This window comes from Solea senegalensis, linkage group LG16 (assembly GCF_019176455.1).
Source record: "Solea senegalensis isolate Sse05_10M linkage group LG16, IFAPA_SoseM_1, whole genome shotgun sequence".
Lineage (NCBI taxonomy): Eukaryota > Metazoa > Chordata > Actinopteri > Pleuronectiformes > Soleidae > Solea > Solea senegalensis.
In genome coordinates, this window is record NC_058036.1 from 10,911,090 (window position 1) to 10,983,178 (window position 72,089).

General features: G+C 39.6%; 1 protein-coding gene and 3 long non-coding RNA genes across 4 annotated transcripts; 2 read left to right on the forward strand and 2 right to left on the reverse strand.

Moving 5' to 3' along the window:
• Positions 1–4,866: 4,866 nt before the first annotated feature.
• Positions 4,867–8,367, forward strand: LOC122783300. Its single transcript, XR_006362027.1, has 3 exons — positions 4,867–5,096; positions 6,984–7,272; positions 7,404–8,367. It is a non-coding gene; the product is annotated as an uncharacterized LOC122783300 (long non-coding RNA).
• A 3,970-nt stretch (positions 8,368–12,337) lies between these two features.
• On the reverse strand, positions 12,338–13,497 carry LOC122783133 (alpha-tubulin N-acetyltransferase 1-like). Its single transcript, XM_044047775.1, has one exon. The coding sequence runs from the start codon at positions 13,277–13,279 to the stop codon at positions 12,338–12,340; it is 942 nt and encodes a 313-aa protein (XP_043903710.1). The 5' UTR covers positions 13,280–13,497.
• Positions 13,498–28,106: 14,609 nt separating this feature from the next.
• On the forward strand, positions 28,107–30,692 carry LOC122783202. The gene is made up of 4 exons (XR_006362007.1): positions 28,107–28,421; positions 29,337–29,606; positions 29,712–29,889; positions 30,173–30,692. It is a non-coding gene; the product is annotated as an uncharacterized LOC122783202 (long non-coding RNA).
• Positions 30,693–31,419: 727 nt separating this feature from the next.
• Positions 31,420–32,054, reverse strand: LOC122783409. The gene is made up of 2 exons (XR_006362047.1): positions 32,006–32,054; positions 31,420–31,921 (listed from the first exon to the last, which is right to left on the reverse strand). It is a non-coding gene; the product is annotated as an uncharacterized LOC122783409 (long non-coding RNA).
• Positions 32,055–72,089: the final 40,035 nt, after the last annotated feature.

Below are 72,089 nucleotides of genomic sequence, written 5' to 3' on the forward strand. Positions count from 1 at the left end.
AAAAAAAAATAGTGCTACAGTTGGTGCATGTCTGTGCTAAATTCAAGGAGACAGTGCTGTCTATTATTAATTGAGGAAAATAAGACTAATCACAATCATTTTAGCACTGCAACCAGGCTGACAGTCTCCCCTACAGCTCTCCGTGAGTAGACAACATTAGTATTACCATCCAAACCATCAACATGTCAGTTAGATCCCATCCCCACCAAACAGTTTAAAAATGTTTTTTTTCCTTTAATTAACAGCTCCATATTAAATCATAATAATCTAGATATTCATATTGCTTATTGTGCTTTTTTTCCATTTTGTGTGTTATGTAAATTGTATGGTGCTGTATTGCTGCTGGAGCCTTAATTTCCCAGAGGCAACCTCCCGAGTTATTAAACCCCTCCTCAAAAAAGGCGACCCTCCACCCAGATGTTTTACCTAATTACTGACCTATATCCAATCTTCCCTTCATTTCTAAAATCATAGAAAAGGCAGTTGCAAAACAGTTATGTGAATATCTGCGCATGCAGTTTGAAGATTTGGGTTTTAGATTACATCATAGCACAGACACAGCACTAGTTAAAGATAGTAACAAACTTCTCTTGTCCTCAGATTATTATCTTGTATCTCTACTTGGCCTGTTAAATCTTAGTGCTGCATTTGACACCATTGATCATACAATTCTATTACAGTGATGGGAACAGACCCTTGCCACCTGTGGTACTGCACTCTGATGGTTTGAATCATACTTATTTGATAATAGTATTGTTAATGATAATGCCTCACTGCACACAAAAGTAAATTATGGAGTTCCACAGAGCTCATTGCTTAGGCCTATACTTTTTACCCTATACATGCTTGCTTTAGGGAACATTATTAGAAAGCACAAAGTGAACTTCCATTGTTATTCAGATGACACACAGCTATATCTTTCAATAAGACTGAATGAAATAAATCAGGTTGTTCAACTCCAGGAATGTCTCAAAAATATTATGCCCTGGATGACCTGTGACTTTTTACTTTTAAACAAAGGTCATTATAATCGGCCCTAAATACAAACTCTGTCCACAATGTCACTTTAGATGACATCACCATGGTTTCCAGTTCAACTGTAAGGTACCTTGTTATTTTTGATGAGTACATTGGATAAGCACAACTCCGTACTATCACGGTGCCCCAACAAGTCTGTTTAAACCCTCCAATTAATTCAAAATGCTGCAGCATGAGTTCTGAGAGGAACTAGAAAGAGAGACCATACCACTCCAGTGTTAGCTTCTATATACTGGCTCACTGTACAGTTTAGAATTCAACTTAAAAATCCTCCTCCTCACATACAAAGTGCTTAATGATCAGGCTCGGCCCATCATACTTTAAAGAACAAGTTTTTCCTTATCATCATATTCAGTCCCAAAATGCAAGCTTACTTGGAGTTGCCATAAGTCCATAAGAATAGGCTCTTCACTCGTGCAACCAGCTTCCATTGTCGGTTTGGGAGGCAGACACACTCTCTATTTAAAGTTTTTGATAAAGCCCTTTCTGATAAAGCTTATAGTTAGGGCTCATTCAGGGACACCTGAACCATCTCTTATGGCCCTATTCCACTACACAGTCCTGGCACTGCGCAACGTGGCATATTTTTTTTTTGCTTTTCCATTAGCAATAGCACCAGGTACCTGGTACTTTTTTAGTACATGCTCTGACAAGACATGCGGAGGTCAGCGCTGTGTACGATATACTGCCAACACCAACAAACCTCCAAAGACAGAGACTGACAGAGGACCCTCCAGTGCAAGAGACCAGAAAACCTGGAGGGTCCTCTGTCATCCTGCCGGGCAGGCCTGACTGAGGGGAGGTACAGGTGGCGCCATGATCAGGTGCTGGCACAACTGGCCGATGGACTGGAGAAAGAGAGGAAGTGGAAAAGAACCAAGGCCCAAGACAAAGGCCCTGCTTCATTGGTTTCTCAGGCCTAGGGAAAAGGCAGGCAAGGAGGACGGATGTCCTTGGTATGGCAGAGGACTGGGAGATGAGAGTTGACATCGGAAGGCAACTCAAGTTTCCAGAGGAGATTGCCGACACCAGCCTCTGACCAGATATTGTGCTCTAGCAACAAGGCAGGTGGCCCTAATAGAGCTGAGGGTACCTGGAGAGCCTGGACTCTACCAGTGGAATTCAGGTGCAGGGGCTTCCTGGGACAGTCACTCTGGAGACCACTGGGGATGCTTGAGGTTAAAGGGGCAAGCCGCAAGAACCTGGTGAACAACATATCAAAGCAGGCAGAGACAACATCTAGATGGCTGAGGTTTGAGAGGAGCGAGCGGTGGCTAAACCAGGCTGGCAGGAGGGCGGGGGAACAATTTCTATGCTAGCCACCCAACATAGGGAACAGGACATAACCCCTGCCAAGTTTGGTGGCTGCGATATAGCCTATCGTTTAAAGACACAATTCTGGAAAGCACCTTATGAGGAATGGTTTTGTAATTCATGACAACGATCGGAGGAACGATGACACTGACGGTCATGGATTGACCTCCACATAGTACTAATCTGTGTATTGTAGTGGGATTATGTTTAGATGGATAGAGACAAAAATAAAAGACTAGATCTGAAAGAAGAAAATAAATCCCTAAATATAAATAATATATTTAGGGATCAGATTATTCCTTATAGTTACCAGGCATGTTGGTGTGGTGTCCATATAAAATCTTGGATTACTTACAATAGTAAGTAATACTTACAATACTTGGAGTCAGCCTTTTCTTCTCCTGATCTTTTTCTTCTTCATGTTAAATACCTGATTTCATTAATGGCTTTCTAGAGGGCTTATTGGCATTAGCTGTGATGAACACTTTTGTTTTTATCTGATGTGTGGACTTTCAAAACACATTTGCAAACTGATTTATTTTGTGACAGAGCAAAAAGACAGCTTGTGTGAATACATTTGCTGTGCAACTGAATATGATTCATTGTGGAAAGGTGGACGAACATAAAGGACTGAACTTACTGTGCATTTTCTAGAGCAGATTCATGAATGTGGGAATAAGATGACTGCTTATCTTCACCATATATTTGGGACATTCTTACATGTAATGCAAACCAACATCCCACATTCTAATTTCACTTATCCAGAGGTAATATGGATTCCAATCATTAGTATTCATGTCATGACTCAACTAGAGCTCTCACAGTTTTTTGTTGTTTTTTTTTCAACTGAAGAGGTTTCAATGGATTGGGCCTTGGAGGCTTTTTCTGGAGGCAAATGAAAAATGAAAATGTAATTAAATATGTGAAGGAGGTAGTGCATGTCTGTTGGCAGGGAGAAATGAGGGGAACATCAGGCTAGGAAAGGGGCTGAAATGGTGCTGCAATGAGGGAACTTTGGAGACACAGTAGAGTCGTTCCTCATACAATCACACTCATACAATCACACATCAACAAAGTGCTTTGTTCTGTGCCTTGTCAGAATATGGCATTCTAATCCACACAAATTATCAGTTATCAGAGCTGAACCGTAAGACCTGAATTTGTTTGTATACAGATGTTGGGAAAAAACATTTCCCTGTGGCTGCTCAGAATATTATAAGGAGGTGCAGGTCTCAGAAATCAACTTGACCAACGTGTTGATATGGTTGAATACAAAAATAAGCAAATCATAGATCACTAAGAAGTGGATTTTCCATCTGCAAGGTTGTTTGAGAGTTTACACAGCCTGTAAGTTTTAGGGAATACTTGTTTCTTAACCCCTGTACAGGTTCCAGCCTTGCATGTCACTATTTGCAACTACTCTGTCCTCAGTTGACATCACTTCTAGGAGGAGGTTAAAAAAGCATGAGACAAAGCACCATGATTCATTTTTGCTAACAATCCTCTGGAGCTCTACAAACTGACCACACACGTACAAAACTCCACCCTCCATGACCAACTCCATCCCAGTGATGATACTGATATGGAACATTTTTATGAGAATATCTTGATTAGATGTTTGGATTGTGCTCTTTATCACGTCCATGGCTCACTGGGGACACGTTATGATATCTCCAGCACTGACGTCTCTTTTCCAGTAGAGAATTATCTTTCTCTGAGAGGAGGCGGCTCACAATGAATTCATGACAGCTGTGGAATCTTTGAATTCAGACAGACTTGTGATTAATTAGGCCCTGGATCCGGTGCTGCCCTCACACCTCAAGGGAAGATTTGCTCTTTTCTTCATGGACTGGAGACTGGAGTTGATCCCCTGATAGGCTTACTTCTGGCCTCAAGGTGCCTGTCCTACATTTCAAACAGCACGTTTCTTATATTTCAATCGGACAAAATGTTGCATGGATTAGAACACCAAGTTCACATTGAATGCATGTGTCTATGCTACCAAACATCCCGCTTTACATTTATTTGATGAGAGCATTCACTCTGCCCACGTGTCTCACAAAATAAAAACAAAATGGAACTGTTTCTTAATTGTCTGTTCATTTCAGTTCCTTGATGCCATTCACTTATTTATTTTTCCAAAGCTTTATTGTGAAATAATTTGTGTGGCTTCATACCAAAGGGTTAATTACAGAGGAGTATTTTGAGTATGTTTCATGTGTCATACCACGGTGAGGCCTGTCCTGTCTTTGTCTTGTGACTTCCTGTGTTTTATTTTGAAAGAGTAACTCATGTGTCACCAGTCTGATGTTTCCCTTGATTGTTTTCAGCTGTGGCCCCACCCTCATGTGTATTTAGTGTCTGCCTCCCTTTGTCTAGTGCCAGTGTCATTGTTCATGTCACGTCCAGCCCATAGCCTGGTTTTACGCTCCTTGCCTTGGTTCCGATTTTGTGTTCCTCGTTTTTTTTTTGTTGATACATTTTGTTACTTAGAACCTGTTACTTTATCTCCAATTTAGCCTCCTTTTGGGAGTGATTTGTTTTGTTCTTAGACGTTTCATAGCCTTTAGCCTCCTTGAGAGTGATTTTTTGTTTTATTTTATCATAGCATTGTTTCATAGCCTGATTATTTTGTCCTTGGGAAGAGGCTCACTAAAATCAGAAACAATGGAGTTTGATTACCAAGTAGTTCCTCTGCGTCTGAGTCCTGCCTTGAGTCCTGACCTGACTGTCAAAAGCAAACTGTAAGTAAACAGGGAGAGACACACTCCCTCACGCACTGCACATGTACCCAGTGTGAACAGCATAAGAACCACAAAATTTTTTACATTAAGGCCTGATATGCCACGGTGCGTGTCCACAGAGCACTGATACACATTTTGCATGTGTGTACAGGACTGCAGTTTGCATTCCATCCCTGTGGCAGTGATTTCTCATCATCTCTCATGTGTATGTCCTTAAATTCTTTGAGCAATGGGTTGTACATGTTTGGGGACCAGTGGACCTTCTCACATAACCTTAAGTTACCTTGGTTATTGTCTTCTTTGTTGTCTCCTTTGAGCAAAACAAGAGTTCCACCACCAACTGGACTGGAAAGTGTTGTAATAAAAGAAGCGTGGGCAGTCAACACGGACTGTACGTGATGAAAGGGCATTCAGGTGATCATAGCAAACCAAATGCTGACAGTTTGACGCCGGCCTAAGAGACACTGACAGTGTGAAGCATTCTTGATGCTTGCCAATTTTCACATATATTAGGAAATGACAAAGTGACACTCTAAGAAAACATCCTCCATTACTGAATCACTACAGCTGCAGACCGCTGACATGGATGGCCCTTGGCAATGTCCTCTGCTACATCACAAATTGCAGGGTTACTTCACTGAATGATTTCCAACTTCATGACAGTTCAGATTAACATTTTCCACAGTTTGTATAACTGTATGTGCTCACCCAGCAGCAGAAAGAACTTAACATCCAAACTTCATTTGTTATACTGGCTATAAACCAGGCCTGATAGGGTTTCAATTCATTGCATAGAATTCATAAAAAAATTAAAACCTTTTTATATTCTATTGTTGGTAGCTGTGGGTGTCTGCAAATTGCGGTTAAAAGAGCGCAAATATGCTCTACATACAGTAGATATACACTATATACACACAGGATAAATATTTAAACATAAAGGTAGTAAAAAAACAAAATGTTACTGGTAGTAAGAAAAACAACAAATCCTAGAGCTCCCAAATTCTGAAGGCATATGTATCAATTCAAGCAAGCTATTTTTGAGCCATAATCTATCAGTTTGTGGCCAGTTTCAATTGTATGGTATTTTTTTGCCATATGAAACTGGCTATATGCACTTCCACGTCATCAGCCTCAATCCAACTTCTGTTCCAATTCTCAAGTATGTGAGCAGTGAGTACGGTTCTCAAACCCAGAAGTGTTCTCGCTCCAAACATTTTGCCAAGTATGCATCGGGTGGTGACATTAGCATACTTGGGAAGGCCATCGTATCCCAGAATGCATTTTGGTGGATCATGACGGAGCACAGAATGCACAATTGTAAGTAAATTAACCTGAATTAAAACCGTTATTGTGCCGCGGAATGCAGTTTTAAGATCATCTGCGGCAAAAAAAAAAAAAGTAATTCAGAATTCAAAAATGTGGTTTGTGTATTAAAATATGACGTATTTATAGTTTGCCAGCGATGTTTTCGGAGGTGAACAGCTCCACTGATGTGGACACTCATAGTGCTCGGCACAGAGCAGCGCTACCTCGGCCTGAAATGAAATTATCCGCTTGCTCAGACGTCTGGCGTGATCAATAGATTTGTTGTTGAAGCTTTATTCTCTTTCTAATATTAAGATATTGACATGAGCCGAACGTCAGTATGTACTTACATGTAAATGCAGATAGATATTAACGTTTGACACATGAATGTACTCCTTTTAATGATTATTCTAAATATGAGCATTTGTTGTATTAGTACTACTACTACTACCACTGCTGTTATTTTTGCACATACTATTATACCTTACATACATGTATATGTTACATATATGTATAATGTATAATACTCTACACTGTTGTAATGTACTTATTTTCAACATGGTTCTGTATATTTCAATTTAGGGACAATTGAAGAAACCCAGGCTCTCATCGAGTGGCGGGTGGCCAATGAGAGCCTATTCACTGGAAGGCGAAATGCGTCCCAGACTGGATGGGAGTGAGTAATGATTATCAGTATGTTATCTGTCTGTGAAAGTGTTTGACAAACATTTAGCCATTCAACCTATATATCTTTATAAAAAGTAGCAGTGCATGTGTGCTTATTTTGCTCAGTGTCCTTGTTGCCACTAACCTGTGCATCACTGCAAAGCAGGCTAACAGGAAGTGGAATAATCTGAAGGACAGATACAAGGTAATCTGTTGTACTTTATCTTCTCAAAGGATAATTCTTATTTTGACAGTCTGTATTTATAAGAATCCATCACAGACAAGCACTGGTCATTGTCTTCTGGTTTTACTATGCAATAGTTACATTCATTTCAGGAGCTCAGACATCCTCCCACTGGAATAGGGGTAGAAGCTGGTAGTGTGACCGCTGCCACTTGGCAGTGGTACAGTGCCATCCATGGATGCTACACTCCAGGGGCAGCATTCAATTACTCCACCCCTGGTTGTTGCAGCAAACACCACTGCCACCACGGGTGGTGTGCTGACCACACCACCTGTAACGGGTCAGGGAAGGACCCAAATACAGTACACGAAGGCAGGCAGACAGTTGGTAATGACGTTTATTTAGCACAATGTTCAGCGACAGTTCAATGAAAACCCCATGAGGAGAAGCTGGGCTCACTGGAGATCTCTGGTTGTCAGAGCTCCGTACCGTGGAAAGCAGAGGGAACTCCTTGAGCCCAAGATGACAAGCCCACACAAGGGAGATGACACAAGGGAGGTCCGGTGCGGGGGCTGTGCCGCCACTGGAACAAGCAGGCTGAATCCATTGTCGGGGGCAGAAGGCTGAGTAGATCACCGGGGCAGAGAAAGAGCAGGTAGGCTATGAAATGTGGGATAAAAGTGTAGCACTGCTGCGTCCCTCTATACACAGCTTCTGCTAAATTATGTAATGTGTTGTTAAACACCCTTAGTAACTTCTGCAGACATCAACTGTAGAACAACATCTACAGTTATCATTGGCTGACAGCTTGCTGGAAATAGTTGAGCTAGTTTATTGAAAACTAGGAAGAGACCGTGCCGGTAGTCATGATTTTTCCCCTCTCCGTTCCAGTAGGTTGGTTATCATATTCCATTAACCTATTTATTTAAGCCAGTCTGTTCTCAGCCTGACACACATGTTGTGAAAACTGTTGGGAATATTAGGACATTGAAAGGTTACCAACATGGCATCTGAGTATTTCCAAGGGACACCTCACAAGCCATCGCATTGATGGCTTGTGTGTGCTCAGTGTACAGAAAGCAGTGAAAAGGTCAGTTTGCGATTAAAAAAAAAAAACTATCTATCAGATTTGAAGGTTAACTCTGGAATTGAAAGACAACTGTAAAATAAAGGAGGGAAATATTCATGGAACTCCCAGGTCAGTTTGCCATTATATAGTTAAAGGTTAAAAAACTAAAACTACTTTATATTTAACAGTGGGAACATTGCATCCTTCACAACAAACAAATGTTGACTAGCAGTACAAAAAACGTACGAAATGTGTAACAAAAATAAAAAGTTATTTAGTTTTGCTCAGCTAGGATTAAGCAAAAATGAAAAGAGAAGCATTTAGTTGAGTTTAGTTGATCATCCCCAGTGATTCCTGCAATTTATAAGTTATACTCCATTCACAGCCACTCTCACACCAAGGGTAATCCATTTAATTAGGTCTTCTCCCAAGCCTCATTCCTTGCTAGACTGCTTCCGTGCAATGCTGCATCATACTGCTGATGCTGGTAAAGATCTGTTGCCACAGCTGCAGCCTCCACCTTTCTCTTAGTCTATGCTCAAAAGTTTGAAATGCTATTCAACGCTTAGGCTCTCTCGTATGAGGGTTTCCCGCGTTGTGCTTCCTGTATTTCCTTTTGTTGCAATAAATGGTTAATCATGGTTACAAAAGAGTTCCCTACTGAAACAACCTTCTTGTGGGAGAATTTGCTCTCATCACTCACTCATTGTCTACAGTGCTTGCCACTACTCCGCTGTGTGTCCCCTTAGCTGTCATTAATTATGTTTGAATATTGAGTAAACTTGCAACCTGCAAGAGTTGCAAGCGAGAGTCTACAGAATATAGCAGGATGTAAACCAAAAAAAGATACACAGGAGCATGAATTTCAATGTAAAACAACTGAAATCTAACTTCAATAAAACATAAATACAAAATGAAAAATCTTAAATCCAATCGAGTTAAAAATCTGGATTGTGTCTGGATTCTGAGCAAACCTGAATACTCATGTATGTTTAAGCCCCCAACAATGCCATCCTTCTTAAAGGAAAATAATAATAAGAAAACTAATAAAAATAAAACATAACTAAAAAGTCTTCGCACCACTCAGTGCTCAGGTTGTAACAAATTATAATGTAAAAACTCTATAAACTGTCAAGTAGTAGGAATAATCAATCTGCCAAAGTCACCAAATATAATATAGCTCTAATTAAAAAGAGAAATTCATTGGAGTTGTTACTTTGCATGTAGATTAGAGGATGTATTCCAACAAAAAGCTTTATCTTTGAGTGGTACTCGGAAAGAAATGCTGTATACACAAATGTGAATATCTTCCTGAGGCTTCCTGTCCAAAAAGTTCATTAATATGCTCCTTATGGAACTTTGACAAGTAGAGTACATGATTAAAATACCACATGCGCTGAATTAAGGGTGCAAAGAATGAAGGTGCAAATATATGTTATATTCATACTATGACTTTAAATGCTGATTAAGTCTGTCAGCTTCACAACTCTCTGTTTCTCAGTATAGCAGTGTTTAGATCTTGTGTCGCCGGGCAACATTTCTGCACTGCACACAGGAGGTGATTCAATTTATGTCGAGACAGATGGAGGCAATGGCAATATTGCACAAAGCAAAGTGCAATGACTGTTGGAATATGACTGAAAACACAGAAGTGGCCACAAAAAAGTTTCAGGAATTTGATGGATCAGTTTGATGGTAATGATCTGTATTTATTTTCTAGTCTTGACGAACACTCAAAGCTGCTTTACACTACAGTTTTTGCCATTTGCCACCCATTCACACCCATTCACTCAGCACATCAATGTGAACTTTCTCTTTCTTTTCTTTTTTATCACAGGACAGTAGGAAAGCTCTCGTTGGCTGGCCAATCACAACACAGTCCACATTCTGGGGGTGTGATTTTGGTCTGAAACAGCGCGGCTGACGAGAGCATCAGTGAGGAGCTATTTTGATCGGCTCGTTTGCAGCGACTAGGAGGTTTTTAATCATGAAAACAAGTTCATATATGTAAGTAGACCTCCATAACTAACATATACAGTATGTGTGATACAAGCATTCCATGTTGCCTTTAAAATAAATGTCTTAACAATTTATGACATATGTACGGAAGTACATATGTCAAATATGTGCAAATATGTGCAAATCACAACACATTAAGAGAAAGCACAACAACATTAACTTCTGCAATATAGATAGATAGATAGATAGATAGATAGATGGATGGATAGATAGATAGATAGAGCACCACCCTCTCTTGAAGACTATTTTGTCATGGTGGTCACCTGACAAAAATACTCATGCGGCCCCAACAGTAAAAGAGATGCCTGTAAAAGTGTCCACAGGACACCTCTAGACATGGACATAGGCTCTTATAGATAATTTGAAAAACCTTCCTAAAGGCCATAAAAAGCCAAGCAAAATCTAATTTCCCAGAGTGAAGTCACAATTGTGTACGAACACACCAAATCGCGGTCATGTGGCGTCTTGGGAACGTTACGGTCAGGGAACAGATAACAGTGTGGATTGTGGAGCTGTGACCGTGTGATGCACGGAGACCTGCGGTCACTTCACCAGTGATTCCCGGGGAGGCTGCTTGTCTTATCATCATTATCGGTTCATAAAGTTACTGATAAATGTGATGAACACATGAATTTGAAAGAGTTGAAGATAAACAGGTTGAGTGAAAGAATCTGGAATTATAAAACGACTTTTAACATGTTGTTATTGTTCCTAATAATATGATCATGAGTGATGGGAAGTACCGGCTCATTTGTCCCGTCTCTTTCAGTAGAAGTTAATGTCGGTGCGATTTCTCTTAATGTCGTTGTGATTTGTCTTAATTGCGTATATGATAGGAATTTTTGTTATTCACCACAATTACCCTTCCATACATATGCAGGCTACCTCTTTGGTGCTTTCTGAGCCTGAATGCAGCCCTTTCCCTGGCTGGTTAAGGCCTCAGTGAGTCGTCAAGGCAACCCATAATACTTTACCTGCCTCATATGAAGGGACACGTCGTTCATAAACAGTTCACTGACTCACTCAATGCCTCACTTCATCATTGCAAGCGACCACAAGCGTTGTCATACTGCTTTTCTTTTAAATGCCCTATAGATGTGCTGTGTGTGCGAAATGTTCCAAGTTACAGACATTTAACATTGACAAGAACATAATGTTTAGAACGTTGTCAAAGGGCCAAGGCTTTTTTATTTCCTTCATCTGATGACAAAATTCTGACTATGTATATATGTACATATATACTGTAACGAAATGTTTAATAAACACTACCTGACGGAAAAATGTCACTGATCTTGTATTTCAAAAGCAGCTCTTTTAGCGATTTCGACTGCAAAACAACATCAAAGTCGCTACTGCACACACTGGTGCCCTTAGTAAGTGCGTTTGAAGCCAAGTTTGAAGCCTATCAAGCGACTTTTTAACACCTCTTGCATTTCTCATCCAAGCAGAGTCAAACTCATCTTACAACCATTGCATGTAACCTGGATACAGATCAAAGGACAGTGAGGGCATGTGAGACAGGGTGGAAGCGACTCATTTAGCGACATATCTTTCACATTTCTACCAATTTCCATTTTACATCCAAACAACGCCAAAGTCAGCACTGCCCACACTCGTGACATTGCACACGCTTACTAAAACAATGCCATGGTGAAATAGAAGCCAAAGGCAGTCCAACCAAATGACTGAATTTTTTTTTTTGACCAGGCATTGTATGTAGTGCACTGATGTAAGTCTTGACTTGGTATCAGTCCCTTAAAGCCCAGGTTCTGCGTTTGGTTAGCATAGTCCCAAGTACCACACACCTGAATATCTCCTCAGGTCATTTGTTGAACATTGTTCTGGACGCAATTAGGTATCAACTTTGGAAATTCTCTCTGGTCTAGTTCCCAATCACCATGGCTATTTCTGCTTCACCCTCTGAGCATTGTAACAGTCCTTTTCTTCAGTCTGCAACCGACCTTGTTCTCTAACATTTGTTTCTGGGTGCCCAACACGTCACCTGCCAGATACTGTGAACAGTCTACCTCCCTGAATCTTCCTCACCCTTCCAGGCTTTAGCATCCTATTAAAGTGTGTCTCTCTGTTTTCCTTTTGCTGACTGTTCAGGCTGCAGTTTGCACCAGGAGCTTGTTGTCTGGTGCATAACACCCTGTAGGCCTTCAAGAGAGGGGACTGTGTGATCTGGTCCTTGTCTCCACAGTCAGAAACTGTGGGCACTTGAGGAGACACCCTGCTGTGGGAGGATGCCCTGCTGAGGGAATGGGACCCGGGGGATGATACCAATTCCTTGCTGGCATGAGGAGGAAAAAAATGTCTCTCAACTGAAGAGCAGGATTTGATCTTTCTGTCTGTCTTTTTTAGAGGAGCCTTTCTCAATTGGGCAGCTGTTCTGTTGGGAAAGAAGCCTTCAAACACCATAAAGTTATTGGCCTGTGGAATACGTCTTGTCAAGCCGTAATGTTTTGTCAGGAATGACTGGAATTGGTGTGTGGGTCTGTCATAAGCCAACAGCACTGGATCCAACTTATTGTGCTTCAACATAGAATCAAAGAGCTCTAATCCATAGCCTTGCCGCTGGAACTTCTCCACTACATAGAAATCCAAAGCACACAGTGGCTCTGCTTCTATGTACACACCCATTTTGTCAAAGAGAAATAATTTCTTGTAGCCGACCTTGAGGAATCCCAGAATGACACCATGTCCATTGTTCTCTCTTTCATTTAGAATGTAGATCTGATTCTTCTGATACTGCAGTTTGGAAGCACTTGTTACGGGTGCTCTGAGTTTTTGGGCTGTTGCCGAGGCTCTTCCAAGTTCATCTATGACTGTGCCTATGTGGGCCAAAATGTCTGATTCAGGACTTTCTGAAAAAACAGTTTGGTCCACAATGGTGATCCTGTCAGTGAATATGTGGTTTGTATCAAAAGAAAACTCCATAATACTACTCAGTCAGATTATGTTAATATGCATCTAGTGGGTTCTTAGTTAATTGTTTTCCTTGGTGTTTTACTGCACTTAATATTGGTGTATTGCCCTTTTCTTGTTTTCTTTGGTGTATTGCCCTTTTCTTGTTTTCTTTGTACACCTAGGTAGTGATAAACAGAAGATGAAAACTTGAAGAAAACATGACATCAGATGAGGATCAATCAATCAAAGGCATCAAAGCTGTGCAGAGGGACTGAAATGAGCGGAGAACTATTCTGTGCAGGGCAGCATTGCATCCGTTGGTGTACAGCCTGACATACATTTTAGAAGAAGAGACTGACAGGGAGGGTGGTGGGAATGGGCAGGGTAGAAAGTGGATGTTCAACTTTCTTAGTGTGATTAATAGAAAGAATATGGCAGACTGGGTAGTGCAGGGGTTTTATGTATCCAGAAAATGACAGCTTTGCAATATTATTTTATGTGGTCAATTTGAAAGAGAATGGCATTGTTTTTTGAACTGGATGAGCTGGAACTTTAACATTTTGTTAAATGAATTTCAAATATTGAGCAGAATCACCTTGCCATTAAGGGCCACACGGTGGTGTAGTGGTTAGCACTCTCGCCTTGCAGAGAGAAGACCCGGGTTCGAGCCCTGGTTGGAACAAGGGCCTTTCTGCATGGAGTTTGCATGTTCTCCCCGTGTGTGCGTGGGTTCTCTCCGGGTTCTACGGCTTCCTCCCACAGTCCACAAACATGCAATGTGGGGAATAGGTAAATTGGACACTCTAAATTGACCGTAGGAGTGAGTGTGAGAGTGAATGGTTGTTTGTCTCTAGCTCTGTGTGTGTGGCCCTGCGATGGACTGGCGAACTGTCCACGGTGTACCCCGCCTATCGCCCGATGTAGCTGAGATTGGCACAGCACCCCCCGCGACCCTCTGGTGGAGGATAAATCGGTTAGATGATGACTGACTGACCTTGCCATTAAGACAGTTTTAGCATTCCATCATGTAACTCTTCTACCTGTTTTACCTCTTAGAAATCAAGTTTGCCAGAAAGTGTAATTATCAGAAGAGGAAGAAGACAGGATAGGGGATGAGAAGAAAGGCAGAGTAGGGAAAAACATATCAAAAGGAAGAAAGAAAGAGGTAGTAATGCAATGGTTGTGGTAATCGTGTTTTACTGCAGTTGGCATCTGTAATTTGAAGTTTTACAGCAGTAGACAAGAGTAATGTTGCATTGCTGCCTCCTTTATCTTCTAAGGATTTCCAGCAAGCTGCTGAGAGGTGCAATGCTGCCCTCCACAATTCAGTTTGAATTTCTTCATCACAGTGCTTACTCTTCATTCCTTGACCAACCTTTCAAGTCTTCTTACCAATCCAACCATCTTTTCTCCCATTCTGCACAAATCTGTGCTCTTTCTTGAAGCTGTGGTATGAATGATTTGAACTGGCTAGAGTAAAATGTATGTTTGGAATGTGATGAAAAAAATGAGAGGAAAACAAAACACAGAAAGGTTTTATCTTTTTATCGTTACTACTATCACTATACTGTCTAATATTACTACACTATACTATACTATAATGTAATCTAAAAAGGTCTGCAGTCTGACCCTGCCATGTGGTCCCATCAGGCGAAAGGCAATCACATTGCCGTTTCAAACTCTACCATTGAAGGGAGCATGATTAGACAGACTGAGACGGAATTGTCCAGGGCTACCTAGTGAGGATCTGGAGGTTGAAGGCAGTACATCACAAGATAAAGTAGCTGTAATGAACCTCTGGGGGTTTTCCCACTGCCCTAATCCAGCACCTGTCTGATACCTCATTTTAGGTTGATTACTCCACTGCAGCAGCTAATTCCTCCATGGAGCCCAGCCCCCTCTGTCTGAACACAGGCATCACTTCTTCCCCATGATGGACATGTAATACATCTGTTGTAATGGTGGAGGAAGCAAAACTAGCCAGGCTTGATTGATTCATTCCTCACTCTAAAATTGAGTATTATGTCAGGCGGCAATTTTTCAAAGTGTGGTCTGCGAGGTGACAAGCTAAATTTTAAAATTTAAAATTTAAAATGTCACTGTTTCTCAAACTGCCTGTAACATATATATACATATATATATGTGTGTGTTTTAGGAGGTTGTAATTTGTAAAGTGTTGTGTTCTGTGCAGGATGTTGGGTTGAGTACATATATTATTATTGTTATTTTGTGCTGCTGTTTAGAGTTTTCTGAGCAAATACAGGAGTTTCTCTCTTCCTCAGGTCCTCTCCTACACCTCCACGGAGGGCTTCACTCTGCTTGGCAGTGTCTTAGTTTGCCAAATTCTTCAGAGGTGATGGAAATCTGGCAAAACTTGCACCATTGTTTTCCATTTCCCTGGAAGATGGACCTGTAACTGTGAACCACCCACAGCCTTGTGTTCATGCCATCTTCATTAATACTAATATTGATATTAATTTGATACCAGTTGATGTTCCTGTTATTATGACCATCTGCCAGGACAGTGGGAAAGCTCTCGTTGGCTGGCCAATCACAACACAGTCCACGTTCTGGGGGTGTGATTTTGGTCTGAAACAGCGCAGCTGACAAGAGCGTCAGTAAGGAGATAGTTTGATCGCTTTTAGCTCTTTGGTAGAATAAAATAGTTGATGTTGCTGTATCCATAGACTGTGGATTCAGAAAGGCCTGAGATCTATTATTTCTTGAACATAACAATGTGATCATGAGGTATTTGCTAAAAAAGACTGATGCTGTCTTACACCAACCTTAGAGGGCAATAAATTGTAACAATGTGCTGTAACCTCTGGGGTTGTTTTTTTTTTTTTTTATGTGAGGACAGTTTCCACTGATAGACTATACTCCTCTTTGTTGAGGAATATTTACTATCAAGGTTTTGGAGAACAGTGAAGAAGTCCCTGAAGTCTGATGTTTTCAATATACTTGGCCAAGAAGAGCAGAGGCAGGCACATACACAGCCTGATGTTGATGCTACCTCCAATTCTGACGATCAGTCCTCAAGATGACACATATAATCATTGTATGACCTTTAACATATTTCATTAGAATCAGAAAGACATAAACTCTCTGGAATAATCTGCTATCATTACATCATTACTTGTATTTTGGTTTACACCAGGTTCTGATTAGCTGCTCCTTTGGCAAATAATTAACAAAATACTTCTCTCTTTCAACAGCAGCAATGGCTCTATATTTATAATGAATAATATTGCTAAAACGCTAAAGACTGACTAACAGTTAAGAACTTCCCTCACAACCTTAAATGTCCTAAGTGATTGTTACTGTTTTCAGTCCACTAAGTTCACAAGGTTTCATGGAATATTCATTTTCAAAATGTGGGACGTAACATTGTCTGCATATTATTTGTCATGACAGCTGGGGTCAAATATTGGTATTTGGGAATAAAGGTGGAGCAAAACTATTCATGCTTTTAGAAGGACAATTATGATGCAAAACAGCATGTGCAGCATTAAGATCTAAAATGTCAAAGCTGTCATAATGTCATGCTACACAAGCTTATCTCTCAGCCAAATGCCACACAGAGACCTTGCATGCAGATACAAAGAATCAACAGCCAAATGTTATTATCTTCCTCATGACCTAACGGTGAGTAGATACTGCCTAAAAGGACAAATATGGAAATGTGTGTGGTGTGCTTCTGTAGACGATTGTCTGAGCAGAGGGTGTCGCCTCTGTCTGAATGTCCCCTGAGAGGATAACTGCATTCACACTCAACACTGCGTTATTCACACCACAGGATTATATTTGTGCAATGTGTCGTTGTGATTTGCACTTCTCAGCCACCGTACTTTTCACTTCAGCAGTCCAGTTTCTTCAGTTTGCAGGTGTGGTTTTAAGATGGTTTTAAGCCATCTGTAGTCTTTTTTTAACTCAACTTTACTCACATGACTCTCAAGACTCATGACTCAAGGTCCATCTTCTCATGTGTGCTCACCATCTGCCTGCAAGTCTGTTTTCCAGTCCACTGCCTGCTGTTGTGTGTGAACTTGAATTTATCTCCAAACCTTAATCTCAAATATTTTTTTATAAACCTCCCTGTTACAACCCTTGGATCATCCAAACACTTTTTGTTGGACTTTTTATAAATCAGTATTCTTTCTTTCAGTATTCAGTTTTTTTCATGTGTTCCTGATCCGCTCCCTGTGTTTCTGCTCCTTGAAGTTTTTTTTTTGGTTTCACTCTGTGCCTTTTTGTTAGTTTATTTTATTAAAGACTAATTTGTACATTTTTGTTCATTTTTGGGTGCTCCAATTCTTAGTTCACTCGATCAGTTAATCAACTGAACTCAGCTGACAGATCTAGCTAATGTGGAAAAGAGTTTGTAATTTTGGTTTAATAGCACAAACTGCAGCACATACTATACATGCATACATGACATAATGCATTTCCAGACAAAATAATAGTTGGTCTTTTATTTCGCATTTCAGTATGAAATGCACATGTTTTGTCTATTTTCATAGACATTTCCCTTGCGTTGTGATTCATTGGCCCACACATTTTACTCCGTCTCCTTCTACCTTTCCTAAACACTCTCCACTTCTTCTTCTGACAAAACACCCAAGATGAACTGAATTTACATGAAATGTGATTACAGACAGACACAAACACTTACTATAAACCTAACTGTTGTGCTAATTGGGAAGAGTGCTAACTATGCTACATAGCAAATGCTTAATACCAGATAGCCCCAATTTCCAACTTTCGCCAACTTTCAGCCACGCCCGCTCCATCTTGGCTCTTTTTCCCTTTGTTGCAATAATAAACATTTCATTATTTAATACTTTTGTTCCTTTATATTTTCACCATTACAAATACATTTCAATGTCTTAATTTAGAAAATCTTCATAAAGTTAGACTAAAAAAAAAAGTTTTTATTTAGAGCCAAAAGAGAGCGCCACAGGTTTCGCTGATGATTCATGGTGTAATAATCAACTGATTCAGGACTTGTCTAACGTGATACAACTGTTATATATCTGCTCCTGTCTCAACCTCACCTCCCATCTCTCCCCTTCCTCTCCTCTGTCCCCCATTTTTCTTTTCCAGTCGAGGCAGATGCTGCACATCTTTGAGTGTGGTTCTGTTAAAAGGGAGGTTTTTTCTCTCCCCACTGATGTCTAGTGCTTGAACTGTTGGGTTTCTCTTCTCTCTATAATATTATAAAGGTTTCTGCCTTACAGTGCCGTGAGATAATGTATCTTATGATTGTGCTATACAAATAAAATGTTATTAAATTGAATAAAGCAAATAAACAGTATTCAAATATAATTTTTCATTAATTCTTCATTCAAATATTTCAATTCAACCAAATGGAGCAAAGTCATTCACTTGGCGCCTCCCAGCCTGACCAACAAGAAATGTGTGTCTACTTACACCTGTGCATTGCCTTTGTATGTAATCTTGACACATGGAAAATGTGCGCCACATCTGGTGTGAACGCAGCATTACACTAATAACTTTTAGTAATTGTATGCCTTTATATCATACAATTCTCGCATTAACCTAGTTCTAGTTGAAGACCTTGTGATGCCTGCTGGGTTAAATAATGATGACTGTTTGTGAAAAAATTGAAGAGTCCTGTGAAATGTTTGTGGTGTTCTTTTTAGAAAAATCTGCAAAGCACACAAGCACACATTCAACTCAATTCAATTACATATTATTTGTATAGCACTGATTCATAACACACATTTTCTCAAGGCACTTGTTACATGGTCAATACCTTGCAATGAATGCAGAGAAACCCAACAGGAACACAATGAGCAAGCACTCGGCAACAGTGGAGAGAAAAAAAACCTCCCTTTTAACAGGAAGAAGTCTCTAACAGAACCAGACTTGGGGTTTTTGAACATCTGCTTCAAAAGGACAAACACAGGAACACACATCTAAACAAAAAAATAGAGTGAAGACACAAGAAGTAATACACAAAATTTTGACCCAAGCATGTGCAGATTTCCGAGGAAGTTCTGTAATGTTTCAGGACAGTTCTTCATTGTTGCACAGAACATCCAGCATTGTCTTTTTCTTGTCATCCTCTTTCCATGTTCCATTTCAACCATAATTGTATCTCAGGCAGTAGAGTGAGCAACTTTTACCCTGTGCATAGAGGCCAAACACAATCAATAGAAGTCATTTCCAACCAAGACCTGTAATCAAACTTCAGATAAAGCTTTTTGCAGTTTCTACATTTGACAAATATTTGAGTGTAAAGCATTTAAAGCAGCATCTGTAAACAGTCACGACCTCACTCTGCACAGAGAGGACCCATTTACTCTCCTCCTGGGTTTCCTTAGCCACTCAGCTTGTTAACAAATCCTCAATGTGACAGGGAGAAGCAGCCGACTGCTCTTTCTAAACGCCTTTAAACTCTGACCCACATTCATTAACATTGCTGTTATTGCATGTATCTGTGTACGTTGGTTAGCTATAAACACAACCCATATATATATATATATATATATATATATATATATATATAAGCTAAGCAGGAAGAAATAATACAATGCAAAAACCCTTATTAGAAATAATCAAAATATTCTTAAATTTACATTTTTTAATGGGGTAAGCTAATTTTGCTTTGCTAGAATTCTTGAGTAGGTTCTATACGTTCTAGTTTTATCATCCATACAGTACAGGATTAACATGGATGATTTGATGATTTGTAGGTCTACTTTAAAAGGTATACTGCAAATCAATGTGAAGAAAAACACAACAAAACTATGGATAAAATGTTCAACTTCTTGACTTGACTAACAATAACAGGTTTGTTGAATTCTGTAAACCTGTGTAATCCCTCTGGGAAAAACACAACATTATTTTTCCCAGGGGGCCATATGAGAAACAGAACTAAAATATATTATCAATGTATTATTATTTTTATTTTATTATTAATAATATAAAATGTATCTCTTTATAAAAAAAAAAAAAAATCAGTACAGTTTTAAACAGAAATTGGATACAGATTATAGCCTGGGGCCATGGTCGTGGTCATAATAAATGAAGAATTACTGAATGATATGTGTAATAATACATCCTTTTTCCCAACCCAGCAAAAATGTCCATCATTTAATTGTTTTTAAAGCAGAGACATAGTTATAGATATATAGATATGCATTTATTAGAGAGCAGCTGTAACTGGAGATTTAATTAAAATTCAGCATTCACCCTCTGCTGAGGTACCTTTGCTACTTAATCTAAATTAGACCATAGACCTGGCTAATTTAAAATGCTAAAGTGTGCTGATATCGTTGTTTTGCCCTCCACACACAGAGTCTTTAGCCCAGGGAGGACATGTGCAATGTGTATAGCCATGTTTTCACTAAGAGCTATGTATGAAGGTACATTTTTAAAGCTGCAGTGTGTTACTTGTGTTACACACTTGTGTTTTTTTTTCCTTTTTTGTTGATTATTCTGCCTCTGTCTGGTCTTTCACAACAGAAATGATTTAATGTCATTTGTATACTACATCCTTTGTCTGAAATCAGGCTTTGTCAAGCAGTACTATCAGACCTGACTGTGGCAGCGCAGGTGTAGGTGGGGACAAGAAGCAATGAAACAATGTTTGATGTTTGCAGACCTCAGCCCAGTCAAATATTTCAAGGTAATTTTGACCCAATCTCCTGATAATATATGACCCTAGTCCATGCATTACCTATGTTTGACTGCAGTGGAAACACAAGCAAAACAATTGTCTACAGGAACCTTTCAATATTGAAAGTATAGTTTAATTGCAAATTATGCTTTGGTAGAACGGAGAGTCAGAGCAGTAGAAGAGTCTGTATAGGAGATTTATTGTCTCAACAGATAAGATAAGATTTGAGGAGATAAGATAAGATAGTTCTTTATTATTCCAGTAATGGGGAAATTTACATTGTCACAGCAGTAAAGATAAAGGTGATAAATAATGAACATTCCTTTTTTACATCGGTGAATGCACAGTGTAGAAAAACATGAACAATAGGACTACAAAAAGGTACACAATAGAATGCACATTATAGATATTAAGTTACCCAAATATATCCAGTATGGGCTTGATATTTATAGTATGAACAGGATTGAACATGAACAATTGTACAGTACATTGCATGTGGGATGAGTAACATGTCACATGTGGTCTACTGAGAGCAGTGCTGTGATGGTGTCCTACTGGGGTGGGAGAGATTGTCCAATCCGAGACGATAGATTAGCAATCATTCTCCTCTCCTCTCCCATGACCTCCACTGTGTCAAGGGGGCATCCTGAACAGAGCTGGATTTTTTATATACTGTCACATATACAGTTATATCGCATTATTAAAACTATGTCACTTCATCAGACACTCACAGTGTATGCATCTCTGTGGGATTTGCATCAATTTGTATTTTTTCATCAACTTTGTGTGTAATATCTCATTGCACAACATGTTCCTATTGCTTTGGTTTTAATGGACCCTTTAACACACACACATTTGAACAGTACAAAACATATTAAATATTATTTAAAATAACATTTGGTTGAGTTTTTGTCTCAATGTGTAAAAACAGGCCTAAAAGATATACTGGCATTTTCCAACTCTCTCCTCTCTTGTGAGAAAGACACTTATTATTGCGAAATTAGCGTAATACCCTATGGCTGCAATGACCCAAAACACATGCAGGAGGAGAAATGAGCTGCATATTCACAAACGCTGCAGATTCAAAAACACAAACTAATACAAAAACACATGCAGTGAGAAGGGTGAGAAGGAGAGAAGGGTGGACACACCATGGCACCCCACAAGCACCACCGGAGCGAAAGACTGGACCCACCCCCACCCTACTAGGAGGTAGGGTTCCGGTGAGCACAGCCCCCCCTACGAGGCAGGGCCCGTATCCAGGCCACCACGGCATCTCCCACGACAATGATCTCCAGATCCCGGCCCCAACCAAAGCCCAGGGGCAGTCCTGACCAGGCCCCACCTCCCATCCCGAGGACCCCCAAAGCAAGGTCTCTCCATGATGTTGTCTATGTACAGTGCCTTGAGATAATGTATGTTATGATTTGGCGCTATACAAATGAAATTGAATTGAATTGAATTAAATGTCCTACATGTGTTTTGGGTCGTTGCAGTGTGTTTGCCCCTCTCGGCCGACAAAAAAGACAATGGAAGCGTACTCAAAAACGGAAGCGCTCAGGTCTTTGGGAGCGCTCGTTTTCATGCAGCTCTATAACCAACCTTTACGATGCTCAGGGACTACTTAATTCTTACTTAATTAAAAGACCTTTATAAAGAGTGTATCCGACTGCAATCAAGCTATCTGACACTCGTTTCTCTGTAGTCAAACTACCTGACACTAAATTTTAATGCCTAAATTACAAAGGGATTTACAGTAAAAAGCCTGCAGCCAAGCTGTTTTTTAAGGACATCGTCTGGTTTTCAAAATAAAATAACTCACATCACCGTATTTACATGTTTGAAAGCATATCTCCTCGAATTAACACAAGCAAGTCCCAAAACACACACAAAAAAATGTGCACCTGCAGCTCGTTGCTCCTCCTGCATGTGTTTTCGGTCGTTGCAGTGTTTGCCCCTGTCGGCCACCGTAATAACCACACTTTGAAGTGCAACTTCTCAGCTTTCAGAAACCGCTGGAATTTGTCCAACAGCACAAACCACCACATAATTGCAGTAATGCAAAGTGCGCTTGCGCAAATGTGTCGTCTGCAATACACTCGGTGTAAAGGGTTAAAGGTCCAGTGTGTTAAGCTGCCACTAGGCGTGAGCAGAACCACAAACACAGACACAAAAACTTAGTGGAAAGTAAAATCAAAAAATCTTCATTTTTCAGGTGTGCCATCATGCAAGACCACCATAGTTCCCCAACATGTTTCAGAAAGGGAGGGGTTAGCGGAGGAGTCACCCATCTGTTGCAGTCCGCAGTCTCATCCATTAGATATTCTTACGCACTGGTTCTTTAACAGATACTGTAGATATCCACTGTAAATGTGGTAAAATGCAGTGGGTTGACAGACAAGTCAACACAGGCCAAGTGTATTCCTGTCATGGAAAGCAGGTTTGGGAAAATATTATGATAATGTAGGAGAAGCAAAAAATATGACACCTCACTATAAACTGCAAGTTGGATGTGGAAATCATCACTCAGCTCTTCCTATCTTTTGCCGACAGCAGTGACAGGTCCATTTGTGCTGCAGCACATCTGAGATTACACTCTGAGTACATTAGATGACAAGTCCTCCTTTTTGATTTGGCTCTAATTCACATGGTTTTATGAATGAAATCTCTATTAGTGGAAATAATATCATATTTTTGTTTGATTGCTAAATCCAGAGAAAACAATGAAAAATGGTGTTCTGCCCTCAGTAGCTTACACAAAAGCATTCACTGAATGTTAACTGTATTATTCATTTGACAAGAAAACATTTCTGGGACAGCAGTGATAAGAATAAGCTTGTCTTTTCTTCAAATTTCCTCATAAATCCACAGATCAGTGTCTCACCCTTCACTTTCATCTGCTGCTGGGTTAACATCCTCAACCATTATAATTACACTGTAAAGTTATCGCTCAAAGTGATGCATGTAATCATCCAATCAACCTCTGTATTGTTTTTTAACCTTTTGCACACTAATTGGTGATATTAAATTTGCCCTTCACATTGAAACCATCCTTATTGCACACCAGTAGTAAACACACTCAAGTTAGGCACAGGAGCAGTGGGCAGCACAGGGGGGATTGGGTGCCTTGCTCAGGGGTACCCCAGCTCATGGCCTGTTGAACCAGCGACCTTCCAGTTACAAGCCCAATAAATCTTATCTATTAAAATGAATGATGACTTATTTCTGTCAAACCATGTTTTCATTATTTTAATTTCTGTAGTGATTTGATATAATGGTGCCTCCAGCACTGAAAATATTAGTACCATCAGCAAACAACACCACTGACATCATTAATATATAATAAAAATAGATTTGGCCCTAGCACTGACCCCTGTGGGACACCACAAACAATGCCCAAACATGTTGAACAGGCATCACCACAATTAACAAACTGTCTCTTCTGTAAATAACCTTTGACCCGCTCTAACAGCATATCACATTTCCATTTGTTTTTAATAATAGCCCATGGTTAATTGTGTCACAACCTTTTTAAATATCAATAAATATTCCAACTGCATATTTGTTTTGCTCAGTTGTGTTGACATGCAGTTTGGATACACAGAAACCAAAGGCATTTCTTTTGCTATCCTAGCTAATTCAGATAAAGGTCCCAGTATCTTTGAAATGAAAACTCTTTGTCCAGTTTTGAATTGACAGAACATTTGTTTTGTTTTTTTGTTTGTTTTATGTAAAGCACATTGGCTCAGCTCCTGCTGTTATAAATGTGATATAGATTTGACTTGACTAAAATTGTTGCCAACCTATACAAATGACCTTAACATAGAAACTCAAGTAACAGTTGTGGAACTGTTGAACCTTTAATACCAGACTGCCTTTAAATGAGAGGAATGGAAATGCAAAAGCAACATACCACAAAAGACAGAAAGACACATTTTTTCTCCACTGTTGCACATTTTACATTTTATGTTTACATATGTTTATAATATCTGTTTGTATTGCCACTATGTTGAAACAATTTTCCCTTGGGGGTGAGTATTTCTATTCTATTCTGTTTTATTCTATTGTGAAATTAAAGCTGCAGTGCTAATGTTTGGCGACTTTTGTTGTTGCCATTGTTGTTATAGGTTTTGCCTGTTTGCTGTTTGTGAAAGAAACAATGTGACATTATTTGTTTGCCGAGTCCTTCATCTGAAAACAAACTTTCAGACCTGACTGACGTCGTCGTATAACTTTTTTAAAACAATGTTGCTGCTGCCTTCGTCTCTTGACATAAAACAAATCACTTCCTGTGTGCAGCATGGAAATGTCGCTTAGCAACTCAAGAATCCAAAGCTGAGCCCTAATTAGGAATGTGCAAAATATCATTCTTAGATACTAATGATACTGAACAAATGTGAAGTATTACTCCACTTCACAGATTTGAGAAAATCATGAAATTAATGAATGAAAATCATTAATTGCTATCTGTCTGTCGCTAGCTTAGTACTACATTATGTCAATTAAATAGAAAATATCTGAGTGCTTGTTGTTTGAAGAATGGGGAAAACCCCTTTCCCCCAGAGTATCTCTTGAAAAATATAGCAGGAAAAATCCACTGACTGCGTGCAAAAGCCTTTTTTTACAGCCGAGGAGGGAAGTAGCTGTGACAGATGGAGATCATGGCAGTGAGTGGGCACAGGTGATTTACTTTATTTAAACACACAGAGCATGATGATTTATTAGGTATTGTTAACACACACACACACACACACACACAAAAAAGAAGAAAACATGTTCAATCTTGCAGATTTGACAGCTCGTTAAACAGTGAGAGGAGACCATCCGCTGAGAGCAGGAAATGATGGAGCGTCGGACAAAGCTGTTAATTCACCAGATTCATACAAACCAGTGACCTGACACTTTTTTCTTTGGTCACATAATACATACATATAAAAGCCAACCAGGTTTAACCAAAGTTTAAAGGCGACATAGAATGCTTGTATCACACATATGTTAGTTATGGAGGTCTACTTACATATATTAAATTGTTTTCATGATTAAAACCTCCTAATCGCTGCAAACGAGCCGATCAAAATATCTCCTCACTGACGCTCTCGTCAGCCGCGCTGTTTCAGACCAAAACCACACCCCCAGAACGTGGACTGTGTTGTGATTGGCCAGCCAACAAGAGCTTTCCTACTGTCCTGTGATTGGCCAGGTACCTGAAAGTGACGTAATAGATAGGCCAGCTCTCGGATGCACAGCTCCCCCTCTGGCACGGTGGATGCTCTGCATCTCAGCAGCTACAACGAGAGTAGTTCTTCTTCTTCTGCAGTTGAATGTACGCAACCGGATGTGCCCGGACTAGTGCCCGCACCGGGAGACGCTGCGGTGGTGAGAGGAGTGGTGAGGATTTCTGATGACGACATCAAATTAAGGAAGTGCCGATCCGCTTCGCAGAGCCCAGGAAAACAATACAACACTATTTTCTCAGCAGTGGCTGAACTGTTGTTCTGAAACTTTAGGGTTTCAAAAACAAGGTAATGACGCGATACACACACAAACACAGCGTTAATTGGAGCTTCCGGTCTATGTGGCCTTTAAAGTTAAGTCAGTTTTATTTATATAGCACAACATAACAATCACAATTTGCCTCAAAGGGCTTTACAGTCTGTAAAGAAAGTGACACATTGAGTGAGGAAAAAACCCACAAAAACCCTTGTACAGAGGAAAAATGGGGACAGACGTGCACAGAAAACAAGTTGAGCTGATTACAAACAAATATCAAATTTACAAAGAGATGGAAGAGAAGATAGAGACCAGAAGAATCTCTAAAATTGAATGGCATTAACAATTATCATTGTCACTATTGTCTTCATCATTTCATCCAGGGTGTGACATGCAGCTTTTCCCAATGCCATTTCAGATTAATTTCAACTCCTCATGTGACCCTCAGAATGATGAAGGACAGATGAGGAAAATATTCATGTTAGCAGTAATGAGTAGCTATATAATATATAGTAATAGACCCCTCTACAGACCTGTCTCTCCTCTTCCATTTCTTTCCAAAACTCTGAAATGTGCTATCTTCAATCAACTCTCTTCCTACCTTCACCGGAACAACCTCCTTGATCCTCATCAGTCTGGTTTTCAGGCAGGTCACTCGACCGAAACTGCACTTCTTGCTGTCACTGAGCAACTCCACACCGCCAGGTATGCCTCTCTCTCCTCTGTGCTCATCCTCTTGGATCTTTCTGCAGCGTTTGACACCGTTAACCACCAGATCCTTACTTCCTCCCTTCAAGAACTAGGTGTCTCAGACTCTTCACTTGCCCTTCTCTCCTCCTATCTTCAAAACCAAACATACAGAGTAACCTGGAGAGGATCTGTGTCGGAACCTCGTCCTCTAACTACAGGGGTCCCTCAGGGTTCTGTCCTGGGCCCTCTCCTCTTCTCATACGACGTCTGCAGCTCATCCGGAATGCAGCAGCTCGACTGGTCTTCAACTTAACAAAGTTATCTCATACTACACCGCTGGTCCGCTCTCTTCACTGGCTTCCTGTAGCTGCTCGCATCGGCTTCAAGACTCTAGTGCTTGTGTTCTATGCTACAAGTGGATCCGGTCCAGCCTACATCCAGGGCATGATCAAAACCTACACCCCAGCCCCCTCACTCTGTTCTGCTTTGGCACACCGGCTTGCTGCCCCCTCACTGAGAGGATCGCAGAGGCATCCGCCAAACTCTCGACTATTCGCTGTCCTGGCTCCCAAATGTTGGAACGAGCTCCCCATCGACATCCGGACAGCAGAAAGCCTCCACATCTTTTGGCACCGACTAAAAACACATCTCTTTCGACTCTACCTCGTCTAAGACAACGACAAAAAAAAAGAAAAAGACATGTAATGTAATGTAATAATAATAGTTATATACATGTCAAAGAAGAACACAGAGAGAGAGAGAGGGGAAGAGCACAAACTCAGGGGAGGGAGAGAAAACAAAGTTAATGTCATGATTAAGTGCGAGTGCTGAAAAGAGGAGGAAGAAGGATAGCGAGAGATAGACAAAGACAGGCAGATAAAGTCCTTTTTTCATGGTCCTCCTTAGTGTAAGTATCGGCGATAAAACACGCAATGTTGAATTCCCTGCACTTCACCGCGAATGTTACCACCCACCAACAACTTTACTTCGAGAGCTCCACCTTAGCTCCACGTTGTCCCTACAAAATGCAAGAGTGCAGGCGAGGGAGGAAAAGCAGTATCATGTCAACGCGGAGGGACAAGTGAGCTGTTTGTGGCTGCACAGCGGATCACACTGTTTTACACAAACTTCCAGCCTCAGGGGACGTGCGTGTCCAGTGGGTACATTTTATGTATGAAGCTGATGTGCCGGATAAAGTCAGCAAACGTGTGTTTGTGTGTTCGCACCACTTCGCGTCGGACTGCTTTGTGAACCTTGGTCAGTACAATTCTGGACTGAGCAGAAGATTGAAGCTGAAAAAGGGGATCAGTACCAACTCTCCGTGGAGAGAACGCAGTGGAGCAAAGTGTAAGTACTCTTTGGGAAACGTATGCTTTGTTTGTCATTGTTCGTGTAACGCTAGCACATGCTAACTGCTATCAGCTAACGTAGCACCAGAGACCTGACGTGCTTGCTCTTGCCTGCTGCTATTTTATTAGAGACTCATTGAAAGTTTATGCCGTGCCAGTGCAGGAGGTTGACTTGGTGACTGTGGTGTGTTGTTGTGGCCGGGGAAATACGCTCTACGTTCGTATACTTTTCAAGTTTCATGTTTGTGTGCTGCGCTTCTTGCACGAGCAGACACGTAGCCTCCGAGCTAACAAACAGTAGGGACGAACCATGTTACTTTATGAGGTAGCTGGTCGGCACAAAAGATACAAACATTGTGAGACTGTATTTTCTTTTAATGCATTGTTTGACTACTTTCTTATTATAATTTCATATTAAGTTGGTCAATCTCTGCATTGTTTGTCGCCAAATTAGGGGAAGGCATGCATTACATATCGCTGCTCTTTGCGTTCAGGCTAGCACACATGTGTCAAACTGGTGGCCCGGGGGCCACATGTGGCCCTCCAGTCGATTACATGCGGCCCGCCCACCACTGTGCAAGGTGATGGAATAGAGACAGAATATTTGTATTACTATAATTTGTATTATAGTAATACAACATTTGGTTGTAATCATTGCTTTGTTAAATGTATTACACTCAACATGAAATTACATATATATAAGCTGTTTTAATCACAATTATCCTCGTCATTATTTGCTAAATTTTCAATTGAATTCTCCATTTTTGTGCATCATAAATATGTTTTTATTGTGAATCATTTTGTACCAAAACAAGCACTTTTACTCTGCAATAATGTCTAATATCATAATAAATATCTTATATTGCCCACCGGCTACTAAATAGTTGTTTTTTCCACTTTGTTTCCTCTATAGTCTTCTGTTCCTGTTCATAAGACTCCCACTTACATTGTGTATGAGGACTGCCTACTGGAGCTGTTTCAGGTGTGCCCTGTGTGTAAGCGGAACTGAGACGTGCGGTCAAAAAGGCTAGGCACGTTCCTCTCTGTGGAACAGCAGTGTCTGCATTGTGAGTTCTCCAGAAAGTGGAACAGCCAGCCACTTGTTGGTAGCACTCCTGCTGGGAACCTGCAGCTGTCCACTGCAGTGTATACCACTGGTGCGTCTTTCTTCAAGATTGAGAAGGTATTACATTTGGACATATTTAGGAATAAACGTAACGGAATACAGCATATGTTGTTGTCAATTTAAAGTGTGGGTGCCTGTCCTGTCTGTTTCTCTCTACCACAGGTTTTCCGGGCAATGCAGTTGAAGATGTTTAAATATGACTCATTTAGACGGCATGCTCGGATGTACATAGAGCCAGCGATTGTGCACAAGTGGAAGACGACACAGACTGCTATTTTGCAGCAGCTCAGTGAGCAGCAGAATGTCGTCCTGGGCTGTGACTTGAGGGCAGACTCTCCCGGTATGTAATACAATCTCATTTATATATGTATTCACAAGTGTCCTTGAAAACACTAACCAAACACACAATGTTAAATCGAATGCAAGGTCTATATTTACTTTGCTTTTCAAGGACATATTGCCAAGTATGGTAGCTATACCATGATGGACCTGAGGACCAACACTGTTATTGATTTACAGCTGGTGACAGCCTATAATTCATTTCTGTTACAGTAATCGGTTACAGTGTACCTGTAATCAGCTGAAATAATCGAACTTGATTTGTTTTCTTACATGTAAAATAGTAATGAGGTCGGGGGAAGCTACCACATGGAGAAAGAGGGCCTGAAGAGGAGCCTGGCTCTGTTGGAGGAACGGGGTGTTACTATGGAGAGTATTGTGAGAGACCCTCAAATCCAGAAGTTCCTGAGGGAGTCCAGTATAACGCATTACTACGATGTGTTTCACATGGAAAAAGGTATGATTCCGTGACGTTTCTTTCCAAGTGTAAATCATTTGCTTGTCCACACTTGCATGATAACTGATGTGCTCCTGCCTATTTGTAATGCAATTCTGACTGAATGTGCTATAATTTCTGATGTTTGTGCTAAGTAAATAGGTTTACTATGTAATTTAACTACAGTACTTGCACATCAAAGACTAACACTGTTTGTGTTATTAGGACTGTCCAAGAAACTGTTGAAGATCTCACAGAACAAGGGCTGTGAGAAACTGACGAAATGGCTTCGCAGTATAAAAAACCATATGTACTGGACGACTGCATCTTCCACATCGGTGCCAGAGAGAACGTGGTCGTCCATTTTGAACCATGTCCTGGACATCCACACCCACGACGACCCCGCTTTCCCCCAGTGTCTGCATCCAATCCGCACTTCTACAGACAGGAGCAAGTGGTTGACAGCAGGTGTGTAAACATTGTCATGTGGAGGCATCGTTCCTCTACTTAACCCGATTATTAACAATGCCTTGTTTCTCACAGGAACAGCAGTCTTCTGTAGACTGGAGAAGGCACTGACCAACAAGAGGGTCATGAAAGATGTGGTGAAGCTGAGCCCTCCTTACCAAACATCATCACTGGAGGCTTTTCATAGCCTCATTATACACTTCGCGCCAAATAATGTTGTCTTTCCTTTTCTTAGAATGCTGTGCAGGTAGAGAGGGTCTTTTCTGTTATTACAGTTACGTAAGGACATACAGGCACACCAAAATAAGCCAGACATGCAGCTAAATGAGTGTAAATCATAATAGAAAAAGAACTTGTTGACCTGTTAAATACAAAAAGGTGACAAAAGGATAACAGAGTACCGCATTCTTCAACTTGTTACATGTATATGTAGAGTCAGTTCATAATGTCATTTAGCATTTAATTCTTTTGTCTTCCAAGACTATACCTGGCAGTCATGCACTTCAATGAAAACACAGCCCGTCCACAGGCAAACTCTGATGGTGAGCCACTGTTCAGGCTCCAATTTCCAAAGTGGAAGAAAGGGGAATGCACAGCAAAGCCAGTGAAAGAGCAGGCAACGTTCAGTAAGTTTTGTTTTCTTTATTGAAAGTCAGACTAAAAAATTAAATGGCCATTAGAAAATCTTAGTTAAATGAAATATCATATAAATAACACTATAACAAAAGTCTTACTTACAGTAAATGCACACAACCAATTACACACAATATTGCACTTTCTGTTATTGCAGGCTACGTGGATGAAATCATGGACCTGGTGTTTGAGAAGGTTTTTCCTGAGCTTGGTCCATACACGAGATTCAAGATTCAAGATTCAACACAGAGGTGGTTCTCAAAATGTCCATCCCTGAAGACCTCTCTGCACAGTTCGAAAAGCCGGACCAGAAGGAGGTGATCGAGCGCTATGCGACGAGGTACAGTCAATGGCCGGTCTGAAGCCCACATAGATGCCTTCAGAATCAGGGTACTCGATCCATATCCGTCGGACAACACAGCTGGGCAGTGGCACACAAAGTCTTCGTCCCAGAAAACCCCAACACCAGCTCACAAAGCTCCTGTATGCCAAGTATCTGTAACAAAGTGGAGAAATAAGTTTATATAGCTGTACTTCTACAACAAGGACAAAGGAAAATAGAAAAACAAAAATAACTTACTGTTCGCTTCCCCTGAGACGTAAAGGCCCATAGTCTGCTTTGTGCCAACACTAGGCACAGAAAAATGCACATAGAACAAAACAATCGGGGCAATCAAGGGAGGTGCTCAGGCTGGTGACAGGAAGGGCAAGTGGTCTGAAATGAGAGGAAAGTTACTTTCAAAATAAAACACAGGAAGTCACAATATAAAAACAGGACAGGTCTCACCGCGGTGTGACACTTTCAGAGCTTAATGCTTCTTAGAATTATAAAAAAAAAAAACTGGCCAAAATCTAGACAAACCTGCCAAGATTAGTTTGCTTTTTATGCTAAAAATTAGAACAATTTCTTGGAAACAAGGCGTATTTTACTTTACCGAAAAGTTTTTCTATATTTCTCGCTGACTGTACTTAGCTGCCCCTCTAAGCCTGTATCAACACTCTTGTTCACCAACCTAATTTGATGACAATTTGAGAGTAATTAATAAATGTATTGCTTGTGTATGTCTGGGGACAGGGAGGTGGGATTATAAATGGGTTTATGTAATTATTAATGCCAAATGAAAAATACAATTGTAAAAAAAAAAAAGTATTACAATTTAAATACAAGTTTAAAAGAACTCAACTTTGAGGACCAAAAGTAAACCTGTCCCAGACTATTCAGGGGGTCAGGGTAGTTAATAATGCACAGCATTGATATATCAGAAATACATTTTGGAACAAATAAAGAGACTGAAAGGGTCTAAAGTTTAACTCTGAGGTCATATATCACACAATGCTCAATACCTACATGTTATATCATAATTTGCATGAGCTGTGGTTATATGAAGTCATTTCAGGGTGGTTGACAGATGCCCTTTGGTTAAGTGAGTCTCCCTGCTGAGTTAGCCCACTGCAAAAATCTATCAGCAATCGCCTGGAAAAAGTCAATGAAACGAGGGCCGCCCATGCACAAATGAACACATTTACCACTACGCACTTGTCTGACTTACCTATTCAGGGAATTGCTCAGGGAACAGGCAGAGGGCGACGCTTTCAAAGCCGCCTGATTGAAATAATGAAAGATATTTGGACCTGAGGGAGAAGGTGAACGAGTGATTGCTTCGCTTCCTGCTTTGTCCTGTCCACCCCATGTGGCAGAAAATGCTTCAAAGCCTTGGATCGACAGTGCTGCTGTGAGCTGCTCAGTGTGTGGTGAGCGACAGCTCTTTGCCCTGCACACTTCTGATGCTTTGAGTGTGGAATTTAATTCTGGTCCAGGATGTGCCCCTGTAGGTTCAAGTCTTTCTTCTACAGTTCCTCTCTCTTTTTCCTTCTCTGAGCCTTTTTTTATTTTACTTTTTATTCTTTTTTGATTCAAGATAAGGATAGGACACAGTTTGCTATGTAATAAGTATTTGCAGCATTTATAATATATTCTAAATACAAAAGCCCAACTAGGGAAAGGAGTTTAAATTATTATCAATTCCTATAAACTAAGAGAAAAGAAATGCATGCATATACCATGTCAGTGGTGGCTGGTGATAAAACAAAATGTTGGGGGGGTGTATTTAAATAAAAAGAGAGAAAAAAACTGTTGCAGATCGAAGTGGTGGGTGATCATCAAAGGTCAGACATGAAGATCGCTGTTCAGAGCTGAGAGAGAGACACACAGTGTTGCCTCTTGCTGTGGCAGTATGGTGTTGTTTCAAACTAGTTCACAAAAGTTTATATATAGATATATATATGATTGACTCAGTCATCACGTGTCTCACCTGCTGTGGAGAAGACATGTATCCACACTGACACTGACAGATCTGCAGCTGCGCACAAGAGCATGTCCTGGTAGTTACCGGAGTAACATGTTTATATCCGGTTATCTGGGCCAGTCCGTTCGGCGGTGGGCGGTCTTTTAGCGCTATACTCTGCGCCCCAGAATTTTCCTATCTATTGTATTGGAGGGGGGTCTACTGTGCATGCGCATTCATAACGAGAGAAGAACAGGAAATCTGAATTATCAGGAATCTGAATTCCCGCTACTGATGCAGCAGAACTGATATCACAATAAAAGGCTAATATCGGGCTGATATTATTGGTGGTACGATATTATCGGACATCCCTAGATATAAGTAACTCAATTTTTTTCCTGCTTCAAATAAATCTGCCACCCACATTAAAATCCACAAGAGTCTGATGTGGCCACTTGTGTTGCACCACCACATACTGTATTGCTGTATCGATCGAGGGCCACTTAGCCCTTGTTTAGACTGCAGCCCAAATCACATTTGGAAGCATATCAGATCAGAATCTGATCTTCCTGACCAACTGTTCTCATGAGATCCGCATGTGTCCATATTGACATTGATTTCTAAAGTTACAGACCACGCCCTGGAAAACCAAGCTAAAGCCCCAGTTTAGGTTGTATTTCCATTACGATGTAGCACCTCCTCAATGTGGTCGGAGTCATCACTGCATGGCTGCATGAAACTCCTGTGAATTTGTTGTTCACACGACTCACACAAACAAGACTATTGACTTGACCGGACCACAGACTCTGTCTGACACTGCACTGAAATACAGCGGCATGGTTTGTGATGTGGCTCGCTAGTCAAGATCGTGATCAACAGTGCTGTCGCTAAATACGCCATACTCCTCTGTTAAATATTGAGATTTGATGGAGATTAACCCAAGTTTTCTTCTTTTTAACTCAGGTCAACTACAGGTCAGCATTGTTCCACTTGATTCTTTTGTCAGACAAATTGCTCATGTCTCTTCCTGTGACAGCACTCTGGCTGGCAGTCTGGCGACATCACACATAGTATTATAATATCCATCTATAATCTATAATATTATTATTATACATCTATAATATTCCAAATGATAATATCATTTGGAACCTAGGTACTAAAAAGGTACTAAAAAAAAAAAAACAGGTACTATGCTAGTGGAAACGCAAAATAACTGTGAGTTGAGTCGTACTAGTGGAAACACGCGATAGAGAAATAAACAAAATGGCTGACAGAAATCTGTGCCTGTTTCTGTCCCAAATGGTTATTTGCAATGTCTTTTTCTTCCATGCTTCCACTGTGTTTATTGTTTAATGCGTCTCCAACTCCACTTCCATGTCATTGTTGTTGTTTGAGTCACACTGCGGGATGCAGAAGACACGTTGAAATCTTGTCTGAGTGACCGAGATGTTCACATTGAAAATCAAGCTACAGTCTGGATATGCTGAAAATCCATCATCAGGGCTGCACTCTAAACAAGACCTTACTGAAGTGCCAAAGGATTGGATCGGAGTAATCCTGTTAATGCAAATGTAGTTTTAAAACCGCAAACACAAGAGGCCAATGAGTCTTGTCAAAAGACTGCTGCCTTTGAATATGGTAATATGTAAAATGGAAAAAAAACATGTTTGCTCATAACTAAGAACATCTCATTCATTCTCGTCAGCAAGTCCTCATTAAAAGTCACCAATATCTTGAAGGTCAGAGTGGCAGCTTTCACTCATCTGCCCACTTTCAAACATCATCTGTAAGCAGAGTGAAGTCTGCATGACCTTTCAGCTTCAGTCTCCTTCATCCAACTATATTGCTAGTTCGCAATGACATTACTTTTCCTTTCAAACAGAGAGAAGTCATTAAAATGACATTGTTGTCCAAAGGACAAAACTGAGACAAGTTGGTTGAATTTATGAGTATATAAAAAAAAAAAAAAAAATTCTATAAATGAGCTATGACATACATAAATGAGTCATAATCCTGCAGAGGTCTGCAGTGAAGGCTGGCATTAATATATGCATTCTCGAGAATTTCATGACTTAAGCAGCTCTGGATTGAGAATCCTTTTTGTGACACTGATCGCAACTGACATGAAAAAGATTATATGCCATCCACATAACCACAGCCCTCTCACAGCACTAATCAGCATGCAAGTGTTGACTGCCACTCTAAAGACTTTGTTGAGGAAGCTAAAGGAGACAAGACGATCTAAAAAACACGATAACTATGACCTTAGTGCACTGGCCAGGTATGTAACTGACACTTAACACACTGTGCTCTCGCTCTCTATTTCTCTCTCCCTCACACACACACTTACCTGACACAGTAATATACTTTCTTATTAATTGCATTCCTATTGAATAATGGAACCCTGCCTGATACACTGTACATGACTGTTGGATAATGCACAGTGCAGAATAAAAAAGTACCTTCTCTGGATTACCCTTAAACCAGAGAGCTCTACTGATATCACAGCTCACCTGTCTCATCCGTCTCCTGATAATCCTCACGTGGATCCAGTCCACTCACTCTGAGCTGGCTGCACTACAGTGTGTACAGTGTCTCCTGGTTTCCTCAGATTCATCACCAGAACAGAGAAACACAGAGAGAGTGTCGTGGAGATGACAGGCTTAATTTGAAAATCAATCACAGACTTAATAGAACAGAAGTGTAAATACCAAGAAGACAGAGAGGTTTAAATGATATTTTGATTGAAGCTAATATAATGAAATAATGAGTCTTCTTCTTCATTCAGCTTCTCATCTGCCTCCATGTTATCCTCTCCTTTTGTCCTCTTCTCTGACACCATCTGTCCTCTTGTCCTCCTTCCATGCATCCATGATCCTTCTCTGTGGTCTTCCTCTTTTCCTGCCTTGCATCTCCATCTTCATCATCCCTTGTCCAATACGATTACTATCCCTCCTTCATGACCAGTGTATATCCCTCTCATTGTTTTGTGCATTGATAGACCAACATGCACATTGTCAGCACCACAGACTGGACAGGACTTTTATACAGGTCTGTTGCAGTAAATCTGTAGTTTATTTTGTGGTAAGGTTTACGTTCATCAGAAGTGCTCCATGCTTTGATTGGGTGTGTTGTAAATGATTCAAACATCTTCCAGAGCTAGTCCAAAGACAAAAATATACTGATATAGTTCAAACAAAACATACAAAAACGACAGACAAAAATAAACATCTGCTACAATGTCAAAATCCGAATGAATGAAAATAATTTCTAATAATTTTATTAGAAATTGTGAAAGTCAACTTTGAAACGGTTGCTGGTATTAAAGATATATTTTACGTTGTTAGAAGTTTGTTTATTCGATAATGACACAATCAGTGATGACTTTGCTTTGTGTGTCTCTCACACACACACACACACACACACGCACATTGTCATTACTAGGAACTAGTAGGAGACACAGACACAAAACATGGCTGCCACAAAGACAACATGTTTATACTGTATTAGGTACTGACATATTATCAATTCAAAACGGAGGTTTGTCACCCATTCATGCCTTTGTCACCCATTCATGCCTTACAATGAAGAAATCCACTAAAGCCTCCATCACCTCATTACTCATTCAGTAAGTTCAAATGTGTGACTCCAGTGTTTGAAATTCTATACTCAGCTTTAATTAAGTGGCACAAATGCATCAAATGAGGCAGAAGTAGATCAACAGCTCCTGCGTGTCTGTGAGCTAAACGTACAAATGTTCTCTCTGGATTTTGGTGTCAGAGAGTGAGCGATTTACACACTTCATTTTACTGCTGGAAATGGTTGTCCAATGGTACAATAATGAAGCAAACATATTAAGATAGTCTGTTTTGTTCTGAGTATATCAGCAAAATCCTGGACTGCCTTCACTGAAAAGCTTCATGAAGAAGAAGAGAGACTAGACTGAGCACAGTCATACAAATGACAAGCATGTGAATGAAACGTGTATTATTATAGCAGCACTGCAAAATCCAGATGGTGTTTGTCTAGCCTAACTTTTCTTTTGGCAGAGCACGAGCGTACTGTGATTGTGCCACTTTTTCCGCTGTCATTAGTGTCTGACAATTCACGCACCGTGCCAGTGACTGCAGAGGTTTCAACGCCCCGATAAACACACGGTGGAAAACACACAGTAAATGGTAAACATCACCACAAAGTTTATTTCCCATTGCAAGATGAAAAGCTCCCTTGAGATTCTTCTTAATTAGCTGGTGTCATGTTTTTGCAGACTACAGAACAGTGACAGTGGCCCTCATCTATGAGACAAGTGTACCAATGAAAAGTGTTTACCAGTCTTTTCCATGCAGACGTTGGCATTAATCAGTATGAACATGAGCGATGTTAATATTTAAACCTCACGTCAAACTCTGCAAATGCTCCACAGATGAAGCCGGTACACTGAAGAAGCAGCCGACACTGAGACAATAGTTCAAACAATTTTACTGTACACTCACTTTAAGTTATTTGGTACACATGCTCAAATATGTGATCAGCAAATCACATGACAACTCAACTCTCATTTATTCATGTAGAAAAACACAAAATGATTTGCCCAAGTTCAAACTGAGCATCAGGCGAAATAATCGACTTTGGAAATAGAATAGTTATCAGAAGCTGCTGTTCTGCAAAGATGTTCACACACAACCGTCATTAGTGTTCTGAAAAACCAGTGAGTAGCAGTTCTCCAGCAGAAAAATCCTTGTTGAGGTCAGAGGAGAATGACCTGACTGGTTCTAGATGATTCAAAGGCAGCGATAACTCAAAAAGCCACTTGTTACAAGTTAAGTATGAAGAAGCCCCTCTCTGAACACATAACATGTTAAAACAGACGGGCTACAGCAACAGAAGACCCCTGTCACTATAATGATTAGGTGCTGTGTGTGCCTAATAAAGTGGCAAATGAGTGTATATTGAAATTGTTGAATATTCAAGCCTCCACTGGAGTTTAAGGACACAAGCTAAACACTGCTATACAGAGAAACACATACTTAATGACTTAATCAGCATTGTATAAACTCATCTTTATATAACATTTTAAGCAGCTCACATTAGGTGAGCCTTTAGTCAAGTGGCAAAAATGTCTCTCCTTTTGTGGACCCACTTGCCAAAGTCAGTGATTTGTCAATACCTCACACACACACACACACACACGCACACACACACAAAATCCTGAATTGCTCCTTTAATAACTTCACCTGCTCTCCCCAGATAACGGCTTTGTTTGAATATACAGCACGGTAACTCTGCAAATGGCCTCTGGGCAGGGACATTTTAGGAGAAGGTGTCCTCTATAATGTATGATAGCGTCTGTGCTGTGACAAACTGGATTACACATTGCTGATGTGAGTTTGCATATTGCTGTGTTGAAACAACATAGTGAGTTAACGTTGTGTTGGCACATGGCACTCCGGCAATAACAAGCCAATACCTCTGGAGGCCATCCAAGCCGACAATGCTGCACAGTGAGCACAAAGAGGAGGATACACTGACACACCGAGGACACTTGGACCTTTGTCACTGCTTTTAAAGGAAAGTAAGTGTGATATGTATAGTCTACTGTAAAAGTCAAATATGTACTGTTGTATTATCATTAATAACTGAACTAAACTATCAACTACATGACTAGTTCATTTAGAATCAGCTGTTTATCACAGATCGTCTGACATGTTTTTCTTCTCGTACATTCCAGCAGCAGCACGAGCACGGTGCATTAAACCCAGTGGGAGCTCAGATTTGATTGATCTCTATTGATGCTTTTCCATTATACAGTTCTAGCAGGACTCGGCTGATACTAAAATGTGACGTCAACAGACTGCCGGCCATTGATCGGTCAGGGAGTGGAAGAGTCACGAGCGCAACAAACCGGACAATCCTGAAAACATGTGTTTATCCCCATCATCTAAAATAATTGTAAATAATGGTTGACTCTTCTTTGTAAACAAAATTGGCTTGCTGTTTCTTTCTTATTGTTATTTGCGTATAAATGCATCAGTCACTTTGGGCCTGATGAAAACAATCAAATATGTACATATGTTTTTCCATAATGAAAAACAAGTTATACAAGTGTTAACCAGAATTAGAAGGAATTACACTGACCAAAAGGTGTCAACACAGTATACCTGAGTAATAAGAGGGGACACCATGTGATGGACCGGTCATACTGTCCAATAGACAGACCGGAGACATCTGTGAATTTCTGGTTAAGAAAAATAGATATGACACTGGTCAAGTTGCAGATCTTGAGGTTTCGCAAATGGGACATTGTTGTGCAACTAGGAGATTTAGTCCACTATTCAACAGTCTGTGTTTGCAAAAATAACAATTTGAATGAAAGTCAATGTGAAAATGATCCTTAATTTATGATATCAATAAACTATAATCTGAATTCTGATGATGATAAAACACACTTCCACCTTAAGCGTTCACACACTGGGAAAGGAAATGAACTGTTGACCTGATGAGACTGAGATAACCTTGAATTATTCATTTGTTTCTGCAATAGTATTGATGTGATTTTGTCAATAAAGTTCCCAAGTAGAGGAAAATAATAAGCACAAGACATATGAGTGGACACCAATGTGATTGACAGCTGGTATCATGTCTGTTCTTGCCAGTCACCAGTGAAAACAGACACTTATGGCGCTTTTCCATTATACAGTTCACAGCTCGGCTCGACTCAACTCATTTTTTTTGCTTTTCCATTTGGGATAGTACCGATTCAGTGACTGTTTCAGACGGAGTATGTGCTCCTGTCATGCAGGAAGTACTGAACTAATCTTTTCAGTAAACTGATTCAGAACACTGAAAAACAACAAAGGAAACTGAGTAGAGTGGAGCTATTGTGCTATATGTATAATAGAAAAGTGCCATATGAGAGAGCACAAAATAGCTTTTTTCACTGTTGTGAGAGAGACACTGATTTGCTAAGAATCAATCGCTTTTTGATTGACACTGTTGTAGAATACGGGAGCTTTCCCATGTGGATTTTGCGAGTGAAGCTCAGAGGTTCAGAGCAAAGGGCAGAATTTAAGTATAAACAACAGAGCCTGAAATTTGCTGGCCCATAGTGGGCGATAGCGTACCGCCCTCCTTAAGCCACACAAAAAAAGTTTATTTTAGCGGCCAGTGTCACTTTCCAAAAAAAAAAAAACACAGTAGCCCCGTCCCCTTGGGGGAAGTCTATGAGGCGCTATCATAGACTTACGCACTGATGCATCATTGTGCTAACTTTACCAGTGCTTAATTGCCGGTTTCATCGTGAAAAAAGATAGTTAGGGAAGATGTATTGGAGTAAAAGTAAAATTAACAAAGTAAAGTACAGATACGTGAATTTTAAAAAAGTTTTTTTTACTTTGTTACAACGCTGGTACTTACTTACATAAACCATAATTATCAGTAACCTTCCCAGCAGACTGTTCCCACTTACTACAAGGTTTATATCTTTATCTACCCAGTGGGACTTTTAAAAGACACTGTGAGGCTAAATGCCCCGTAATGTTTGCTGCACTGCTGCTGACTGACAGGTACATGACACCACAGCTGCTGCTACTTGGCGCTCAGTGTCGGGACAGCTGTTTCCAGCCCGTTTGCTGGTGTAAAGAGAACATAGTTAATGACGCCCACCATCTGTCAGTAACTTCATCAGGAACATTTTCCCTGCTGACTTTGGACTAAAAGGAGATATTCTACAAGGACAGGGGACAGTGTGGCTAACATTGAGATCCTATGCATTAGGCATGCTTTCATTCAATGGCACTGCACTTAGGCACAGTCATCCAACCTCACTCAAAACGACCTTATTTTATACCATTCAAAAAAACAGTAGCTATTCAAATTCACTCCCATTTATCTCACAACAACCTGTATGAACAGTTCCAGCTCCACAGTCTGGTCGACTCACTAATCTCATCCTCCTTGACCTCACTGCAGACTTTGACACCATTCATCACATCAACCTCCTTAATAGATTATCCTCGACTGACTGGCTTCACTCACACTCTCTCAGGCCACAATCAGTTCATCCAAGTCTTCCACTGTCACTTCAGGTGTGCTTTTCATCATTTACCTCCTTCCCCTTGGCAATATTGTCAATCTCATCAACTACCACTGCTACGCTGATGACACCCAGCTCTACCTCACCAGTAAACCCACTCCCAACCTCTCCCTTACTGACTGCATGGCAGACGTGAAATCCTGGTTCTCGTCGTATTCCCCACACACAAAACTTTTAGCTGCTCTGTTTCTTGCCTCTGGAACTTACTACCAACCAAAGTAATAGATATCAATTCACCACCATACTCATCTTATGATGTTTACGATTGCTTTCTCTCTGTGATCACAATTGCACTGTTAAATTTTAACCTGTTTCTTCTCTTCTCTTCTCATCTTTTTACATGTATTTTGTATGGTTTTTTTATTGTTTGTTTTGTACTTTTCTTTATTTATTGTTTGGTGTCTTTGTTGGAAGGAGTTTTTCCTCACTTGATGTACAGACTGTGTTTGTGATGTTGGGCTACAGATTATCTTGACGTATTTTGTATACATTTTGTATACATTACATTGATTCAACTTGACTGGAGTAGAGGGACAACGTAAAGTGGCCACAGACTGGCTAATCATAGTCAAAAATCAGACAGTTAAAGCATGAATGACTGGTATAAAGGGAACAAAGCCTGTCAAGAAAATAGTTGCCACAATCATACACCGCCACCAGAAGGTGGAAGTTACATGAACGAGCAGGTGTTTCCAATAAATGACCTGTCAAGAATGATGTTTAATGTTGCATTTCAAAGCCTGCTGCATTCATATCTTCTATTCATGTGATGTACTCTGTCACACAAGAGGACCGGAGAACATGAACTGATGCAGATGTATATATTCACCATGTTGGACAAGTTCATTTTCTGGTGGCGCTTGAGCTGACGACAAATCGTTCAGGGGGTCGTATTCTGGTCTGTCACGAGCTTTAATGAAAAAGCACATTTTGATTTTCAATATGACAGCCAAGATGCACAGGCTCGTCTTGCAAACGGATGTGTGCAGTCAAGGGAGGTGTACACATTACAATCACAGGATTGATGTGTCATGTGGTGTGTGTATGTGTGCAGTATATATTTAAGTAAGAGAGGTACTTCTCATACGAGAGGTACTACAGCTGAGTACCACAGTTATACAAACATAAATAGATGAAAATTAAAGGTACAACAGGTTATGTGCAACATGTTAGCAGATTCAAGAGTATCACAGACAGCAGCTCTCTGTCAAAGCGTCACTTTGTGTCCTTCCATGTCTGAAAGAGACTCTGTCAATTGACTCCAATGTAAAGCTACTGGTGGCGCATTCAGACACTCAGAGCAGAGAAGGAGTAAAATAAAAGTCAAAGACTGAAGTTGGGGTTAGAGACCAGGATAGAACTGAGGTTAAGGTTAGGCTTAGTGGATATCCACTGTTGGCTCACACTGACAGAGTGTCGGTATATGACACTCTCAGAAAGAGAAGGGGCTGTTATATATTGTTACATGGCTGTTACAGTTGCATGGCTCTGCCAATTATAAGTCATCACACTTATGTTTGATATTTGTTTCCGCCTGTGTAACTTTGCCGCTTCGTTTGCTTCCTCGTTCGGGCGAGGGTGGGGCTGTGACATAATTGAAACATACAGTAGAATGTTGTAGTTCATTTGTGGCACTGCCACTGGCAGGGAAATCACATGGTACCGGTGCAAATGATGCAGACCTGCTCAGACTTTGACAGTGGTGACATTCACCCTGTTGTAAGTTGATGTATCATCATCTTATCATCATAATCTTGGAGATATTATTTTTAAGGCTTTAAGTACAATATCTTACTAGTGCCTGTTCACTGCCATGGTCACATTCTCTCCTGACAACCACTCGTAATATAATACAAAAGTATTTTGTATCTATGTAATTTTTTGTAACACACATGGATTTTCAGCTCTATTTCACACTTTTCATGGTATTGGGTTGGGTGAGCTGAATTGCACTGGTGATGCTCGATGGAAATGCAGCTTAATTCGCAGAAGTGCCTTTATTTGATGAGCCAAACATATATAGACTTGAGACAGTGTTTGATTTAGTGTGACTCAGCTATTACATGAATGGGAGCATGCACAGGTACAGACAATGGAAGAGGTAGAGGTTCATTGTGCTTAAGAGAAACTAATGGTGCTTTTTTTTTTTTTTTCCAGAAAAGTGTGCATAAAGTATGCACTATAATCCATCAGACAGACAAAGGAGAGACCTGCAATAAAAGCCAAACTTCCACAAGAGGAAGGCGAGATTTATGTGCTGCTCTGAAGGTTTTTTTTCTCAAACCAGGATGCATGTTTCAGCAACAGCAGAGATTATTAGGAGCCAAACAAGCAACCTTTAAGAAATGCACTGCTGGCTGAGAGAAAGCGAGAACACAGTGAACACATACAACAAAATCAATACCCCTCAAAGTAATGATGGCTTTTTATACGTATAAATGTCACAGGGAGGAAAATATAAGGCTTGCATCCGACAACTGTTTTCCACAACTGTATTAGTAGTCCAAATGTGAACTCGAGGCAGTCCTTTCATTGTTTCCTGCAGATGAACAGTAAAGAATTTACAAACGACCTTGTGTTCTGTGATCATAGCCTTGTCAAAAAAAAAAAAAAAGTTGTTTGATGTATTTTATTACCTGTGAAATGGCCTGATTCATCATATTTAGAGTGCATGCAACTGTTGTTGTCTAACATCACTGGGGTCACCTCTTCCCATTATCCGCATACAAAGTGTCACCTCGGACATTTCTTTATTTGCTCTTTTATATACGTCTATCTTTCCTAATTTGTTTGAGTTCTCAAGTATACTTTCGTTTGACTTTCTGTATTTTGTTTCTTGTTTTGTATACAAAGATTTCAATTGTGAGTGGCGGAAATACCATTGTGTGTTATTTGAAATGAAAGTAATTACTGTGTTGTAATACTCTCACAAAACAAAAATAAAACATTGTCAATCAATTCATATCTATTTACACTACGCGATTTATGTCTGTCAGTCAACTGGATATTGTTGAGAGGCTTCAGAATTGACTCATTTTTTCAGCTGTGTTTTTTTTTTTCCCATGAAAAGTTATCTCATGAATTCAGAAAAACAGTGTTTTTTTTTGCAAGAAAATGCAATGTGCTTCTATGGGCACCAGTGTGTGCAGTGTGAACTTTGACCCAGTTTGGATAGCAAAAGAGAACTTGTACAGATGCACTTTTACATCCAACATAAATTCAATTCCCTTTTCCAGCTTCAACCAAGACCCTGATATGCTGTTTCCTGAATAAAGGTTTGCATTTGGTGTAGTATCTATAGTATTTTTTGTGATTCTGCCTCTGTTCAGTTTGCATCCTTTATCTGAAAACAGACTCTATCAAGCAAAACTATCAGACCTGACTGAGGGAACATTTGTGTGTATACAGCAGCAGCACAGGGGCGGGTGGGGACAAGGAGACTTCATCCCGTTAAACTGAACAACTGGATTTATTGAGCAATAGAAACCACTTCTGAAAGTTTTTGTGGGCACATCTGTGTGTTCACTCATACTCCATCTTGCTAAGCAGTAAAACAATGTTGCGCTTGCCTCTGTCTGTCTTGACATAAAACAAATCCCTTCAAGATCCAAATGCTGCTATAGGGAGAAACAGAGAGAGTTGTGTGGAGCTGATAGACTTGCTCAGCATTTGATAGTGTGAAAGTTAACACGTACAAGCTTTATTTTAGGCTATTTTAGTGTACACAGGCAGCATGATCTAAAGCGGAAGGAGGAAGGAAACATTTATTGTACTGAGTATTGAGTGCAATATTTTTCACCCTCAACCATTTCAATTCAAGGCACAACAGAGTTGTTGATCCACAGCTTTCTCCATCAGTTTGATCAAATTTGTAATTTTACATCCTTAATGTGTGAAATCCTACATTCAGATTTAAGGGACACAACCCTGCCAGATGATGCAGCAGTATACCCAGCGGCTCTTGTGTCCACACAATCTTTTTGGATGATTTGGACTGGTGCATGAGAGTGAGCAGTATACAGTACAAATGTCAGTTTCCAGTAGGAAACATCTGTCCAATAGTGAACTTATATGATAAGTGGCTAAATTATTTTTTTCAGTGTCCCTGCTGTTTCCATGTTTTCAGTGATGCCACACATATCCTTGACTCAGTCTAGGTCTTGACAGTGACAGAGGTGTAGGGGGGCGGGGACAACAAAGTCTGTGTTGACTATGTGTCAGCAACTCATACTACCATATTCCAAAAAATATAATATATTAGATATATTAGATTAGATCAGACGAGATTAGATTAGACTATTATTATTGATCCCACAGTGGGGAAATTCACGACAATAGGATATAAAACATGGGAAAAAATCTCATGTTTTAGCTGCAGAGTGGGCCCTCTCACTCTCTGAGGTAAAATTGTTCCACACCATACTCAGTCATCTTATCATCATAGTCAAGATGTGTGTTGGCTAAAGGCAGCTGCCGTGTGAATCTGACAGAGACTCAGGTAGCTGCCTGCACAGGCATTGAGATAATGTTATCATCTCTCTTTTGCCTAGAAGTGGTGAATTTTAAAAAGAAAAAAAAGAAAAGCTGTGATATAGAGTCTAGCTTTAGCTTCATATCTAGACTCTGTAAAAAAAAACTTTAGTCGGATAACTTGGCATGTTCACAATATTACACTGCTTGATATTAAGTCACTTTGAATGAAAAGGGTGATATTCATTTATTTAATTCAATGTTGTTCATACATTCTTCATTCTTTAGTGACGTTGTAGTGTATGACTTTTAAATATCAACAAATGTTACATTAAGAGTTCACACAATGATGAATAAGTCACTCAGCTTCACATGACTCTGTCATAGTGTAGCAGTATAGTGTTTTGTTTCCGTGTCTGTGGTGACACAGGGTGATGTTTTTTACATCATGACTGATGGAGGGAGGGCAAGATGCAAAACAACTACGCTAGTAAAGTGAGACAGCAACAAATATACGTCAGTGATAGTACCTGGGGTCATAGTGGGTTTTGGGTCATTCACCCTCAGAACCCCCTCGCCCAGGTGACTCGAACCAGAGTGAGGCTTTCTCTTCAGCTTCTGTGGTTCTGCTGTGGGCTTTTCTTCAGCATAACCACGATGCTCTAGCATGATCTCTTTGTTTGCCTCTGTGATGTCTTCTCAGAATCTGAGTAGTTTCACACTTATTTGCCAGTCCTGCCCAGGAAACCTGCGTGAGCTCTCTCTCAGGAGTTGGGATGACTTACTGCTCGAATGAATGTAATCTGGCATCTTGGTGGTAGAAGTGCTGGCTCTGGTTGATGGCGGAGCTGATGGACTCAGCAAGCATCTTCAGCACCTAATCATGGCACCAGTAGTATCAGCCCTTACCAAGTGCTTTGGGACAGCTGAAATAAATGAGGTGAAATTAATTGTGAAAGAGAAAAGTTGAAATATGGACCTAGAGGTGTACTTTCACAAAGCTTAGTGGGCTCAACTGAGGAGATGATGAAGTATTGGGGAGTAGCAACACTAGTAGTACATAAACTACACATTGGAGCTTTAAGTACAGTCCTAAAATATAATTGTAATCAGGTTGTTTATTGCTTTTGATGGTGTCATTTACAAAGTCTGCCCACATCAGCTGAGATATGAACATCGAAAGAGATCAGTTTAGGAGTACAAATCATTTCACCTCTCACTTCATCACACAGGGCTTTTAAAAGACGGAGTATTTACAGCAATGCATCCAGTTCCCCCTTAATGTTAAAGTGTAGGAGTGATTTTTTTTAAGGATTCCTGTTATTTACTTCATTTAGACAGATTTGCTTCAAGACCATCATTTGTCATCCAAACATTTGAGAGTGCAGCACTAAGAAGATGAAAAATAGATGAATGAACATATTTCTCCGGCACAAAAACACCCACAAAGGTCTTTTGCAGTGAGCCTTAAGTATATAATATTTAATCTTTCCAGGTCAAATGCCTAATTTTGAAACATGCAGAAAAGTGGGCTGAGAGCTGAGTGAGGGAGAGGAGGAGGGAGGGAGAGTGGGGTCCAGTGCAGGGGGCGTGGTCTGGTCGTGAAAACTAGTAGCTAACACCAAGTTTCAAGCATTCAAAGAGGGGGAGGAGTCTGAGACAAAGAGCCCCACACTGGTTGGACAAGAAGATGCACGCTTGTACAAGTGAAGCAAGAGTGGACTAAGCAAGCCAATGGAAAAATTTGAATGGTGTTTGTCCAGAGATGCAATAAATACACCAATGTAAATTTTCAATATTTTCCACTAACCCGTGAAGATTTGTACCTGGATCATCAAATAACATTAACTAGATACACATACACACTGGTTTACACTTGAAGTCAATTTTTATTTTATTTAAGTTTATTTAGGAGTGTTCCTTGGACACATTTAGAACCTGAAGTGCCGGAACAAACTGCCTGATCAATCAATCAATCACATACTTTACTTGATTTTCTACTGTAGCAAGATGTCTATAGAGTTGAACAGTGTTATTTCCTGCCAGAGGGTGTTACTTTGGGTCTTATACTGTATAGGGACGGAAATGCCTATGTTTTAGGCTTGTAAAATAAATAAATAAAATAAAATACAATACCCAAATACCGACAAAAAACAAAGAGTCTTTAATAAACAGTCAGCAGTCAAGAGAAAAGAAGAAAAAAAAAACACGAAACAGCAACAAAAGCAGGCTGAGAGGAGAGGAACTACAAGGCAACATGGGGAATAGGGTGAATTGAAGTAAAACATCAAGCAACAGCAGATTAAAGACAGAATCTTCAAGACACTAAATCCAAGACAGAAAAATAAAAGTCCCATAATGAATCATTACAAATTATTCAAGGCAGCACAGGGTCAGGGTCCAGGGGGTGATGACAAAGTGTTTTCGACTGGTTTGTTGTTCAAACCACAAAAATCAATGCAAGAATGGAGAGAACAGTATTTTTTTCCTCCACAAAAAGAAACCATGCTTCCACAAGAGGGGAAGAAGAATGGATTATGCCTGCAGCGAGGGAGTCATGAATAGATTTCTCTGCAGCTTCTCTTTCAGGCCGGCAGAGATTGTATAAATGATTAGTGGGAAGTGTGGTGCCAGGGAGCAGATCAATGACAGGAGCATAGGGCTTGTGTTGAGGGAGGCTCCAAACACACTGTTTATTAAACACATCAGCTAAGATTTAATATTTAGTGGGAACCAACGAAAGATCGGACGAAGCAGAGAAGACACTGACTGAGGAGACTGACAGTTGGCCAATGCTTGCCGGGTTGTGAGGCATAACACTTGATCACCACTAGTTATTGCAGATGAGCACAGATCAGACTGTTAGGTTTTTCCTTTTTATTGTATTATCTTCACACACGTTTGAAATAAAATATTCATTCATCATCATTCATCAAAGATCATTTGTCCAGTAGGAGAGGAGCTGGGTCTGGGTCATTTGTAGTTTCTCTGCAACTGTAGAAACATAGTGAAAACACCACAGCAATATCATCCTTCTCCTTGTCTTTTTTTTAAGCAAGGTACTTAAAAAAATGATTACTGCTCACTCATTCTTATCAGAGTCCATTGATTAAACAACAAGTTTAGCTCACAGGACAGAGTTGCTGCGGTATTGGAGTCTCCATCATCCTCAGGTCAATGTGTAATGAAACATGTATGCAGATATTGTGTGGGCTTTTTTGCACATACAAAAAAAAACAAAACAATTAGAATGGTCTATTTGTCTATGTTTTTATAAAGAATCTTCACTTAAATAAATATAAATATTAAAGATGAAACAAAAAGTCACTATAATTTGTAATAAACAATTAATAAATATTGCTTTTACCTTACTTTTTACAACTTGGGACAGCAATGTTTCATCAATTGGATCAGCTAAATGATTGATTGACAGTGGGGCCGAAATAAACAATACAAAATAGTAACCGACATTGGTAAATAGCATTGTCACTGAGGTCCCTGGTGTTGTTCTCTTCTCTCTCCTCTGACTAATTTTGTTCTCATTGTGTTTCTTACTATTCACACTCAGGAGATACAACGGGAGAGATGTTAGTTTAATAGTTAGTATGAAGCTTTCAACACCCAAAGTAGCAACAATAACACAAGCTGACTTACTGATGCAGGCAGCAGTGGATCAACAATCCCTGGTAAAATCACTATTCAGTGGACTTTGGTGCAGGGTGCAGGGGAGTCACTTACAAACCACAAGACACCGACTTTCATGTCCTGCTGGCTGTTGTAGTCCATAGTGAAAATAAGTGTTTTTACCAACATGACACACAGGTGTTGTTGATCCACTTACCAGTTGTAGACCAGCAGCTCCAGTGTCTCTGTGAGAAAAAAACAAACAAAAACACACACAAACATAGTTTCTCTATATTTCTTTGGTTTGGAAGAAGCAGCCGTTTACAAACTGCAGTTTTGTGTTTGACCTGACCAACCCTAGTTAACTGTCAGCAGTACATTATTTAGTACATTCTTTAGGTCTTAGACTACCACTACCACTCAGCACTGCTGCAGTGCATGCTGGTCATGGTCTGACGACGTCAACTGCAGCACATTGTCTGAAAATGGCAGAAATGGGCTCCGTCCAAAATCTAGGACGATGTCCAGCAAATAAATGAGAAAAAGTCGTAAAGCTGGCATTCAACTATGAAAGTGATTAAAATTGTAACTCGATACACTATCTGCTCCTGGTCTCTCTCGCTCTTCTGTCTCTACCTCATGTCCCTCTTGTCCTTTCTCTCCCCCCTTTCTGTCCCCCACCTCACCGCTGTCCCCCATTTTTTTCCTTTCACCCCAACCAGTCGAGGCAGATGACCGCACATCTCTGAGCCTGGTTCTGTCAGAGATTTCTTCCTGTTAAGAGGGAGTTTTTTCTCTCCACTGATGCCTAGTGCTTGCTCATTGTGTGAACTGCTGGGGTTCTCTGCTCTCCTTGATGTTGTCTATGTACAGTGCCTTGAGATAATGCATGTTATGATTTGGCGCTATACAAATAAAGTTGAATTGAACTGAATTAAATTAAAATGTAGTCTATGAATGGAAACGTCTTTTGTTTAGTGATATTGTCGAAAAACGGAGCATCAATATTTACATTGTATATGTTTTCAGACATCCCATCTGCCCACTCAAATATAGAAGTACTGATGTATACCTAAAATGGTACAAATGTTTGTCATGGGAGACCTAACTTCTCAAAAAACAATTTTGAATCCTTTAGTGAGATGTACAGAAATGGACCTACTGAAATTGTTCCATTCTGTTGTTGTTTTTTGTCAAGTGAATGGTGAAATTTAAAAAAAACATTCACATAAAATGCTTGCAATAACCTTTCTAAGGAAGATTTGTTGTTTTTTTTCATGTTAAAGGAAATCTGTACCCTTTAGGTAAAAGAAGAAAAGAGGAAAGAGCTACAACTCTTATTTTGATCTGTCACCCTTCTGATAGTGAAAAGTCTACCCTCAGGTACAAGACATGCACTTGTCTTGTATCCCTAATTTTGAGTGTATGTGTTCAAATAGGCAACAACAGCATTCTGGTTAAGGTAGAGATGGACATCTTGGAAAGAAATCAGTTGCAGAAATTGACAAATAAGCACTTTTTTGTTGACTCTATGGGATATTATAAAAAGCACATTCTCCTCTTTTGTTATTTCTGCTGAAAAGTAAAAACACTGTGTTGAGGTTTTGGAGGCAGAGACACCCTTAAGGCTCACCCAGGAATGGAGCTCCAAATAAGTATTGATCATTTCAGTAGCCCAGAATCAAACTGCTCCAAACAGCCTGAGGTACTGAATTAATTTGAGTTGCACGAAGAGGGAAAAATGCTGCATCAACATAATTATTGAAGAAACAATTACATTAACAGCTCTTTTACTGGGAGCACATTTGACTGTGTATTTCATTTTTCATATACTCTGCAAAGTGGCACAGTTTATGCTTTTACAATAACAAAACATGTATAAGGAATAGCTGCGGTATGTTAAAAGAAGCCATTATAAGTGCTTTAAAATCCCAAAGTGCCTTTTGGGATTTTTTTCTTTTCTTGCAGCACACGGTGAATACGTATCATTCTATTACATTTCCAAGCACATATGGTTTGTTAATGATTTAGTGTGAGAAATAACTCAGTGAAAGTTCATTGTTTGAGCAAACAAAAAAGCAGCTTCCATGCTCGTATTGAGGCCAGGACAGGATTTCCCAGCGTGATGCCAACTACAGACGTCATATGAAAGTATCGCTGGAAGCGGTTCTCATGAAACTCTCCAAGTTACGTCCGGCTCCGGATGGTGTTATGAAACCACACATGATGATGGTTTCTTCTCTGCAGATTTTTCCACAAGAGATAATAAAGATATTAAATAAATGTCCGTTACTTCTATCTTCTCTTACTGCCAAAATACGCTGATTTCTAGAATTCACATCATCAATGCACTAAAGCAATCCTGCAGTGTGATAGGCGTGAATGGGGTGGTGTGACTCGAAAATTCAGTTTTGGTGTGAATGCAGCGTGACAGGGTTGTAGGTGTAAAGTGGGTTTGCTTTAGATTTTTTGTTTCCTTTGGCTTCTCAGGTGCTTTCAGTGATCCGAATCCTCATTCTCTCAAACATTCAAACAGTGCATATATGTGCAGCGCCGTTCATAACCCATTCACAAGAAAGAGAGAAAATTGGAGTTAAGTGTTTTGCTCAGGGAAACTAGTGGAGGCAGGGGTTTTTGCTGCCCATCTGTCTGTTGCATTTGAGTGCAGTCACAACTTATGGACCCTTTCACAACATAACAATAACAATCTGGTGCTCCCCTTTAAACCACAGGTCCATGTCATTGAAAAGACTTCTGGTTTGATTCCACCTGAATTTGTTGATGTAAACGTCATCATGTTAGCGGATGGTTGCAATTACTTTTCTTGAGCAGGAGAGAAGACAGAGACTTGCTTGAAGCTATCACTTCAGTGAGCAGCCAGCACCGCGCTCCTAAAATTCAAAAGTCAAATTTAATAAATCAATTTTACAGCCTCAAAACATTGTTTTTCAGTCGGTAAAAGAGTTCATTCCCTGGAGTGGAGTAAATATTTAAAAGAACGATCAAGCTGCGGAATGTTATTCATATGAGGTGAAAAATTACCTTTGGTGGTAAAACTGCATAAAAAGAATAAAATAGATAATTTATTACCACATGAAAGTTTTTCAGCACAACTCGTTTCATTTTCAGGTATCGGAGGGATTCTGTTTTTGTGCTTGGAATACGATTAAGAGCTCAAGGCAGTGTTGGGTCACACTGTTCTTTTTTTTTTAAAGAAACAACCTGGAGAGTGAAATCAATAATCCACCAGTGAACTTTTTCTGACATCTTTTTCTTGTTTGAGGTTGAAAATCCTTTTTTTTTTTCCTCACCTTTTTCAGGCAGTGGCCTTGGTGTTTGTCCTTTTCTTTCCTCTCCTCTGCCCCTTTGGTATCCTCACACTTATTTGCCATCAGTAAACCAGAACACCTATATGTCTGCCAATCACCCAGTTTAACCAATGTAGCTTTGCTACTGAGCTCCATTTTTTTTCTTTGACTAATTTTGTTTCTGTCATGTTCTTAATGTCACAATCCATGCACAGGTTCACAAATCCTATATTTCGCCGCATTATAGTGCAAATGCATTTTGTTGTTTGTTAGCTTGCATTGACTGATTTGGATAGTGGTCTGGATATCCCTGTACTAAGGATTATATGCTCAACAATTCTTTTTGTTTTAACCAGTTTTTACATATACACTATACAGCTGTATTGTGACCTCCTTTGACCATTTCCTGAAACTGATTAAGGCTACATGACAAATTGTTTTGCCAAATCTCTTACATGGCAAAGACAGGAAAAACAACACAATTGGGTCACTTCCTGTGGACAGTTAATGTAGGTGATTTCTTGAGATACTGTTAGTAAAGCCCAAATATGGGGTTGTTTTCACAATAACTAAATGCAAACTATATGACTGGTTTGCTTGATTCCAAACAAAAGCGTGCAACCATTTAAGTCACGGTTCGGTGCTTGCGGTCATACAATGAGTACAGGGTCCACACTCTACATTCTGACTATTAATGTGTCTAAGACCCAATAAATTATATTGGATTTCAGGAAAAATCCCAATATCATTTCTTCAGTGGTGGTGTGCATATAGTATGAATACTTGGGCACCATCCTTGGAGACAAATCGATCTTTGATTTTCATCTGTCGTGTTGGCCAACTACAGAGTCTCCTAAAAAGGGGAACCAATCACAAATCAATGCCACGCTAGATGTGGGCTGAATGGATGAGGAAGTCTAGCAGATTATGTCTATACAACGAACATGGTGGCAACCCGAAAAGCAGCTGTCTTTCAATTTGGCTGTTACTTCCATTTTTAATGACTTGCTCCCCTGGGAAAATGTGGTTAGATACACTATATAGTCATTGCTGCTAGAAAAGTACAACAAGCTGTTTGTTGACATGTTTTCCTTCACTCTGCATGTCATACTGATCATTGGTCTGACTGGTTGTAGGTCGATCCAAGAGACATTTTCTTCTACGTCCATTGGCTTTCTCTTTTGCAAGTGGGAGGTGACGACAACCTTTCCAGACTAGTACTCAATCTCAAATGAGATGGAGATGCAGTTTGACATTAACCAGGCTAAAACTAACCAATGGAAAGGTATACATTCCTGGATAATGGAGGATATGGTCATGATCAAGATTACATTTTGATAACAGTTCTAAATAAGATTAGACTTTTGATAAATGACACTGGGAAGCAAAAGAAAAGTCCAGATTGTATTTGTTGTTGCCAATTTACTTGACTAAAAGGTGTCTGAGTTCTTGGTGTGTGTGTGTGTGTGTGTGTGTGAAGCACATCACAGAATTTCATCTTCCAAATCCAAAATCAATAACATGCAATCCTCTTGCAATCTACTTTCCTGATGGCCTTTTGTGAAGAAAAGTAAACCAAATGAGACTCCAGTGGAAGTATCTGCAGGAAAATTCAATAAGGAGGAGGTTTTCATTTATTTAATATTTTTATTTTCATTTTGTCCAAGGTCTGCTTTCATTTGCAAAAAAGGCAGTTATTATACATATTATACATTTTATTATCACTGGCAATGTTGTCAATTTAAATTTATATTATTATATTATATTATTTGTTAAGTGTAAAAGACATTTTGCCTATGTTGTTTTCATGTTAAAAAACAAACAAACATTCTGTAACAAGTGCCTACAGATGTAAGTTCATATTTTGAGTTGCTTATAATGTAATATTTACTTAAGCACAGATTATTTTTATTTCTTTATTCACAGTTTTCAGCACATGTCAGGGAAGGTATGAGAGTAAATGTTCAACTCTTCTACGACTCTTTATTGACCAAGGTTTAGCATGGTGTTTAATCAGAGTTGCTACTCACTATACAAACAGAAAATGTTGTTTCTGTTTGTCTAGGATGACAACACTGTAGTCATATTTCCTGGGACTCACGGCCACCTCAGCACAAACTGCACAATAATGAGTTGCAGTGAGAGTGAAAGTGCTGAGGACCCGTCGACTGCACCAGTAGCAAACAACCCTAATTGTTTTTTATTTTTACTGCCCACCCAGTGCTGTGTGGGTTCTGCTGTTCTTCTCCAAGTGTTCATTAATTTATTCACAAAAGTAATTAAAGCTTCAGTGCAGAACTTCTATTTCCCTCTGAGGACTTCTAATTACCAAAGCACAGCCACCACTTATCTCTTTGCCCCCACCCCTCCTCATTCTCTCTTCCACACACACACACACACAAACAGTGCTCTTCTGCTCTGCCAGACACATTTGTTGATGTTTTTTCTTATCTAGGAAATTTGGAGTTGCGTGGTGCAGGAACAGCAGCTGTGACACGTGCACTCATTTGGTCAAGGAATGCTTGATTTGTTTTGCAAGCAATTGGTGCAGCAAGAAATTTCAGTATCTGACAGAGAAACCAAAATCATGATCCTGACAAAAATATGATTGTGCAAACCTTATTGAACAGCAGTAGAATCTAGAGCTGAAACAATTCATCGATTACTAAATTAATCGACAACTATTTTGATAATCGATTCATCGGTTTGAATTTTTTTTTCATGATTTCATGACAAAATATCCGATTGTTTAAGTTTCTTAAATGTGAGTATTTTCTTAATTTGTTTGCTCTGGATAACAAATAAATCATAAAAAGTTAAACATTTTGGTTTGTTGACAAAACAAGACATTTGAGAACATAATCATTTCAAGGTTTGACAAACACCAATCAATATTTTATAAGGTTTTCTGATATTTTATGGACCAAACGATTAATTGATTCATCGAGAACATAATCCACAGATTAATCTATTATGAAAATTATCATTAGTTGCAGCTCTAGTAGAATCCACTTGAGAAACTTGTCATGGGAACTTCTTAACATTTTCAGCTGTATGTAGCCATCTAAATATATTAGCAGTGTGCAGCTGTTGTGCTCCCACCTTGCCTCCACGAGTAGTGACATAAAACGCATCACTCTGTGTGCAGTGTGGCAATATCATGGGTGACATGAGATACAAACACTATATGCTGTACATGTGGACCTGACTTAATAGTAGAAGAGTGAATTGTAATGTCATGGATTAATCAAAATGCGAAGGAAATGCAGTAATGTTATGATTGTACAAGTCAGCATTTTGTTCTTACTTTACCATCTATGTCCAAAAGTTAAGTAAAGGTATTTTTTGCTGTAATGATTTACTACTAAGCATTTTACCATGATGAGGGACAGGACAATGTCCTCCCTCTTCAAGAAGAGAGTAATTAATTTCTTGTGGCCCATAATGGCGATTCTGTCTGACTGTCACTTATTTCAGCACCACGGACAGCAACATGACTCACGAGAGCTCTGCAATGTTTATATACAGTGTTTTACATGTTCGTGGATGATCACTTAGAAATCTTGAACTCTTGTTGTAAATTGTGTTTATACAGTTAAACAGTATAGTTGTAATATTGTGAGAGAACAATTTATACAATAGCAACATAGTAAGACATTGATTGTGGTGTGATGATTCAAAACATAGATGTGATGGAAAAGTCAAGTATACAGATTGTTTACACATTTATTCTTATTCATTAACATTCATGTGTTTCATGTGTTGGAGCATGGGAACAATTAAATAAAGCATCAGCTGACCTGAGGGTTCTTGCTCATAGACATAGAATTTAAACTGAAATGTGAAAGGGTGCTCTAAAATTAAGGATGTGTAAACAAAAGGACCTTACTATCAAATTCAAAAAAAGGCATGAAGCCAGTTCTGAGAAGCCGTAACAATAGTAATGTGCCCATTTTTTCCTGGTGCTCTGAATAAGCTGAAATCTGTCAACATTTTTGGCTGCATACAATGAAAATGATCTCAGATAGATACATCATTTACATAATGTGCAGCATTTTGTCTCTTATCAGAAACAGTCTGTGAATAGCATCTACCCAAACAACTCGGGGTATGTTATGTAACAGCTTGACATCTTAGAGATTATGGAGATTTCCCGAGTGTGTTTACTTTTGAACTCGGAAACAGCTGCAAAAAATAAGTGTCCTTAATCCATGTGATTGTGTTAACCTCAGTTTTTCAAGTATAATGTACATGATGGCATTTTATATAGGTTGTCATTTTATTCAACCAGTCTCATGCAGCATGACCAGCATGGCATCTTAAGCAGCTTTGCAGAGGATGGAGGAATCAGTTTCACACCTCAACTGTGAAAAGACAGGCATCGCTGAAAGCACTTCACTATTGAAATGGCTCTGTCACTGCCTTGAGCACGGTATTATGCTCCTCGGAGATGCTGCACAGATAAGACTGCATGGATCTGCTGCAGATGTGATACAGGGGTAGGACAAATAAATGTGTCTTTTTCAGAGATCTGGAGGTGTGAACATCTTTGTCTCCTATTGTTTACAGTATTTCAAATGAATTTAAAACAAACATATTTATATGACATCTGCACTGCCTAGATCATAGTAAATCAAGTGTTAAAGTAACATAAAATGGGCTTAACATGTCTAATTGACAGAGGTGAAAGTAGTTTTAATGTATTGCTTGTATTACAACAACAACCTTTGTGTCTTTCTATCATTCACTTCTCCTGCAGCTTCATGCATCCTGGGACAAACAATTGTGCAATAATTCAAAAAATAATGATCTATAATGATTTTTTCTTTGAAAACATTTTGATTTGAGTCAATACATACACATCCTTTATATAACAAGGTAAAACGTCTTATTGTGATTTAAAAATCTCTCTTCCATGAATGACCTGGCCAAGACGGCAGCACAACAATATCAAGCCCATACTGTATATATTCTTATCTTATGATACAGGTACAATTTCTAAAAAAATCTTGGAAAAAATTAGAAGCAGTCAAATCCACCAAAGGAGTTTTCCTCTCGATCCTTCAAAATCAGTCTTTAAGTTGTTATATGTTGATGGAGCAGCATATTTAAAAGCCTTTTTCCCAAGTTCTGTTCTCACTCTCGGGACTGTAGAACAGAATGAGATTGAAGGCCATGTTGATTTTTGGCTTCTACACATGTACGTAGACAGATAGGGAGGAACTAAGCCATGAATGGTTTTATACACAAAGATCAACCAATGCGTACAGGGCCATCGAGCAGTGGCTTACAGAATACAGTAATAAAACACAAAGTACAGTGGTACACATTGTCTATTTTATTTAGATACTGTTCAGGGGCATTCATGTACAGCAAGTCACCATAATCCAGCAGAGGTAAAAATGTTATTATTTATTTATTTTTTTTAAAAGTCAATACCAAATACCTCCTTGTCTTGAGGGTGACATTTGATTTGTTCCTGAAAAAGAAACCCATCTTGACCTTCAGCTTGTAGACAAAATCTTCAATATGTGTTCTAAAAGACTGGTTTTGATCGATGATGATACCTAGATACAATTTCAACCACTTATAATATGGGCTTTGCGGAGATACTAGTAGGGAGATACACTAAACATGTCCAAGAGTTTTGGACGGCACAAAATGTTTGACTTGTAACATAGGGAAAGGGTAAGATGACCTCTTCCAAATGGATGTGTTTCTCAGTGGGACGTTTATGGGAACTGGAGATAATGTCAACAGTTCAACTGAGGACAAGGTGGGATTCCTGATCTTACGCACATGCATGCGGGTTCAAGATTACAATAACACAATATTCCATCACGATATTGCAATAAAGTTATTCACGATGATATTTCACAGAATTTCAATGTAAAAGTGTTCACATGTGTATGGAATGATGGGATTAATATCAAAAACAAAGAGAAAAATAAAACAGAATCTAAAATGAGGTAAATAACAACATGCGGACAACACCAAACAAGCAAGACGAAGTCCATATTTCACTTTTTATTGTGAAATATTTGCAGGAACAGTGAATGCACACTATTGCACACAAGTAGATCAGAAATGCAGTCATCGCTGACCTTACAAGTTACACTGCTGCAGGGTGATTGGAGAAATGAGTAAGCAGGTGTCCCAAGTTTACTTCTCAGTGAGTGTAAAATATACGTCACTTTTTCAAACTTCCACCGAGATCAACAGTATAAGTAACTAATCTCTGGACCTGGTTAAGAAGTATCTGCTGTGCTTCAAAGGGGTTTTCAAGATTCACAAAGCAACAGTAGGAGTTATGAGCAGCGACTTCTAAATGTGTGTGCTCTGTAAGCACCGCAAGCTCCAAAGACACCAAGGCTAAAATATGTGAATTCTGATTGAAGAGAGATGGCTGGATTTTCTCTGATTCTCTTTGAACTACTGTGCTCCCAAGGATACGGCTGAAGGAAAGCCTGTTCTCATGTCAGGTTATCAAACACGTTTGTACGTTTGGCTCTTTTCAAGGCTCCTGCCTTTACTTTTACTTTTGTTTGATATTTGTACATGTTAATAATATTGACATTCTGAATAAAATATGCAGTTGTGTTACATTTACTCTCTTCTCCGCTACAGCACTAGCTCATCACTACAAGACCTATTACCGTGGAGAAGAAGAAAAAAAATAAAAATTGTGCCTTATTTATTGCATATCTTTTAATATGAATAGTGAGGGTGTCTCTAAATTTACCTCATTATTCACAGTTAGTGGACCGTGATGCGTTTACCACGATTATTATCGTACCAACAATAACCTGATTACATTGTGTTTTCCGTTTATCTATGTGACAAGTTTGCTAATAAATTGTTAATGATGTGTTGGTGTACAAGCACTACACGGATGCTCTTTGAGCAGTTGCTATGTGCTAGAAGATTTTGTCAAAGCAACAGTTTAGGTCGCATGAGGTACTGACACATGCAGTCAACACTGACTTTGACAGTGAAAACCTGCCTGAGACACAGATGCTCACCCTCACTGATAACGTGGCTGCCGCAGGGAAACACAAGGAAAAGCTTTTATTTGTTTCTGTGATACCTTAATGTTTACTGCATTTTCTTGCCATTAAACACCCTTTTCTGACAGAAATTTAAGGAATTTGTACTGTATGTGGACACGTGACCCGCTCGTCAGTTGATGCCTTATTTGGTAAGTTTGGGTCACTTTGATAAATCTGAACAGAGCCTTTCAAACACTGAAGTTTCAAAATAATACATTTGAATTTTAGTGATGGAGGCAGCAGTGGATCAATAACTACTGTATGCTGTGATGTAAAAACACTTATTTTCTCTATGGACGGAAGAGAATCTACCAACTTTAGTATGTAAAAATACTTATGGCAATATAAACTTGGCAAAGTCTTACACAGGACAGATATTTTCCATTGTGGTAGCCAATGGAAATCTTGGGGTCATTAGGAAATTTAAGTTATAGCTTTTGGTTCTGATGTGCAACAAATTGATAAGGGTTGCCATGGTGCTGTCGTTGAATAAGGCATAGATTTTATTGGGTGTGCTTTTGTGGCTAAAATCTGTGTTTCAAATATTCTTCAAGGAAACCTCTTTCATCCTCTTGATCTACCTATTTCAGGTTAAAGAAGGCAGTCTAGGCAGTTCATTTGCATTTAATCAAATCTATTTCCTCCTCAAAACTTATCAGAGCCTGGATGTGTGCGTCTATCTCTGGTTTGCAGTTTCATGCCTACCACTTGATTAGGAAATCTACAGGTTTGCATGAGTCAGTCAATATTACCTCATTTTTCCAGCAGAGGTTGGACACAAGGACGTGACTTAAGCCAAACATGCACACCATTATCATCAGTAGTGACCATAGCAACCAAGGTTGATCCAGGGAGCTGTATAGACAATACATGAAGGAAGGGCCACTTCTTTAGAAACATTATGCTTTTATATCGCATGGTTGGAAATGGGAGGTGAATAAAACCTTTCCAGACTCATACTCAATCTCAAATGCCAAGCGACATACGATAAAAAACTAAAAACCTGTCTGTGTGTGGACAGGGTCTCCTTGCTGTCTGTCCCCAGAATCCATTATAAATAGATTATGTAAGACACGAGCTAATGGGCTACATGGTGGGGTAGTGGCTAGCACTGTTGCCTTGCAGCAAGAAGGTCTGGGTTTGTGACTTGTTCCTGTTGCAAGTTCTCCCTGTCTTTGCATGGGTTTTACTCAGGTTCTCCAGTTTCTCCCAGTCCAAAAACATTCAGATGTCAATTATTGACAGTTAATGTGAGTGTGAATGGTTGTTTGTCTCTGTGTGTTTGCCTGACATAAAAGCAGAACATACAAAAATGCATACACATACACATATACACCCTTCTTCTGAGGACAGCATCAGATGTTGGTTGACTTCACTGTCTGTATCACTCACCAAGGTTTAAGCCTCTTTGTGTTTGCCTTGCCATGAAAGTATGTGTGATTTTTCTGTGATTTGGCTTTGAACTGAAGTAAATGGTCTGTATTTATGAAGCATTTCTCTAGTCTTGATGACCACTCACTGCTTTACATTACAGTTTTACCATTCACCCATTCACACCCATTCTCTCACACTTCCATACAGCGCATCTCGGTGCAGCACATTTTTATATCATTCATCTTTCATACCCATTCAAACGCTGCTGGCACATCCGTCTGAAGCAACATGGGGTTAAGTGTCTTGGCCAAGGACACATCGGCATGTGGACTAGCAGAGCCAGTAATCAAACCCGCAACCTTCTTGTTGAAAGACGATTCGCTCTACCACTGAGCTACAATGTCTACATGTTTAATCTCCTTTTGTTCTGTACTTTTATAAGAGTTAATTTTTTCGGCTTCAAATTAGCCCTAAGGGTTTTTACCTAACCCTGCAAAGTAATATTTATCTTTTTATATTCATATTATATGAACACACATATATTTATTTCCTCAAATAAATGTAATTTATGTTTTATCTCTAATTTATATCTTATTATGTCTTGAAGATGAATATTTGTGATAATAATCACCAAACAGGTGACTCATACGGTATAGGGACATAGAATATGTCTCATAATACAGTATATAACATTTGTGCCTGGAGAGTCTTGTACTTTCCTGCCATTAGAACTTCATATTCACACTAGATTGAATAAGATTTATCTGAGAAAATGACCAAAATCATGATCATTATCTTTTTTCCATTCATGGTTCTCCGCATTTTAATTTGATTTAATTTTATTTTATTTTACTTTGCTCACCCGACATTTTAAGTCTATAAGTGTGCATGTTGGTATAATGTATTCTGCGGGTAGCTGCCAATGATGGTGGATTCTGAGGCAGAGCCGTCATTATAAATCATCTCACAATTGCCCTGCACCTGTCAACCTCCAAAGCACATTCACAGCTTCTCCTGAGGCGGATAATGATAGCCTCGCAAACTGATAAATGTGCGCTGTGTAATCACTTCTGCCAGCTCAGTCAGGCCGCTCTATTCTGGGAGGAGGGGGGCGGGTCACTACAGTCACACTCACGTAGCACATTCATGAACTTTTACATGTAAAACTTACTTCTAGCTCTTGTTTGGAGCCAAATGTTGAAATGCACTTATTGTGAGTCGCTTTGGATAAAAGCGTCTGATAAATGACAGGTAATGTAATGTAATGTAATGTAAACATGCCCACGCAGACAAACTGATGGAACATGATGAAACATTCGAGCACATAACAAAAGTTAAGACAACATATACATATATAAACCTGACAATAGCAACAACACAGAGGAACAACAGAACAAGGTTAAGTAGCATAGGATTTGCTTGAGCCACAGACAGACAGACCATTAACAATATAAAATATATGATGTGTATATATTATGTCGTACTATTAATATTATGTAATCTCTTTGAATAGCTTGCCATTAATATAACCAACAGCAGCCTTGCCAGTCGACTACTACCAAGCATTTCCTTCTCAAAAGAGAGGATTTTCCTCCAAGTCTGTGTGATTCTTTCTTCAGAAGAGACTCTGTTTCTTCCACAATCTCTTATAAGCCCTGATACTGATGCTAATGTGGTGCTGATGTGCCAACAGATGAAGTATTTCCTTATTTTTTTAAGCCCAAACCAAAGGAGAACTTCACAGGATAATCTAATCTAGAGTGCACTTGGTTTTAAATCCTGACAAAGGTTTATGCTATATAAAAGTTTGGCTGTTTTATATGCTCCTGTCATGACATCCTCACTTATGAGCTGTTCCTGGATTACATACATTGCTTTCTCTGTGTTCCTATTTTCTGTTTCTTTCTTTCTAGCAGGAGATAGTTATCACAGGGTAACAATATAATAATTATAAAGAATATAGAACAAAATAAAATAATCGACAATAGTCGGACTCAGCATTCCCAATTATATGTGTCATAAAAATTAAGGTTTTGAAGGACAAAGTCCCCCCTTCTGCTTTCTTTATCATTACAGTTTCATGTATCCCTTTGTTTTTTGTGGAACTTTTGTCTTTGACAACAACATCTATTATTCTTCCTTTCATTACTCACTTTATCTCCTCTCGTACCCCCTCTGAAGCACTGGCCTTTATTGAGGTTTAACTCTGCTAATCTACTGCTGGAATCTGAGGAGCAGCTGGATCTACAGCAATGACTTGTGTGTGTGTGTGTGTGAACTACAAGGATTAATAAATTCTGAGGAGGCACTGGTTGTTTAAGTCTCTACTTTTATTTACTGCAGGTTGTTACAGTCTTTCTTCTAAAATCAATAGGTGCAGCACTGCAGGCTGAGCAGCACATCACACCCGCCTGCACTTAAGTTTTAAACATGTGAATCACTACGGTTCTTACCAGAAAGTGAGATTCTTATATGCCATAAAGTAGTTGAGAAAACATAAGCAGACAGACAAAAACAAACAAAAAGTAGTGCGCACACACCAATTTGACCTCTGCATCATGTGACCTTCCCTCACACTTGAGCAATAACCCCTGTTGTCTTAAAAAGAAGTGGAAACCTATTTGATCTTACTGGATTTTCCTGGTTTTGTTGTAGTAATTCATGTTTATTCAGGTGTATGTATAGTATATACATGTACTGCATATATATAGCATATATATGTGTGCGCATGTGCGTATGTGTGTGTGTGTGTGTGTGTGCACATGTAGGACAGAATAAACCAGGACAGAGTTTGAGCGACAGCATGGAGAGACCTGTCAACTTTAAAATCTGCTGCTTCCTTTCCGAGTGTCCATGTCAATGTCAGAGTCATTAAGCAGACATGGCGATGGCCACCTCTGACTGAAACTGATCCGTCTGTTTTGCAGACAGCCTCGCATACAGTCTGCCAGAGACAATGACTTCACCCCCAAGGACAGGTTAGGGTCAGAGAGTGGAGCGGAGGGCAGCACAGGCCTCTCTTTGTTTGAGCTTTCTCTCCTCTTTCACACCAAACTGTAACCTCATCTCCACTGATAATAAAATACACACCGGCATTAAACGCTCAGCCACTGGACGAGAAAATGAGCCAGTGACCGGATGAGATTGACATGACCTTGAATTATTAATTTGCCTTTCAGAGACCACATGCATCGAGGCGAACAGCAGGATGCTGACTGACACTGATTGGACTTGATTACCATTGTACTGTACTCCGATAAACAGAGACATACAATGTGGAGGTGAGACTGCATGTTATTAGTGCAATTATAGCCCAATCCAGCAGACATACAGTAACAGGCTTGTTTGAGACTGGATGAAAAAAAACCTCTGGCCAATTGCACACACAGAGTTAGAAACAGGAAGTAATGGAAGGGACTGGTGATATAAGTGACAATTTTCCCTCAAGCAAATGAAGACAGAACCGGGCAAGGTAGGTTAAGGCAGCATGGGTTTCTTGCTCAGTACATCTGAATGATTTGCGTAAAAAATATCTTGTGACATATCTTCCAGTTGAGATTTGGTTTGCAATGTAACTTTTTATGTCAAGCTCCCGTATTCTTATTATACATTTAAAACAAGATGGCACATTAACCAGATGAGATACCGTTAAAATGAGAACTACTATACTCAAATGCATGGATTATGCATCGTTTCTAACATTTATGTATTCGCCTTTCGAAGTAGACTCTGGGTCAGGACCCACAGTTGAGTCGCGGAAGATATTTTTTGGGTCTGCAAACAACTTCGCTGAATTTTCCCAAACTTGTAGTTGACATTTATGTGTATAAGTTTTAAATAACATGCATACAATGAAGTTGTAATTGTAATTTGCCAAAATATTGGTTTTTCACTTCAAAATCTGATGTTAAGTATTGTTGTCAGGTAGTTGCTACATTATGCACTTGACTCATGAAAAGTTTTCTTTTGAGATGTTTGTGCTTCTCAAAGGAGTGACAATACACTGCAAATACAGTCTAAATTAAAATATCTACTTTTTATAATCTTTATTACATGATCTTACACTTATTAACTATAATACCTGCTTTATTTCTATGTTTTTTTTATGTCAAATGAAAGATATTTACCTTTCATGAAAAACATAGGTGCTGGTCAAAATGTAAGGTCATTTTAGTGTTTAAACAACCATTTCAAACTTCCAAAATGATCCTGTACATTTCCGAGCAGCAAGTTGCAGCTCCGTGCATAAATCTATCCCCGCTAAAGAATCAATCCGTTTGTTGTACATGAGCTCTGCAGAAAGATTGTGGCTTCTTCCGCAGCATTTATAAATTAAGAAATACTACCAAAGATTTGTGCTGTAACAGCCACAATTTAATTGTTCTGCAGTCTGTTTTTCCTTGTCCATCTTCATTCAACAATGAAAACACACACAGCTTCTCGAAGTATCAGTAACAGTAACAAGCCAGGAGTGGCTGCATATAAAGTAGCCATGCATTTCCTCTGTGACTGCAGCCGATTGGCCACAAAAACAACAAAAGTACTCCAATGTGGTTTTATCACACCCCCAACTCGGAATTGATTCACAGTGATCAAACAACCCTAATTGAAATACAAAGTTGATGGTTTACTGTGATTTGAAGCATGGAGTGAAAAAAAGTCACTATTTCTTTGTTAACTCGACTTGTGCTGGGCCGACTTGTTGCTAGTTTTCATGATCACATATATCTAATATATTATATATAATTATGGATTAGTGACTTTTTTTTTTCTTGATTGCGATCGCCATTTAGATGGAAATTGCAGACCTCCTCCACTAACCTTAGAAAATGAACCATGAACCACCTCTCCACCATCACCACACCACCCCCCGCACTTTTATCCTTACAGTCTCATTCTGCTTATTATATGGACAAAAAAAACGAGACATAATTCAGCAAAATATAATTTCTCCTAATGACCTTAATTCAATTTGGCCTTAGCCAAACACCTCGCTGTGACTCCCAGCTATATTTAAATAATCCCCCCTAACATGCATTAAGAGGCTTTTAGCTTCCTTCCAATCTATGAGAAGGGGCCGCAGTGCTCCAGGTGAGATTAGATGTGACTGCATGATAATGGGAGCACTAATGCAATGATAGCCAGATTCACACCACCCAAAGGTTACAACTCAGGCGAATTTTTAATAAGCTCCAAATGTCAGCACGCTAACCTTGGCTCTAAATAAGGGCATAGCCAGTCATTGGGAGGCAGACCACGTCTGATGATCCAGCTGGGTGGGAGGTTGAGGGTCAAATGAATCCACAGCCAAACTTTCTGTGACTCTCAGGAAGCATCATCCATCAAAACAAGCCATTTTCTACTGAAATATAATACTAATTAAATAAGCACATTGTTCAAGGTCTCTTTGTTAGCGTAAATAAAATGATATGCTAATAAAAATGTGTATATATAAACTAAAAATTGCTTTGTATCTACCGTCAAACTGAAGCCACAGTATTTATTTATTGTGTATGTTTCTTGAAATTACATCAGGTTCCACTCATTAGATTTTTTATGGGCCTCAAGCCACATCTTGTCATCTTTATGATTGATTTTGTTGTCATAGCAATAAAAATGAAAGATTGGTTGCTGAATGGTATTTAGCCAGTGTCATTAACTGAGATTACAAGTGCTGTCATTGTGTCAACCACAGTTAATTGGATTTTTATACATCAGCTTACCGTTCTGCTACACTCAAGTGCATCACACACTCACGTCTACCGCCTGTCACTTGACACATTAGCTGATTAATATCCTCTCATTTAAAGTTGAATGGCTTTTAGGCCTTTAACTGCAGTCAGGGTGTGGTTGTGGCCCATGGTAGGAGGAGACTGCTGCACTTAGATCTACAATGAAGCAACACTGCAAACACAAGTATAGCTAGGGATTTCTGGATCTGTTTGGTACTGTTCAAAATCACTGGCCTTAAAACCTAAAAGCACTGACTGTAAAAATGTAAAGGACAGTCAGCTTTTTATTCTTCGTGTTTCAAGGCAGAATAATTGCTACACAAGTTGGAGCATTATGTTACCAGGGGCTAAGATGTAAAAGGACTGTTTCAGACTTTATTAAAGGTGACATCGAATGCTTGTATCACACATATATGTTAGTTTATGGAGGTCTACTTACATATATTAACTTGTTTTCATGATTAAAAACCTCCTAATCACTGTAAACGAGCCGATCAAAATATCTCCTGACTGACGCTCTCGTCAGCCGCGCTGTTTCAGACCAAAATCACACCCCCAGAACGTGGACTGTGTTTTGATTGGCCAGCCAATGAGAGCTTTCCCACTGTCCTGTGATTGGCCAGGTACCTGGAAGTGACGTAATTGGTAGGCCAGCTCTCAGATACACAGCTCCCCCTCTGGCACGGTGGATGCTCTGCATCTCAGCAGCTACAACGAGAGTAGTTCTTCTTCTTCTGCAGTTGAATGTACGCAACCGGATGTGCCCGGACTAGTGCCCGCACCAGGAGGCGCTACGGTGGTGAGAGGAGTGGTGAGGTTTTCTGATGACGACATCGAATTACGGAAGTGCGATCCGCTTCGCAGAGCCCAGGAAAACAATACAACACTATTTTCTCAGCAGTGGCTGAACTGTTTGTTCTGAAACTTTAGGGTTTCATAAACGAGGTAATGACGCAGATACACACACAAACGCAGCGTTAATTGGAGCTTCCGGTCTATGTGGCCTTTAATATAGAAGGATAGTCAAGATTATGATGTTGGTATCAGTATTGGATGCTAAAAGTGGCATTGATACATCCCTAATTCAAACCACTTAATAAATAAAATAATAATCATAACAATAAAAAAAATACATCACTCTCTGCGCAAGACATTAAATTATTTCCTAAGTAATATTTGTGATATCTTGTTTGTGGAATCTTGCATATTGGAATGAATGACTCAATTAGCATATTAGGCTTTGGCTTTGATGGGAAATCTTTAATTTCTGTTAATACAAAAATCAGGAGAGGTCTGATAGTGAAATCTGACAAAGTTTGACAACAAGCCTTACACTGGTTGGACAAGAGGGTGATGAAACTAGTGACACAGGCATGGACGACTTCAGTAGAGAAAGTGATGGAGCACAGCTCGGTCACAAATTTCACATGTACACAGTTCAAAGAGAAGAAGACACTCTGACAGACACTTCTCAGATTTTAAATATTTCAATCTCGCTGTAAACAATGTAAACATTATGCCCTGATCAACCAACATGGTGCAGTGACAGTCAGTCATCACTCCTGGGAGAAGATTTTCATTTCAAGTTGTTGACTTCCTCTGGAAGCATCCTTTACACTGCTTAACGACAAACAGAAAGAAAATCATTCAGCACGCATTATTCAAAGGTACAAGCTCATTAAATATTATTTACAAATGAGAACAATTGAATTTGAAGAAGCCAGACTGAGCCTCTGGTCCTTTTTTCCTTTTCTTTTCCTTTTGTTTAACATGTGCACAAGAACTGAATAAACACAGCAGGAAGACAGTGACTTTGCTGTGAAGAGCAAACACAGTCCATGATGGATGGGAAGCTTGTTAGATGACACTTATGATGTGGCAACAGAACTGCTGCCACTTGGCCAACCACGCAGATCGCCGTCTGCTGCAGCACATGAAGAGCCTCACATCGAGAACAGGAAAACACCACTAACAAGCTGGAGAGATTGTTGCTTTTTTTCTGTTCTATTTCACCCGCTGGAGATTCTTAATGATGCCTCACAGGTTGAACCTCCTGATGATCCATCACTGACAAACTTCCATCACAGATGAATCAAAGTAACAGCACCAGAATCCGCCAATGTGTTGATGGCAGAGTCTCTTGGGACCAGAGAAGTGATGCAGGAAGCTGAATTCTGGGGAGAGTCTTGAGAAGGAGACCTGTATGGCTTAAGTAAAATATTTGGTATATCTGGTAAATGTTACGGTTCTGTGAGATTTGTGTCACTTTTATTTACTCTGACCTGAAAATTAAACAACCTGAGCTGGTACAGGAGGAATAAGTGGGTGCTTTGCATGCACTCACACCAGATCATGATATGTGGAAAAAGAGTGGAAAGATGAGGTCACAATATTTGTGATTGGGTCTCTCAGGACGGATCATAGGGTATTTCAGGTTTTTGATGTGTGATTGAATGAGGTAATGACACATATTTAGCACTAACTTCACTGTGCATGCCCTCAGAATGCAGCTGTGCACCAGCCTGAGACACAGACACTTAATAAAATTGTGGCTGCTGGGGATGCAGATGTGTGTCCCTTAAAAAAAGGTTCACTTAAAATCTACTCAAGCTAAATCTGCAGGGAACATTTTTGAATGTTCTAATGTGTCAAGTGACTTTTCTGAGTGGCAACTGAAAGTTTTCCAAAGAGAAAATTTGCATGTCGCTATCTCACAGAGACACAATAGTTACTGGTCCTCTGCTTGGTGTTCGGTTACAGGTGGGGTTGATCTCTAGCTTTTACAAAAGAGATCTTCTTTGTGGCTGAACATATAGTAGAAGCCAGTGGCTACACTCACCAGCTGCTCTGAGCACCTGGTCATGCAGCCTGTGGAAGGGGCCTTCTCCAAGGGCCTTTGGGCAGCATGTTCTTGGGATCCTCTATGGATTATTTAAAACCAACTCACTCACTCATTGTCTCCCACTTTATTCTTCACATGAGGGTCACAGGGAGCTGGAGCCAATCCCTGCTGACATAGGGTGAAAGGCGGAGTCACACACTGGACAGGTCACCAGTCTATCACAGGTCAACCATGTGTCCTAATTAATTACTTTTTCAGGCAAAATGTCACTGTATAAATAACTTAATTTCTTCTTCTTACCTTCCTCTGATTACACGAGTACAGTTTTTTTCCCATCTCATAATGTCACCATCAGTCAGTTGCTGTCTTAATTTATTTATCTATTTATTTATTTTACTTGCTGTCAGGTTGCCAATGGGTTGATGGTGTGTGTGTTATTTTGTCAGGCAAAGTCTGCAAAGATGCTGACTTATGGAAAGAGGTCCTTTACACTCTTGTCTATTTGACAATGGGACACAGTGGATGTGTCTATGTCACAGTGAGTGTGTGAGGTTGGACATTTCAATTCAATTCCAACAGCGAATAAAATGCGCAGCTAAGACTATCACGGTCAACATCTACATGGATGTCCCTACAATTATGATTTTATCTGTCTTAAGTACTAACTTAGATAAGAGAACTCTAAAAACTGTGACTATCATAATCATAATTGGTTTCTCCAACTAGGATGAATATCAAACAATTAATATGTGAATCTGTGAATCTACATGAACGATAGAGTTTAAGCAAAAGTTAGCGGATGAAAGTATTAACAAAACGAGTGCTTGTTCAGTTAAACGATCGTTACAGTAGATAGAAAATCGCCGAGAGAGCAGGAGACACACACAGCGTAACACCAGTGGAAGAACAGGAAGCGACACAATACGTTATCAGCAATCAGCACGAATGAGGGAAAGACAACAAAAAAAAAACAGGACATAGGTCGATGTCTCAGGTGGTGCACTTGGAGCTCACATGGTTTTGTAAAACAGTGAAGCCTGTGATGAGTTAAATTGAAGGAAATGTATTTGAATATACTTGGCCAAGGAGAACAAAGGCTACATCAAGTCAGGCACGTACACAGCCTGGTGCTACCTCCAATTCTGAAGATTGGTCCTGAAGATGACACATATAATCATCTGTCTAATGACCTTTAACATGTTTCATTAGAATCAGGAAGACACAAACTCTCTCTGGAATAATGTGTTCTCGCCTCCATTAACCTATGTGTTTTGGTCGACACCAGGCTCTGATTGGTTTCTTACTGGCAAGGAATAAACATAAGAGCTTTCTCTTGGAGCCAACCATGAAACTAGCTCAGTCTGTGTGATAACATGTTCCCCTAACAACTAGACTTTCAATTAGCAATTGAAATGTAACTTTACTGTAATGTAATTACTCTATTGTAATAAGAAATTACATTTAATGACGTTTTAAACTGTCCAAGTTACACATTTTCCTCACACCATACACAACCACACTTCAGAAAACCTGAGCTATCCCTTTAATACAATGTTTGAACAGGGCCATTGTTTTTTTTTTAAACAGTGACCGTTTTCTCTTCCTGATCTCTATTTAACCAAATGTAAATAGAGATGACAGATAAAACAACACTCTTCAATGATATTTGAAATGACCCACATTTCAATCATGTTGAAACATAGCAAATCATTTAATAATATCTAATAATTTAACATTGAGAAATATGATCCCAAACAAGGTTTTGATTGTGACTGTAAAGCCCTGGCTGTTACTGTGTTAATGGAGCATGACTAAGCGCAGCCAGAGACAGAGCTAAAGCTCACAAAGCTTTCAGCAAGTAATTACACAGCCTGGAATAAGCATCCTC

Bases quoted from the DNA above. Each gene is read 5' to 3' on its own strand.
- LOC122783133 (XM_044047775.1), bottom strand. From the start codon at position 13,279: ATGGAGTTTTCTTTTGATACAAACCACATATTCACTGACAGGATCACC.